Source organism: Oncorhynchus kisutch, linkage group LG5 (assembly GCF_002021735.2).
Source record: "Oncorhynchus kisutch isolate 150728-3 linkage group LG5, Okis_V2, whole genome shotgun sequence".
Classification (NCBI taxonomy): domain Eukaryota; kingdom Metazoa; phylum Chordata; class Actinopteri; order Salmoniformes; family Salmonidae; genus Oncorhynchus; species Oncorhynchus kisutch.
This window is the reverse complement of record NC_034178.2, coordinates 19608424-19680512: the sequence shown is the minus strand read 5'-3', so window position 1 is coordinate 19680512 and position 72089 is coordinate 19608424. Positions and strand designations below refer to the sequence as shown.

Genomic DNA, 72089 nt, shown 5'->3' with positions numbered 1-72089 from the left:
TCCCAACTAACACACCAGAGCCATAATACATTTTATAGAGCTTTCCACACTGTGTTACTTCCCCTCTAATACACCAGATCCTACCATAATACATAGTGTAGAGGTTCCCACACTGTGTTATTTCCCCTCTAATACACCAGAGCCATAATACATGTTATAGAGGCTCCCACACTGTGTTGTTTCCCCTCTAATACACCAGAGCCATAATACATGTTATATAATTTCCCCACACTGTGTTATTTCCCCTCTAATACACCAGAGCCATAATACATGTTATAGAGGCTCCCACACTGTGTTGTTTCCCCTCTAATACACCAGAGCCATAATACATGTCATAGACATTCCCACACGGTGTTATTTCCCCTCTAAAACACCATAGTCATAATACATGTTATAGAGGTTCCCACACTGTGTTATTTCCCCTCTAATACACCAGAGCCTACAATAATAGATGGTGTAGAGGTTCCCACACTGTGTTGTTTCCCCTCTAATAAACCAGAGCCATAATATATGTTATAGAGGTTCCCACATTGTGTTACTTCCCCTCTAATACACCAGATCCTACCATAAATCATGGCGTAGAGGTTCCCACAGTATGTTATTTCCCCTCTAATACACCAGAGCCTACCATAATACATAGTGTAGAGGTTCCCACACTGTGTTATTTCCCTTCTAATACACCAGAGCCATAATACATGTTATAGAGGTTCCCTCACTGTGTTATTTCCCCTCTAATACACCTGAACCTACCATAATACATGTTATAGAGGCTCCCACACTGTGTTATTTCCCCTGTAATACACCAGGGCCATAATACATGGTGTAGAGTTTCCCACAGTGTGTTATTTCCCCTCTAATACACCAAAGCCATAATACATGTTATAGAGGTTCCAACACTGTGTTATTTCCCCTCTAATACAACAGAGCCTACCATAAAACACGGTGTAGAGGTTCCCACAGTGTGTCATTTCCCCTTTAATACACCACAGCCATAATACATGGTGTAGAGGTTCCCACACTGTGTTATTTCCCCTCTAATACACCTGGACCAACCATAATACATGTTATATAGGCTCCCACACTGTGTTATTTCCCCTCTAATACACCATAATACATGGTGTAGAGGTTCCCACACTGTGTTACTTCCCCTCTAATACACCAGAGCCATAATACATTTTATAGAGCCTCCCACACTGTGTTATTACCCCTCTAATACACCAGAGCCTACCATAATACATGGTGTAGAGGTTCCCACACTGTGTTGTTTCCCCTCTAATAAACCAGAGCCATAATACATGTCATAGACGTTCCCACACGGTGTTATTTCCCCTCTAAAACACCATAGTCATAATACATGTTATAGAGGTTCCCACACTGTGTTATTTCCCCTCAAATACACCAGAGCCTACCATAATACATGATATAGAGGCTCCCACACGGTGTTATTTCTCCTGTAATACACCAGAGTCTTAATACATGTTTTTGAGCTTCCCACACTGTGTTATTTCCCCGCAAATACACCAGAGCCTACCATAATACATGTTATAGAGGTTCCCCACACTGTTTTATTTCCCCTCTAATACACCACAGCCATAATACATGGTGTAGAGGTTCCCACACTGTGTTATTTCCCCTCTAATACACCAGAGCCATAATACATGTTATAGAGGTTCCCACACTGTGTTATTTCCCCTCTAATACACCTGACCCTACCATTATACATGTTATATAGGCTCCCACACTGTGCTATTTCCCCTCTAATACACCATAATACATGGCATAGAGGTTCCCACACTGTGTTGTTTCCCCTCTAATACACCAGAGCCATAATACATGTCATAGAGGTTCCCACACTGTGTTACTTCCCCTCTAATACACCAGAGCCATAATACATTTTATAGAGCCTCCCACACTGTGTTATTACCCCTCTAATACACCAGAGCCTACCATAATACATGGTGTAGAGGTTCCCACACTGTGTTGTTTCCCCTCTAATACACCAGAGCCATAATACATGTCATAGACGTTCCCACACTGTGTTATTTCCCCTCAAATACACCAGAGCCTACCATAATACATGTTATAGAGGCTCCCACACGGTGTTATTTCTCCTGTAATACACCAGAGTCATAATACATGTTTTTGAGCTTCCCACACTGTGTTATTTCCCCGCAAATACACCAGAGCCTACCATAATACATGTTATAGAGGTTCCCCACACTGTTTTATTTCCCCTCTAATACACCACAGCCATAATACATTTTTTAGAGGTTCCCACACTGTGTTATTTCCCCTCTAATACACCAGAGCCATAATACATGTCATAGAGGTTCCCACACTGTGTTACTTCCCCTCTAATACACCAGATCCATAATACATGGTGTAGAGGATCCCACACTGTATTATTTCCCCTCTCATACACCAGAGCCATAATACATGTTATAGAGGTTCCCACACTGTGTTATTTCCCCTCTAATATACCAGATCCTACCATAAAACATGGTGTAGAGGTTCCCACACTGTGTTATTTCCCCTCTAATACACCAGAGCCATAATACTAGTCATAGAGGTTCCCACACTGTGTTACTTCCCCTCTAATACACCAGATCCATAATACATGGTGTAGAGGATCCCACACTGTATTATTTCCCCTCTCATACACCAGATCCATAATACATGGTGTAGAGGATCCCACACAGTATTATTTCCCCTCTCATACACCAGAGCCATAATACATGTTATAGAGGTTCCCACACTGTGTTATTTCCCTTCTAATACACCAGTTCCATAATACATGTTATAGAGGTTCCCACACTGTGTTATTTCCCAACTAACACACCAGAGCCATAATACATTTTATAGAGCTTTCCACACTGTGTTACTTCCCCTCTAATACACCAGATCCTACCATAATACATAGTGTAGAGGTTCCCACACTGTGTTATTTCCCCTCTAATACACCAGAGCCATAATACATGTTATAGAGGCTCCCACACTGTGTTGTTTCCCCTCTAATACACCAGAGCCATAATACATGTTATATAATTTCCCCACACTGTGTTATTTCCCCTCTAATACACCAGAGCCATAATACATGTTATAGAGGCTCCCACACTGTGTTGTTTCCCCTCTAATACACCAGAGCCATAATACATGTTATAGAGGTTCCCACACTGTGTTATTTCCCTTCTAATACACCAGAGCCATAATACATGTTATAGAGGTTCCCACACTGTGTTATTTCCCCTCTAATACACCAGAGCCTACAATAATAGATGGTGTAGAGGTTCCCACACTGTGTTGTTTCCCCTCTAATAAACCAGAGCCATAATATATGTTATAGAGGTTCCCACATTGTGTTACTTCCCCTCTAATACACCAGATCCTACCATAAAACATGGCGTAGAGGTTCCCACAGTATGTTATTTCCCCTCTAATACACCAGAGCCTACCATAATACATAGTGTAGAGGTTCCCACACTGTGTTATTTCCCTTCTAATACACCAGAGCCATAATACATGTTATAGAGGTTCCCTCACTGTGTTATTTCCCCTCTAATACACCTGAACCTACCATAATACATGTTATAGAGGCTCCCACACTGTGTTATTTCCCCTGTAATACACCAGGGCCATAATACATGGTGTAGAGTTTCCCACAGTGTGTATTTCCCCTCTAATACACCAAAGCCATAATACATGTTATAGAGGTTCCAACACTGTGTTATTTCCCCTCTAATACAACAGAGCCTACCATAAAACACGGTGTAGAGGTTCCCACAGTGTGTCATTTCCCCTTTAATACACCACAGCCATAATACATGGTGTAGAGGTTCCCACACTGTGTTATTTCCCCCTCTAATACACCACAGCCATAATACATGGTGTAGAGGTTCCCACACTGTGTTATTTCCCCTCTAATACACCTGGACCAACCATAATACATGTTATATAGGCTCCCACACTGTGTTATTTCCCCTCTAATACACCATAATACATGGTGTAGAGGTTCCCACACTGTGTTACTTCCCCTCTAATACACCAGAGCCATATACATTTTATAGAGCCTCCCACACTGTGTTATTACCCCTCTAATACACCAGAGCCTACCATATACATGGTGTAGAGGTTCCCACACTGTGTTGTTTCCCCTCTAATAAACCAGAGCCATAATACATGTCATAGACGTTCCCACACGGTGTTATTTCCCCTCTAAAACACCATAGTCATAATACATGTTATAGAGGTTCCCACACTGTGTTATTTCCCCTCAAATACACCAGAGCCTACCATAATACATGATATAGAGGCTCCCACACGGTGTTATTTCTCCTGTAATACACCAGAGTCTTAATACATGTTTTTGAGCTTCCCACACTGTGTTATTTCCCGCAAATACACCAGAGCCTACCATATACATGTTATAGAGGTTCCCCACACTGTTTTAATATTCCCCTCTAATACACCACAAAAGCCATAATACATGGTGTAGAGGGTCCACACGGTGTTATTTCCCCATCTAATATACACCAGAGCCATAATACATGTTATAGAGTTCCCACACTGTGTTATTTCTCTTCCCCTCTAATACACCTGACCCCGACATTATACAATGTTATATAGGCTCCCACACTGTGCTATTTCCCCCTCTAATAACACCATAATACATGGTGTAGAGTTCCCACCTGTGTTGTTTCCCCTCTAATACACCAGAGCCATAATACATGTCATAGAGGTTCCCACACTGTGTTACTCTCCCCTCTAATACACCAAGCCATAATACATTTTATAGAGCCTCCCACACTGTGTTATTACCCCTCTAATACACCAGAGCCCTACCATAATACATGGTGTAGAGGTTCCCACACTGTGTTGTTTCCCCTCTAATACACCAGAGCCATAATACATGTCATAGACGTTCCCACACTGTGTTATTTCCCCTCTAATACATCAGAGCCATAATACATGTTATAGAGGTTCCACACTGTGTTATTTCCCCTCAAATACACCAGAGCCTACCATAATACATGTTATAGAGGCTCCCACACGGTGTTATTTCTCCTGTAATACACCAGAGTCATAATACATGTTTTTGAGCTTCCCACACTGTGTTATTTCCCCGCAAATACACCAGAGCCATAATACATTTTTTAGAGGTTCCCACACTGTGTTATTTCCACTCTAATACACCAGAACCATAATACATGTCATAGAGGTTCCCACACTGTGTTACTTCCCCTCTAATACACCAGATCCATAATACATGGTGTAGAGGATCCCACACTGTATTATTTCCCCTCTCATACACCAGAGCCATAATCCATGTTATAGAGGTTCCCACACTGTGTTTATTTCCCCTCTAATACACCAGATCCTAACCATAAAACATGGTGTAGAGGTTCCCACACTGTGTTATTTCCCCTTAATACACCAGAGCCTAATACTAGTCATAGAGGTTCCCACACTGTGTTACTTCCCCTCTAATACACCAGATCCATAATACATGGTGTAGAGGATCCCACACTGTATTATTTCCCCTCTCATACACCAGATCCATAATACAATGGTGTAGAGGATCCCACAGCAGTATTATTTCCCCTCTCATACACCAGAGCCATAAGACATGTTTATAGAGGGTTCACACACTGTGTTATTTCCCTTCTAATACCCAGTTCCATAATACATGTTATAGAGGTTCCCACACTGTGTTATTTCCCAACTAACACACCAGAGCCATAATACATTTTATAGAGCTTTCCACCGGTGTTACTTCCCCTCTAATACACCAGATCCTACCATAATACATAGTGTAGAGGTTTCCCACACTGTGTTATTTCCCCTCTAATACACCAGAGCCATAATACATGTTATAGAGGCTCCCACACTGTTTGTTTCCCCTCTAATACACCAGAGCCATAATACATGTTATATAATTTTCCCCACACTGTGATATTTCCCCTCTAATACACCAGAGCCATAATACATGTTATAGAGGCTCCCACACTGTGTTGTTTCCCCTCTAATACACCAGAGCCATAATACATGTTATAGAGGTTCCCACACTGTGTTATTTCCCTTCTAATACACCAGAGCCATAATACATGTTATAGAGGTTCCCACACTGTGTTATTTCCCCTCTAATACACCAGAGCCTACAATAATAGATGGTGTAGAGGTTCCCACACTGTGTTGTTTCCCCTCTAATAAACCAGAGCCATAATATATGTTATAGAGGTTCCCACATTGTGTTACTTCCCCTCTAATACACCAGATCCTACCATAAAACATGGCGTAGAGGTTCCCACAGTATGTTATTTCCCCTCTAATACACCAGAGCCTACCATAATACATAGTGTAGAGGTTCCCACACTGTGTTATTTCCCTTCTAATACACCAGAGCCATAATACATGTTATAGAGGTTCCCTCACTGTGTTATTTCCCCTCTAATACACCTGAACCTACCATAATACATGTTATAGAGGCTCCCACACTGTGTTATTTCCCCTGTAATACACCAGGGCCATAATACATGGTGTAGAGTTTCCCACAGTGTGTTATTTCCCCTCTAATACACCAAAGCCATAATACATGTTATAGAGGTTCCAACACTGTGTTATTTCCCCTCTAATACAACAGAGCCTACCATAAAACACGGTGTAGAGGTTCCCACAGTGTGTCATTTCCCCTTTAATACACCACAGCCATAATACATGGTGTAGAGGTTCCCACACTGTGTTATTTCCCCTCTAATACACCACAGCCATAATACATGGTGTAGAGGTTCCCACACTGTGTTATTTCCCCTCTAATACACCTGGACCAACCATAATACATGTTATATAGGCTCCCACACTGTGTTATTTCCCCTCTAATACACCATAATACATGGTGTAGAGGTTCCCACACTGTGTTACTTCCCCTCTAATACACCAGAGCCATAATACATTTTATAGAGCCTCCCACACTGTGTTATTACCCCCTCTAATACACCAGAGCCTACCATAATACATGGTGTAGAGGTTCCCACACTGTGTTGTTCCCCTCTAATAAACCAGAGCCATAATACATGTCATAGACGTTCCCACACGGTGTTATTTCCCCTCTAAAACACCATAGTCATAATACATGTTATAGAGGTTCCCACACTGTGTTATTTCCCCTCAAATACACCAGAGCCTACCATAATACATGATATAGAGGCTCCCACACGGTGTGTTATTTCTCCTGTAATACACCAGAGTCTTAATACATGTTTTTGAGCTTCCCACACTGTGTTATTTCCCCGCAAATACACCAGAGCCTACCATAATACATGTTATAGAGGTTTCCCACACTGTTTTATATTCCCTCTAATACACCACAGCCATAATACATGGTGTAGAGGTTCCCACACTGTGTTATTTCCCCTCTAATACACCAGAGCCATAATACATGTTATAGAGGTTCCCACATTGTGTTACTTCCCCTCTAATACACCAGATCCTACCATAAAACATGGCGTAGAGGTTCCCACAGTATGTTATTTCCCCTCTAATACACCAGAGCCATAATACATGTTATAGAGGTTCCCACACTGTGTTATTTCCCCTCTAATACACCTGACCCCTACCATTATACATGTTATATAGGCTCCCACACTGTGCTATTTCCCCTCTAATACACCATAATACATGGTGTAGAGGTTCCCACACTGTGTTGTTTCCCCTCTAATACACCAGAGCCATAATACATGTCATAGAGGTTCCCACACTGTGTTACTTCCCCTCTAATACACCAGAGCCATAATACATTTTATAGAGCCTCCCACACTGTGTTATTACCCCTCTAATACACCAGAGCCTACCATAATACATGGTGTAGAGGTTCCCACACTGTGTTGTTTCCCCTCTAATACACCAGAGCCATAATACATGTCATAGACGTTCCCACACTGTGTTATTTCCCCTCTAATACATCAGAGCCATAATACATGTTATAGAGGTTCCCACACTGTGTTATTTCCCCTCAAATACACCAGAGCCTACCATAATACATGTTATAGAGGCTCCCACACGGTGTTATTTCTCCTGTAATACACCAGAGTCATAATACATGTTTTTGAGCTTCCCACACTGTGTTATTTCCCCGCAAATACACCAGAGCCATAATACATTTTTTAGAGGTTCCCACACTGTGTTATTTCCACTCTAATACACCAGAACCATAATACATGTCATAGAGGTTCCCACACTGTGTTACTTCCCCTCTAATACACCAGATCCATAATACATGGTGTAGAGGATCCCACACTGTATTATTTCCCCTCTCATACACCAGAGCCATAATACATGTTATAGAGGTTCCCACACTGTGTTATTTCCCCTCTAATACACCAGATCCTACCATAAAACATGGTGTAGAGGTTCCCACAGTATGTTATTTCCCCTTTAATACAGCAGAGCCTACCATAATACATAGTGTAGAGGTTCCCACACTGTGTAATTTCCCCTCTAATACACCAGAGCCTACCATAATACATGTTATAGAGGTTCCCACACTGTGTTATTTCCCCTCTAATACACCAGAGCCATAATACATGGTGTAGAGGTTCCCACGCTGTGTTATTTCCCCTCTAATACACCAGAGCCATAATACATGTTATAGAGTTTCCCCACACGGTGTTATTTCCCCTCTAATACACCAGAGCCATAATAGATGTTATGGAGGTTCCCACACAGTGTTATTTCCCATCTAATGCACCAGAACCATAATACATGTTATAGAGGTTCCCACACGGTGTTATTTCCCCTCTAAAACACCATAGTCATAATACACGTTATAGAGGTTCCCACACTGTGTTATTTTCCCTCAAATACACCAGAGCCTACCATAATACATGTTATAGAGGTTCCCCACACTGTGTTATTTCCCCTCTAATACACCAGAGCCATAATACATGTTATAGAGGTTCCCACACTGTGTTATTTACCATATAATACACAAGAGCCATAATACATGGTGTCGAGGTTCCCACACTGTGTTATTTCCCCTCTAATACACCTGATTCTACCATAATACATGTCATAGAGGTTCCCACACGGTGTTATTTCCCCTCTAAAACACCATAGTCATAATACATGTTATAGAGGTTCCCACACTGTGTTATTTTCCCTCAAATACACCAGAGCCTACCATAATACATGTTATAGAGGCTCCCACACTGTGTTATTTCCCCTGTAATACACCAGAGTCATAATACATGTTATAGAGGTTCCCACACTGTGTTATTTCCCTTCTAATACACCAGAGCCATAATACATGTTATAGAGGTTCCCACACTGTGTTATTTCCCAACTAACACACCAGAGCCTACCATAATACATGTTATAGAGGTTCCCCACACCGTGTTATTTCCCCTCTAATACACCACAGCCATAATACGTGTTATAGAGGTTCCCACACTGTGTTATTTCCACTCTAATACACCAGAACCATAATACATGTCATAGAGGTTCCCACACTGTGTTACTTCCCCTCTAATACACCAGATCCATAATACATGGTGTAGAGGATCCCACACTGTATTATTTCCCCTCTCATACACCAGAGCCATAATACATGTTATAGAGGTTCCCACACTGTGTTATTTCCCCTCTAATACACCAGATCCTACCATAAAACATGGTGTAGAGGTTCCCACAGTATGTTATTTCCCCTTTAATACAGCAGAGCCTACCATAATACATAGTGTAGAGGTTCCCACACTGTGTAATTTCCCCTCTAATACACCAGAGCCTACCATAATACATGTTATAGAGGTTCCCACACTGTGTTATTTCCCCTCTAATACACCAGAGCCATAATACATGGTGTAGAGGTTCCCACGCTGTGTTATTTCCCCTCTAATACACCAGAGCCATAATACATGTTATAGAGTTTCCCCACACGGTGTTATTTCCCCTCTAATACACCAGAGCCATAATAGATGTTATGGAGGTTCCCACACAGTGTTATTTCCCATCTAATGCACCAGAACCATAATACATGTTATAGAGGCTCCCACGCGGTGTTATTTCTCCTGTAATACACCAGAGTCATAATACATGTTTTTGAGCTTCCCACACTGTGTTATTTCCCCTCTAATACACCTGACCCTACCATAATACATGTTATAGAGGCTCCCACACTGTTTTGTTTCCCCTCTAATACACCAGAGCCATAATACATGTAATAGAGGTTCCCACACTGTGTTACTTCCCCTCTAATACACCAGATCCTACCATAAAACATGGTGTAGATATTCCCACAGTATGTTATTTCCCCTTTAATACAGCAGAGCCTACCATAATACATAGTGTAGAGGTTCCCACACTGTGTTATTTCCCCTCTAATACACCAGAGCCTACCATAATACATGTTATAGAGGTTCCCACACTGTGTTATTTCCCCTCTAATACACCAGAGCCATAATACATGGTGTAGAGGTTCCCACACGGTGTTATTTGCCCTATAATACACTAGAGCCATAAAACATGGTGTCGAGGTTCGCACACTGTGTTATGTCCCCTCTAATACACCAGAGCCATAATACATGTTATAGAGCTCTGGTGTGTCATCATTATCGCTCTGGTGTATTATTGGGGAAATAACACAATGTGGGAACATCTATAACATGTATTATGCCTTGGGTGTATTAGAGGGGAAATAACACAGTGTGGAACCTCTATAACATGTATTATGGCTCTGGTGTATTATTGGGGAAATAACACAGTGTGGGAACATCTATAACATGTATTATGCTCTGGTGTATTAGAGGGGAAATAACACAGTGTCGGAACCTCTATAACATGTATTATGGCTCTGGTGTACTAGAGGGGAAATAACACAGTGTGGGAACCTCTACACCATGTATTATTGCTCTGGTGTATTAGAGGGGAAATGACATGCGTCCAGAAAGAAGAGAGGAGGTCTGAAGCACTGAAACGACTAGAAACAGATGTGGTCTGGAAAGGGATTTGGACATTTCAAATTTCGCACATTTCAAAAACTGCCTGCAAATTCCAAATTCAGATGCACAAAATGTGTTAAAAAAAAGGAAGAATATGCTCTGTTTAGACTTAGAACCAGTTTAATGAGGGAGGTAAGAAGACAGGCAGGCTCCTAGCAAGACAACTAAAAATGCAGAACACTTGGAACCTAATTCCAGCCATTGAGAAGGACACTAAGATGGTGACCTCCTCCAAATAGATTGACAGTGTGTTTTAATGTTATTATGAAGATTTATATACATCCTCCTGTTCAGCCCCATAGATATGGACACTTCTTTGTCTGATATAGAATTACCTAGATGATCAGATAGCCAGGTAGAGGACCTGGACTGGACTATAACAGAAGAGGAGTTTAGAGACACCATTTTATCTATGAAAGCAGGGAAATCACCTGGTCTGGACGGCCTTCCTGTAGAATATTATAAAAGTATATTGACATTCTTGTACCTGTGTCATGATGGGTCGAAGATGGAAGACTGGTTTGCCCAGCAGAGATCGCCCTCGTCCCTTGTAGAATCTGCCTGGTCGTAGTGTCATAGAACGGATACAGTGCCTTGCGAAAGTATTCGGCCCCCTTGAACTTTGCGACCTTTTGCCACATTTCAGGCTTCAAACATAAAGATATAAAACTGTATTTTTTTGTGAAGAATCAACAACAAGTGGGACACAATCATGAAGTGGAACGACATTTATTGGATATTTGAAACTTTTTTAACAAATCAAAAACTGAAAAATTGGGCGTGCAAAATTATTCAGCCCCCTTAAGTTAATACTTTGTAGCGCCACCTTTTGCTGCGATTACAGCTGTATGTCGCTTGGGGTATGTCTCTATCAGTTTTGCACATCGAGAGACTGAATTTTTTTCCCATTCCTCCTTGCAAAACAGCTCGAGCTCAGTGAGGTTGGATAGAGAGCATTTGTGAACAGCAGTTTTCAGTTCTTTCCACAGATTCTCGATTGGATTCAGGTCTGGACTTTGACTTGGCCATTCTAACACCTGGATATGTTTATTTTTGAACCATTCCATTGTAGATTTTGCTTTATGTTTTGGATCATTGTCTTGTCGGAAGACAAATCTCCGTCCCAGTCTCAGGTCTTTTGCAGACTCCATCAGGTTTTCTTCCAGAATGGTCCTGTATTTGGCTCCATCCATCTTCCCATCAATTTTAACCATCTTCCCTGTCCCTGCTGAAGAAAAGCAGGCCCAAACCATGATGCTGCCACCACCATGTTTGACAGTGGGGATGGTGTGTTCAGGGTGATGAGCTGTGTTGCTTTTACGCCAAACATAACGTTTTGCATTGTTGCCAAAAAGTTCAATTTTGGTTTCATCTGACCAGAGCACCTTCTTCCACATGTTTGGTGTGTCTCCCAGGTGGCTTGTGGCAAACTTTAAACTACACTTTTTATGGATCTCTTTAAGAAATGGCTTTCTTCTTGCCACTCTTCCATAAAGGCCAGATTTGTGCAATATACGACTGATTGTCGTCCTATGGACAGAGTCTCCCACCTTAGCTGTAGATCTCTGCAGTTCATCCAGAGTGATCATGGGCCTCTTGGCTGCACCTCTGATCAGTCTTCTCCTTGTATGAGCTGAAAGTTTAGAGGGACGGACAGGTCTTGGTAGATTTGCAGTGGTCTGATACTCCTTCCATTTCAATATTATCGCTTGCACAGTGCTCCTTGGGATGTTTAAAGCTTGGGAAATCTTTTTGTATCCAAATCCGGCTTTAAACTTCTTCACAACAGTATCTCGGACCTGCCTGGTGTGTTCCTTGTTCTTCATGATGCTCTCTGCGCTTTTAACGGACCTCTGAGACTATCACAGTGCAGGTGCATTTATACGGAGACTTGATTACACACAGGTGGATTGTATTTATCATCATTAGTCATTTAGGTCACCATTGGATCATTCAGAGATCCTCACTGAACTTCTGGAGAGAGTTTGCTGCACTGAAAGTAAAGGGGCAGAATAATTTTGCACGCCCAATTTTTCAGTTTTTGATTTGTTAAAAGAGTTTGAAATATCCAATAAATGTCATTCCACTTCATGATTGTGTCCCACTTGTTGTTGATTCTTCACAAAAAAATAGTTTTATATCTTTACGTTTGAAGCCTGAAATGTGGCAAAAGGTCGCAAAGTTCAAGGGGGCCGAATACTTTCGCAAGGCACTGTATGTTGTACCCTGTCGTTCTCAGGAGATTGTCTGTCCTTTCCTAGGCCACGTATGTTTACAGCTGCAGCTGATAACTCGACGTCTAGGATGTATCACTTCTTCTTCAGTGAATAAGAGTTCAAAGTTCTTACCAAGTTGCCTCAACTCAGCTCGTACTATATTCTAGCTGGTGTAGTCGAAATTCATCCTTCCAGCGTGGTGATCGTCACCTCCAGGGTTGAAATTAGTCCTTTTAAATGTATGGACACCTCATCTGGAACATGAGGTTGATTTCCGTCAATGGACTTTTGTAGTGGGGGAGAGAAGGGCGTGTTTCATAGTTCTCAACCAATGTCTGTTCACTTGGGCGTGGCCACTGATTGAGCCCAGTTTACTTATTGAAAATAATTCTCTCATTTAGAAGCTAAAATTACATTTCATATTTAAACATTTAAATTGCACAAGAATTCCATGTGAGTCTGATTAGAATTCCAAGATCATACGTCACGCTGATAGCATGATGCTGATAGCATCGCCTGAAAGACGCACATCACCATCTGTTGACTGGAGTGGGTAAATCAGATACATGTTTATTTTATTTCCATTAAATAATAATATAATAGTCAGACAACTGCAGATTTGTAATATGTATGAATTTAAAACCTACTTCTACATTCTACCAACCCATCCTGATATGATGCAAGTCAAAAACAAAAACAATAACGGGTGTCCTGATGCCAACACACCTACCATGTCAAGGAGCAAAATACAAAATATAAGACGTCTTGGCTTAGCCATATAAAAAGATCTAACAAATAATTTTGACGCATCTGAGGACCATGCCTGTCCCACATAACAACTTAAAAATAACAACTTAAAATGTCACTCTGGAAATAACGAGAACTTTTGTTTACATGGGTATTGGGATCTGACCTCATTGATCTGCCAGTAAGCTATGTCTACATGGGTATTGGGATCTCAGCTATAGTATAATCCAGCGAAAGAGTCCTACCAGCTAGCAGAGTAATGAACCTTGTCTGATAGCCATTCAACCATGTCTTGAGCCTGTCATCCGCAGAGAAAAGTTGCTTTTTCCCCCGCAAAGTTACACTAGGTACATGGGCCACATAAATAATTACGGTCCAGCACATTGTCTAGGAAGGTACTGTTCGTAAGCCGTCATCGTAAATAAAAATGTGTTCTTAACTGACAATTTAAATAAAGGTAAACATATATATATATTTCTTTAAGAGAATATGTTCCATCATCCATTGAACTGGGCAGTCAGCTGCTGCAATACAGTATGAGTTGAGATGGTGAACTGATGTTGAACTGGGCAGTCAGCTGCTGCTGCTCCAATACAGTATGAGGTCGGAGGGTAAACTGATGTTGAACTGGGCAGTCAGCTGCTGCTGCTCCAATGCAGTATGAGGTGAGACGGTGAACTGACGTTGAACTGGGAAGTCAGCTGCTGCTGCTCCAATACAGTATATATTTTTTTACCTTTATTTAACTAGGCAAGTCAGTTATGAACAAATTCTTATTTTCAATGACGGCCTAGGAACAGTGGGTTAACTGCCTGTTCAGGGGCAGAATGACAGATTTGAGGTGAGACAGTGAACTGACGTTGAACCGGCCAGTCAGCTGCTGCTGCTCCAATACAGTATGAGGTGAGACGGTGAACTGATGTTGATCTGGGCAGTCAGCAGCAGCAGCTGACTGCCCAGATCAACATCAGTTCACCGTCTCACCTCATACTGTATTGGAGCAGCAGCAGCTGACTGGCCGGTTCAACGTCAGTGAGGTGAGACGGTGAACTGACGTTGAACTGGGCAGTCAGTCTTTCATTCTGTACTGAATCTGGTCTATCATGTGTCTGGTATGTGTACGTGTGTGGAGAAAGAGACACAGACTAACTGTGAATTGGTCGTCTTGTTCTGTAGCAACAGCTGGTTATTCTAGTCTTCTAGTGAGGTGTAAAACAACAGGAAATCACTATCATCATTGATAGTTGGTATTCAGCAGTCATAAAGCCTTATTTACTTTAATGAACTACTAAAATTGTGATTTTGTCAGACAGCAGCTCTACACTTTATTGACTGACTGATCCATTCATCCTTCCATCCCTCCTTAGCCTTCCTCTCCTCTGAAGACCCAGTGAGGGTGGAGCTCAGTCAGAGAGCTGTTGAGGGACTGGTTAGGAACACTTCTACAGCCAGAGAGGTCACACATGGTTTAGATGGTAAATATTTATGTCCCCTGAGTGGTTCATCACGTCAGCATAAGGGAGTATGTTCCATCCATTTTTATTTACATTAGTGCAAATTGTCTACTGATTGATATTGGTGTAATTTCTCACCCCTTTTGGCTGTATGAAAGTTAATTCCACCCTCTCAGACACAAACATTTGTTATTATGAAGGTAATTTGTGTCAAATGTACTTTCCCCCACTCATTCACCCCGTATCTTTACATTGCTGATGCATATTTGGGGGCCTGACTGCATCCAGACGATGTCAAATGCCCATCCTGGTAGATCTGAACATAATGCAGTTGAGTGACCAGATGACAGAAGTCACATTTAGGTGCCAGGTGTAACGGAGGCCATAGATGCTCCATATCCATTACTTTGAGTGTTTTCTATAATATGACTAAATGTGTTGCAGGGGCAGTCAAGAAATGGAACAGCAAGGCCACAGAACATGACATAAGCAGAGCTGTGGGAGACCACCTCAAAGTGATTCTAAACTTCAATACCATGCACTATTTTGACATGTTGGGAGATATACATAATGTATACTGTTTTTCATACCAAGATATGTGTTGGTCAGTTATTGGGTTCATAGGTTTTGCAATATGTTCAAATCAAGCTTTATTTATAAAGCACATTTCAGACATGGATACAACACAATGGCTTCACAGGAGAAAAACGAATAAAAATAAACTGAAATATTCTGTACACAACATAAAATGATAAAAAACAGAAGATTAACAACTGAAAGACTAATGAGCATTCTAAAGAAATGCCATTGATTAAAATATTAACAATTGGACAAAACATCCAACCCAAAATCTAAGATTGTTTTAATACATTGTTTGTTGTTACATTCCCCAACAAGAAAACCTGAAAAGTCAATTAAATAGAAGAGGGAACTAACAACCACAACTAAACAGGTTTTAGGAGGGGTTCTGAAAGACACTATGGGGGTGTCCACTGGAAGTTGACTTGTAACAACAACTGGGACCTAAAAGACACCCACCATGAGACCCACTAAATCTGCCCAAGAAGAGGAAAACAAAAAGAAAACACACACTAAACTTACAGACAGGAAGCAAACCAAAAAGGTGGTTAAAATAATTTATTACAATCAATACAATTCATACTATTACAAAATCATAATTCTCAATCATTCTTAATTAATTCTATTTACAAAAACATCAAACAAAAACAAACCTCAGGGGAGCATCGTCCCTCCCCGTCATACCTAACCCTTTCCCTATCTCCCCTTCCCTAATCTATCCCCTTACCAAACTCACTCTAACACTCCCAGCCCTAAACCCCCTTTCCACCTCTCCCGTGCCGCATGCTTCCCCCACTTCCTCTCCTCCCTCTTCATCCTCCCCCTCAAATCACCTTCCACCCTTCTCACTATCCCTTCCACCCCCCAATCTCTCCCTGTCTTGACTAAATTCTGCCTGGCTTCCCACAGTCCCTTTTTAAAGAGACTCATGAGAAGCCAGAGCAGAAACCTGTCCCTATCCGTTCCCTTTGCTCTCCCTACGCCTCTCTCTAGCCTAGCCCATGTCAAAACAAAATCACTCCTAACCACACCTAGCATCACCCGTGCCCTAGCCCATACTAGTCCGGCAAAGGCACAGTCCCAGAAGGCATGGCGCACAGTCACCTCCCTGCCACAAGCAGATCTTGGACAGGTGGGGGATCGCACCAAACTATACCGGTACAAGATGGAAAGTACCGGCAAACGCTTATGAAGGCTCAACCAATTCACGTCCTTGAGCCCGTTGTCCAGGCCCCGCGCCTGCACTCCCTCCCAGACCACTGACGAGATGCCCGCTACGGGCGCAGGACTCCCTGCCTGCCTGACCTCCTCGTACAGGTGCCTGTGGTCTAAACCTACTCGGGCAACTTCAACCTCGGGGTGCGCACGCAGCCACTTGGCCGCATGACCAAAGTGCCACGGCAGCTGTTCCGCCCGAGGACCCGTGTTAGACCACACCATTACGCTTCTCGCCTGATACGAGAAGAACACCCGCAGGAGGTAACCGGACGGGTGTATCACTGGCTGAGCAAGCTCCGCTAACAAGAAAGAAACAAAAATTGAGTCCAGCTTGAGGGGGAAATGTGGTACCCCCCTACCTCCCTCCCCGATGGGACAGATCATGCGTGCCCTGGCGACCCACTCGCACCTGCCACTCCACATAAACTGAAACACAAGCCTCACTAGAGGCCTCCTCAGACAAGCCGGCAATGGGTAGATATATGTCAAATACAAAAGAGACGGCAACACATCCGCCTTTAGGACCAGGACTTTGCCCATAAAAGAGAAATACCTAGCCTTCCACATTGCTAGCTTCCTCTGTACCACTGCGATACGCATATTCCAGTTTAGCGTCGCTGAGCCGGAGGTCTCAAAATGAACCCCGAGAATCCTCAGGGCCCCTTCACAGAGAGATAACCCCCCAGGCACATCCGTTCTACCGCGCCATCTTCCGAAAAACTTGACGGAAGACTTTGCATGGTTCAGAACTGCTCCCGACGCTCGGGTGAAATCCCCAAAGATGGCAAGGGACCTTGTCAGGCACGAGTCCTTGCACAACAGCAAGGAAGTGTCGTCGGCGTACTGCGTCATCTTAACACGCAGCCCACCGCTTCCAGGGATCAACAAGCCTTCCACCCCTGTGTCTGCCCTAATGGCAGCCCCCAGAGGCTCCATGTACAGAACGAAGAGGAGAACCGAGAGTGGGCATCCCTGCCTGACCCCAGACGAGAGGTCAAAAACGTCACCTAAGTGACTATTTACACTAACTCGACACCCCGCTCCGACATATAAAGTACGGATCCATCCTATAAACTTCTCCCCAAATCCTAATCTACCTAACACCCTGAATAGAAAATATCTATTCACGCGATCAAAAGCTTTCGCCTGATCTAGCGCTGCTACCATTAAAGGCAGCCCTCTATCTTCAACCCAAGCGATGGAATCCCTGATCAACTGTAGGTTCCATCTTATAGAGCGGCCCTCTACCCCGCACGTCTGATCCTCGTGGACGACGTAGGGAAGGGCTGTGCGCAACCGGTCTGCTAAAACCTTTGCAAGAATCTTGTAATCTACGCACAGCATGGTCAATGGCCGCCAGTTGCCAAGGTCAGTTGCTTCCCCCTTCTTATAAAGAAGTGACAGCACACCAACAGCCATTGATCCCCCCGGGACCCCCGTCTCAAGGATGGCCTTCAAGACTTCGAGAACCACTGGTCCAAGTATACCCCAAAACATGAGGTAAAACTCAGCCGGCAGCCCATCCATCCCAGGCACCTTCCCTTTTCCCATCCTCCTAAGAGCGCTCTCAACCTCTTCTAGTGAGATCTGGGCCTCCATCACGTCTCTAATGTCCTCTGGCAACCGCCGGGACAAGTGTTCTAAAAACACGTTTCCCTGCTCTACATCTATTTCCCTTTCCTTAAATAAACCTTGGAAATGATCAGTTGTCACCCTGACCATTTCCTCTGGTTTACTTACTATACTACCATTTTCTTCCCTAACTCCATGCATTACCTTCCTACTCTGCCTGGCCCTAACCGACTTAAAGAACATAGCGGAACAAGTCTCATTATGTTCTAGAAAGCCACTATGCGCACGCTCCAGGAAAGCTCGAGCCTTCTGCTCCTGCAGCTCCCTGAGCTGCGCCTTTAGGGCTGCGAATCTCTCCCAGTCAATCGACCCGCCGAGGTTGCCTGCCTCGTGCTCGAGTTCAATTAACCTTTGGATACGATCCACCTCCCTCCTTTCCTCCCTTTTTTTCCTTCTACAATATCCTATTATAAAAGCCCTAATCCTCACCTTAACTAAATCCCACCACTCTAACACCCCCTCGCACATGGACCGGAGGCCGTCAAGCCTCCGAAAGAAACAAAAAAATGCGTCAATGAAAGCCTGCTCCTCCAGTATATCCTGATCTAACTTCCAGTACCCCCTACCGAAGAGGCAGACTGGCGACCCCACCTGCAGGAACACCCCGTCGTGATCCGTGAAGAAAACAGGCAACAGCCGCCCAGACAACTGACCCAAAGACCTGGATACAAAAATGTAGTCGAGCCTCCGCGCAACCCCCCTGGAGTTGCGCCATGTAGGACCGACCATTGCCGGAGTAGTGTGCAGGCCACCATCAACCAGACCATGGCAAGCCATTAGCCCAGAGATGGCACCTGCACTGCTATCACCGCCTACCCCTAAATCTATATTAAAGTCTCCTCCTATCACCAAGTGCCTGTTTGTAACACACAGGGGCGCCAGACAGTCCACCATCTCCCTCCTGTCTGCCGCCACCTGTGGCCCATACACCCCAATTAACCTATATCTAGCTTCTCTAAACTTAACATCTATCCCCAAAACTCTACCCTGCATTATTACAAAAGTGTTCTCTATTTTAACCTCTCTATGCCCACACAAAATCCCTACTCCTGTTGAGTGCACCCCTCCTATGCCCCAAAAAGATTCCCCCTTATCCCACTCCCTCTTAAATCTACACACATCCCCACCATCCCTCAGGTGAACCTCCTGTAAAAAACAGAAATCAAACCCCACACCCTCTAAATAACAAAAAACCGCCCTCCTTTTAACATTATTCCTGAACCCCCTAACATTTAGACTAAAAAAAGAAACAGAACTATTCATTTAATTATTAACAACAAATAAATAAATAAATAAAAAACCCAAAAAACAGGAGACTCACCCGATGCTCCCCTGGTCCATCTCCACCGGCGGGGACATCCTCTCCTCTCCTGACGCCCCCCCGTCCTCCATCCCAACCCATGTCCCAGGCAGTGTGTTGGGTCCTCCCTCCCCACCCACCATCCCCCCCTCCCTGTTTGCCTCGGGGCTGCATGTAGGGGACCCCATCTCCTCAAACAGGAGTTGGGATCCCTCTAGCAAACAGCCCACCGACCCCTCACTGGAGTCATCCACTAAAATGCAAGGGGCTGAGGCAAACCGGGAGGACAAATTACCCCCCCCCGCCACTCTCTTAGCCCCCCCTCCCCCTCCACACCCCCTCCCTCTCACTTCCTGCCAAGCTCCCCCTCTTCATCCCTTTCTTCTTTGGTGAAGGAGGTAGCGGGGAGACACAACGTCCCATCCCCGCTAACTCCTCCACCAAATCCCTCATTTCGACCTCGAGGAAGCCTGGCAGGCTTTCCCCCCACTCCTTCCCCCCCATCTCCCCCCCCCTCCCCTCCCACCTCCACTCCTCCCTCCTTCTCCGTCACTGTCCCTGTCCCCGTTCCCTCTTCCACTCCTTCTCGCACCACTGTCCCCTTCACCGCTCCTTTACGTTCTTCTGCCTTCTTTTCCTTCTCCTCTTCTTTTCCACTCTTTCCTTCTTCCCGCCTCTTTCTTCTCATTTCTTCCTTCTTTCCATCCTCTTCTCTTGCCTTCTTTTCCCCTGTGCCATCCGTACAATCCGCACGCGTCCTTTCTTTCCTCCCCCCATCCCCCGCTCCCCCCCAGCTGCAGACGCGTATGACCTGTGACGATCCGGGCAATCACGCCACAGGTGTTCTCTGGAGCCACACCCGTGGCAAGCCTTGGGCGCGTCACACTCCCTGGCCTTGTGCTCTTCCGACCCACAAAAACAACATTTCTTGTTACTGCACGAGGCCAGGGTATGGCCGTAGGCCATACAACGCCTGCAGAACGGGGGCTGACGTGCATAGTATAGGGTTCCCCTGTCAGCCCCCAGGGAGAACATTGCCGGAGGATGGAGGTAGCCATCCACACTCTTCGGGGACTCCCGAAGCCATCCACACTCTTCGGGGTTTCCCATTCCAGAAACCCAGGGAGTCCCTGAGGTACCTCGCTGAGGAGACATTGTCCTTGTACCTCCCCAGAAAGGCCCTCACTTCTTCGTCCTTCACGTGCGGATTGTACATGGTTACGGTGACCACCCTGAAGTTGTTTCTTGCCAGGCTGGTCACCGTGTAATGACACAGGGGACCTTCTTCTTTCCCTTCCGTCACCGTCTTCATAATCTCATTGTGTTTTTCTTCCAAATATAGGGTTACATCAAACCCCTTCTCCATTGGGTTCCCCTGAAGGCATAGAACATCTTTAACCTTCAATTTTAGGTGCCCCATTAGGATGTTCCTCCCGAAGGTTTCTCTCCCCCAAGGCTCCATCTCTTTTCCCCGCCAAGAAAAGCGCACCGTGTTGGCCAGTCCAATCCCCGGAACCGACGGTCCAGATGTACTTTGCGCCATCTCCTCACGGACGATGGCGCACCCGTCCCACCACCTCAAACTTATAAACAGGAATCAAATAAACCAAAAAGGAGGCGTAACTAAAGGTGTTGACTCTCCACATCTATCAAAACAACTGGAGCACTGGGCCAGACACTCTTAAATAGAACGTGGACCAGCTCAGGTGAAACACCTTCCCACTAACGAGATGGACAAGCCAGCACAGGTGAAACACATACTGACTAACGAGGTGACACCAATATGTGCACCCAAGACACATTTCAGTTGAATGCAGTCAGTTGTACAATCAATCAAATGTATTTATATAGTCCTTCTTACATCAGCTGATGTCACAGAGTGCTGTACAGAAACCCAATTTAAAACCCCAAACAGCAAGTAATGCAGGTGTAGAAGCACAGAGGCTAGGACAAACTTCCTAGAAAGACCAGAACCTAGGAAGAAACCTAGAGAGGAACCAGGCTCTGAGGGATGGACAGTCCTCTTCTGGCCGTGCAGGGTTGAGATTATAACAGAAAATGACCAAGATGTTCATAGATGACCAGCAGGGTCAAATAATAATAATCACAGTGGTTGTCGAGGGTGCAACAGGTCAGCACCTCAGGAGTAAATGTCAGTTGGCTTTTCATAGTCGGTAGTTGTAGAGTATTCCCACAACTTCCATTTCACATAATCATCTACAATGTTTCACCTTCTACAATATAAACATGGTGTCTACTGACCGTCAACAATTAAAAACACATATTTCTAAATAATAATATACAATCGTATAATATTTTTTTCTCCTTTTTCTTTCTAAAAGTCTCATGTTCCAAAAACTCACTAGCTTCTAGAACTCGCGTCCCCTTGAACGAGCCCAAACAAAACTCATCTCCAATACGGAAAAGCATGCAGTCAAAATAAATTGTGATCCATGGTAACGCACTGGCTAAACGCAAAACACAAATATTTTTGACTGCCAACCCTTGAGATAAACAGCAACCACATTGTCCTTACCACAGACATGTCTGATTTCAAGAGGAAACTCCTGCGATATCCGTAGAAACTTTCCACCTCACTGTGGAGCTTCTCTCTCTTCTCAGGGTTCACTCGATAGGCATGTTGTTGGATATAAAAGCAGGGTAACAATGTCAATATAATTGTACCCAAAAATATTGTTGGTTGCATGAATAACTAGGATTACTAAATGTTACATAATTGTACATATCAAAACCAAATGTACACCCCTTTGTTAATATGTATTGGCAATAATGAACTTAATGGTGAGGCATGGAATAATTAAACATGTATCTTTTGTCAGGCTGGATGTTTGAAATATGAGGTGATTTGAGTCATGCTTCTTCAGTAGTGGAATAAAGACAATTAGCACTTGAATGTTGTCAAGAAATACTGGAGTGATGTAAGATTGTTAATAAAATTGATTATAGACCAATTTATTATACAGCGTCCATGTGTATTTATTTACTTATTTTAACAAGCGAGCTGACAAGGTAAAAATCTGTCGTTCTGCACCTGAACAAGGCAGTTAACCCACTGTTCCCTGGTAGGCCGTCAATGTAAATAAGTCAGTTAATAACTAATTCTGGCTTACAATGATGGCCCAACGCTCTAACCACTAGGCTACCTGCAAGTAAGATGAAGTTATTTTCAAGTCACTGAAAAAACTACCCGAAAATACATATTTTCAACTTTCACTGTCAACCGAACGTATATTGGACATCGGGCATAAGTCTTCTTTTCAACATCTTTTCAATTACATTTTGCTAGGTGGGATAGCCCGATGTCAAAACACAGTTTTAACGTGTCCAAATCAATAACCAATATGCAGAAACAGTTTGGGATAAATTGAAAACCTAAACATAAAATGTGCTATATACACAAACATCTGCCACAATAATCATATTACTTGTATTTTTTAAACAAGCAGCTTATAAACTGCACAAGCACCAAAGACGCTGTTGTTTTGACAAGTAGCAATAAATCACTGATATTGATTGCGGGGGGGTTGTATGTGCTGTTGAAACTAACACAACTAAAAAAAACACATGGAAATGGGAGATATCTCTTACCTCACTGGTTAGAGGACAACCTGCAGAATACAGTCAGCTTCTACATTGTGACATCATTAAAATACTCCTACTACAATGTTAAAACATCCTACATTGTGACATGATTTCATTGATATCATGTAACAACTCCATGTATTTTCTGATGTTTGATCACGTAACCTTTATCAGAGTATCTCTTCCCACATCAATTAGAGCTATAAAATTTCTATTCAGTGTGTGTTCTCTGGTGTATAGTCAGCTGCCCAGATGTAGCAAAACTCTTCACACATTGATTACAGCCATAGGGTTTCTCTCCTGTGTGTGTTCTCTGGTGTACTGTCAGACCCGTAGATGAAACAAAACTCTTTCCACATTGATTACAGCTATATGGTTTCTCTCCTGTGTGTGTTCTCTGGTGTACTGTCAGAAGGCTAGATGTAACAAAACTCTTCCCACATTGATCACAGCAAAAATACTTATCTCCTGTGTGTGTTCTCTGGTGTACTGTCAGATCACCAGATTGAACAAAACTCTTCCCACATTGGGTACAGCTAAAAGGTTTCTCTCCTGTGTGTGTTCTCTGGTGTATCTTCAGATGGCTCGATTGAACAAAACTCTTCCCACATTGATCACAGATATAGGGTTTCTCTCCTGTGTGTGTTCTCTGGTGTGATATCAGGTTGCTTAGCTGAGTAAAACTATTCCCACATTGAGTACAGATGAAAGGTTTCTCTCCTGTATGTATTCTCTTGTGTAGCATCAGATTGCTAGACCTAGTAAAAATCTTCCCACATTCATCACAGCTATAAGGTGTCTCTCCTGTGTGTGTTCTCTGGTGTGATATCAGGCTGCTTAGCTGAGTAAAACTCTTCCCACATTCAATACAGCTATACGGTTTCTCACCTGTGTGTGTTCTCTGGTGTGATATCAGGCTGCTTAGCTGAGTAAAACTCTTCCCACATTGATCACAGCTAAAAGGTTTCTCTCCTGTGTGTATTCTCTGGTGTAGAGTCAGATTGCTAGAACTAGTCAAATTCTTCCCACATTCATCACAGCTATATAGGTTCTCTCCTGTGTGTATTCTCTGGTGTACAGTCAGAAGGCCAGATAAAACAAATCTCTTCCCACATTGATCACAGCTATAAGATTTCTCTCCTGTGTGTGTTCTCTGGTGTGATATCAGGCTGCTTAGCTGAGCAAAACTCTTCCCACATTGATCACAGCTATATGGTTTCTCTCCTGTGTGTGTTCTCTGGTGTAGAGTCAGATTTCTAGAAGTAGTAAAAATCTTCCCACATTCATCACAGCTGTAAAGTTTCTCTCCTGTGTGTGTTTTCTGGTGTGATATCAGGCTGCTTAGCTGAGCAAAACTCTTCCCACATTGATCACAGCTATATGGTTTCTCTCCTGTGTGTGTTCTCTGGTGTAGAGTCAGATTTCTAGAAGTAGTAAAAATCTTCCCACATTCATCACAGCTATAAGGTTTCTCTCCTGTGTGTGTTCTCTGGTGTGATATCAGACTGGTTGAATGACTAAAACTTATCCCACATTGAGTACAGCTATAAGATTTCTCTCCTGTGTGTGTTCTCTGGTGTATCTTCAGATGTCCATATTGAACAAAACTCTTCCCACATTGATCACAGCCGTGAGATTTCTCTCCTGTGTGGATTCTCTGATGAATTTGAATGCCTGATGAGGAGGTGAATCTCTTCCCACAGTCAGAGCAGCAGTGAGTTCTCTTCCCTGTAGAGCTCTGCTTGTGTTTCTTGAGGTGTTCTGATCTGGAGAGACTCTTCTCTGCCTTCTCAGCATCCCGTCTCTCTCCTGTGTGAACAACAAAGTCAGACAGATGGTTAAAGGCCCACAACAGCGGAATCCACTGTAAAAGGTGATGCCAACAGCGTAGCCATGATGTTGTACAACAATTGATATCTAATGAATGTTAAAATTATTTGACAATTGTCTTAAAATGAGCAACAATAGTCACATTTCGTTTTGTTTTCACATCAGTAGTAACATCAATGATTGGTGGCTAGAAATAAGTTATTAAAGTTGTTGAAACCCTAAGCAATGTGCCAGACGACTTTTGGTCTCCAATATAGGCCACTTTCTGTGTTTGCTAAAATTGCGGCACGAGGGCAAAGCACACACAATTTGGTTGCAGAAACCCCTTCCTGCTAATGAGGAAACCACTAGTTATGGATGTAGTGTATCTGGTTGCAGAAACTCCTCCCTGCTAATGAGGAAACCACTAGTTATTGTCATGACTGTCCTGGTCGGGTCAGGTTACCGGAGACCACAATCCGACAGAGAGAACAAAAAATGTCATTTTTGTTTTGTTATTAAAAGTTCAAGGACGACGTTATAACGAAAACAGTGTCACTTTAAGAGTTGTCCTGGTATATGCTTGATGTTTATACATTGTACATTGGGTGGAAAATGTCCAAATCAAAGAGAATGTTTTGGTAAAGATGAAATGTAAAAATGGATTCGTAACTAGGTAAAAGGCGTAAACGCCCACTTCTGACCCGAGGGTATAAGACATGTGAGTTAAGAATTAACATACTAAACTAAGTGACCCAAGCTGCAGCCAAGGTCTGAGTAGTCAACGACCCCAAAACGCAAAACACGAGGTTGAAGACAAAGGAACCTTCTACCAAATCCATGCTATGGATGAGTAGCTGCATCTAAGAGGGTGAATTCAAGCAGGACCACCCGGTCACCACTCTCCATTGAATCGTGTATCTACACTGCTTTCAGACCACGACGACAAGGACACTGACATCATGAGGACAACCAGAGAGTTACACCAGGAACCAGGTCCACGCGGAGACTCCCCCATCGGAGACCTTCAACACGTAATTACAACATTATATTCCGACCCATAAGAGCGGCAGTTCGGGGCAACGTTAGGGTTCAAATAAGCATAGCTGACAAATGCACCCAAATGTATATTTCTCTCGTGTACTTTCTCTTTTACTCTCTCTTTTAAATCCCCATTTTGGGTAGCACGCTTCATCGTGTGTTGGCCCATTGTACTAAGTCCTAATCAATAGCATAGACTGTGTTTTGTGTATGTGTATCTTATATTATCATTTTGGCTTGCTAGTAAATAAATAATCAACTAAAATTGGTGTGGTACGGACTCATTGGTGGGACTCGGGTTTGTGCAGATTGACGGATTATGCGACGTTCAGAATGAGACCGTAGAGTATTGGCTAATTAGCGACAGTAAAATCGACATTCTGAAATTCTTTGAGTTAATTTTGGGAATAGAAACTCAATAAAACTAATTTTCCCATGGTGCCCCAGGTTAATGAGTTAATATTTGCCCGACTAATTTAATCACGCATTTATAAACCGTTAATCATTCGATGAGCAGCAGTCTTCACATGAACTGATACAACGTCACGACATTATGGATGTAGTGTATCTGGTTGCAGAAACTCCTCCCTGCTAATGAGGAAACCACTAGTTATGGATGTAGTATATCTGGTAATGAGGAACTCGGGGGAGTTCTCATAGGCTGACAGCAAAAATAGCCTCCATTTCCAGGTTGCTCATGAGAGCATTTCACATTACTTTTGGATTATAATTGTAAGGTTCGTTTGAATCTCCTGCTGAGTATGTTTGTGTTATTGTCGCAAATTGACTGCTTTAAACTTTTTTTAAAACACTTCAACCAGTAAAATGCTCTTTGGCTAGCTTTGCCATCAGCCCGACAATGAGGGTTTGTACAATAAGTGTTTAACAAATTTGCCCATAACTTCAGCTAACAACAACATAGCCCTACTGTAGTACCCATAACTTCACCTAACAACAACATAGACCTACTATAGGACCCATAACTTCACCTAACAATAACATAGACCTACTGTAGGACCCATAGCTTTTCATTTGACCTTTATTTAACCGGGCAAGCCAGTTAAGAACAAATTCTTATTTACAATGACGGCCTAGGAACAGTGGGTTAACTGTCTTGCTCAGGGGCAGAACGACAGATTTTTACCTTGTCAGCTCGGGGATTCAATCTTATAAACTTTCGGTTACTGGCCCAACGCTCTAACCACTACCTGCCGACCCACTTCACCTAACAATAACATAGACCAACAGTAGGAGCCATAATTTCACCTTACAACAACATAGACCTATCATTTAATATTTCAGGTGAAACATGGAAACTAAAATGTCTTTGTCATGACATTTCGTAACCTGATCACCAGACTAGGCTACTCTGTAATGTGTTGTCATTCTAAATGCCCTGAATAAAGGAACATAGCTCTGTGTGTTGTACAATAGCCTATCCATCAAGGAACAATTCTCTACACATTAGGAACAAAGTATCTCTGTGTCCAAACAGACTAACAAGACCCTACTGTAAATCAAGCACACAATAACACATTATAAACATCAATTTGTTAGGGATGTTGGATCCAACGTGGAGCACGGCATAACTGTCTTTACCAGAGTAATGAATGAAGAAGCACTTTGGTTGTTGTTGCATGTCGCGATGTTTGTCATTTGACTGTCGTTCAGAAAATGATTTCCTGGATCAGCTGATGATAGTTGAACATGTAACTGTAACTAAACAGCTACAGTATTAAGTATTATGTGTAATTATTGAAGAACCGCGATAATGACAGTATCGATTTGGGTGTTAAAGTGACTCTCGGTTAGAACCATTGGATTTAGCAAACTCTGAAATTATTTAGGATGTCTGTGCCCATGTAAACTGTTTTCCCAGCGCAACATAAGGAGACACTAAATGTGACGTAGTTAGAGAGCATTTCAGAATACAAAAAACTGTCCCACAGCATAACATAGTCACTCCCCTTTATGTAAATGATTAATACCCTTTAGCCTTGGCCACCCTTATCTTTCTGCTTAGTTTCCATTCTCTGATTGGCTCAGACATTAGGGCATAGATTCTATTAGTGGCGTGACCATTGCAATGACACAAAAGTAAACAGACATGCACACTCCTATTGCAGGTGCCTATAACTGATTAACTAATGTTCCTGTCCAATGGCCTTCACAAGTCCAGACCTATGGTGCTTACAAATGATTAACCAATGTTCCTGTCCAAAGGCTTTCACAAGACCCAGAATGACCAGGTGTGTTGATCTAGCTTTGCACAATCACATATGTCTAATGGTTAACTATATTGATTCTGCTACATACTTCTAAGAAAACAGTATAGATACTGGACAATTCTAAAGGTACTGGAAAATGTCCAGGAATTTAAAATAGGAATGGGGTTGCCCTAATGCTGGGGGAACACCAGTAAGCTTCATTCACTGGAAGTTATGCATGCCAGCCAATGGTAGTCAATGTTGGCCTCCCATGTGGCTTGGATAGGATATAGTGCTTGAGGTGTCACTACAGACCCTGGTTAAATTGTAATGGTATGAATAAAATTGGCTGAATATTATACAATGACTTATAAACAGCTCTAACAATTTGAACCCCACAGGAACTCTACACTGGCAATTCTAGAATATACTATATATCCCAGAAACCTGGTTAAACTCTCATTATGACATCATGGATTAATTCTAGAATATACTATATAGCCTAGAAACCTGGTTAAACTCTCATTATGACATCATGGTTGAATTCTAGAATATACTATTTTGCCTAGAAACCAAGTTAAACTATCATTATGACATCATGGATGAATTCTAGAATATACTATATAGCCTAGAAACCTGGTTAAACTATCATTATGACATCATGGATGGCCAGTCCTTGTATTCATAGTGTAGTGAATTCAGGGGATAGCCCTGAGCTGAACTCAAACCTGGGTCCAGCAACTGTCAAGTCAACTAACCCTAACCCTTAACTGTTACGCCAAGATGTCTGAACTTCTTGACGAGGTCGCTAGGTGTTGGGTTACGGTGGCTACAATAGCTTTCTCTATGAATTTGAGAGTGGTTACATTTCTCCAGACCCCATCCTTCAGCTGTTTACCAAACCAAGTCTCTGGGCAGCCATTTTGTTCTGTTTAAATCCTAGGTTGTCCCTTTAAAAAAGCACCATCAATCAATCTGCAGCTTAAACAATAACAAAGCTGTAATTCCACCACTGTTTTGGTAATAAGATGATGATGGGGCTGGAGAAATGTAACTACTCTCAAATTCATAGACAGACCTATGGATGCAAGGATTGACCATCCATGATATCAACATTATATTTTTAACCATGTTGAGGCTATACAGTGCTGGTTTACATTGTTTCTAAACATTGGATTAAAAAAAGCTTATTTGGGGTTTTGATGGGGTACAACAGTTGAACTAAGCTCATGAGGCATGTGTTATATTCTTCAAGAATCAATGGCTATAAATAAAAAATGTAAAAGTCAAAATATGGATGTTGTAATTACAGATTTCCCCTTTAACACCACACATCAGTTCAACAACTGCAGAGTTTGTGCCTCTGTATTTAAGACAGTACTTACTAGTGTTAATCAGGGAACGGTTTCTCAAAACCATCTTATTGCTAAGTTCACCGTTAGAACCATTGGATGCCTTAAGATGCGTTTGGGAAACCGGGCCCAGATATCCGGTTTCCTCCTCCTCCTTTTTCGATGTGACAGTCATCTCTCCGTCCTCCTCTTTTCCTTCCCCCCTCTCCTCCTCTTTCACTCTGAACGCATCTTCCTCTTCTTTCACTGAAACGTCTTTATCTTCTTCTTTCACTGTAACAGCCTCAACCTCTACTTGTTTTTGTAATGTAACAGCCTCCTCTTCCTCCTCCTCTTTCACCAGAGCTTCTTTCTCCGTACAGCAGATCTCATCTTCTTCAGCAGGAGGAGAGTAGTTTAGTGAACTCATGGTCGGAGATGTTAGCTAGCTATGCTAATGATAACTTAACTAGTCTACTAGCTGAATAATAACAACACCGTAAATATGAACTTAAATCGGATAACTAACTAGACGACAGAAGTGGTTTTAAACCACAGTGACTAATATACACTAAAGCGTCTAAAGAGCTTTATTGGTTCAGCTATGTTGTCTAGCAAGCTATCGAGGTGGCTGACTAACTGCTGCTGCTGCTGTTGAAAGAAGCGTTCAGTCCACTAGATTATACGTCACACCAGCAGCATTTCCTTAAAGTCTCATATCGCTATCTGCTGACTGGAGTGGGTAGCACAGTTGAGTAAAATGTATATTTTATTTTCAGACAAAAGCTTAAAGGGTAGGAATCAGGGACGTCGCTAGAACTAAAATATTCATTAGCCCCCCCCCCCTAAATAAATCAGTCAATATATTTTGTCTGTGATTGATTGTTTTCGTCAACCTCTCCATCGCATCGTAAACGTTCTGCACTAGGACCGGGGGAGGCTGCTGCTGCACAAGTGACTGTTAGACTTTCTTCAGCAAAGATTTCGGACAGAAATACTAGGAGAGAGGGGTACCCCTACACAGAACTGACCTGGATCAAAGATGGCAGACTGAAATACTAGGAGAGATGGGAACTCCTACACAGAACTGAACTGGATCAAATATGGCGGACAGAAATACTAGGAGAGAGAGGGGTACCCCGACACAGAACTGAACTGGATCAAAGATGGCAGAGAAATACTATGAGAGAGGGGAACCCCTACACAGAACTGAACTGGATCAAAGATTACAGAAATACTCGGATGGAAGCAAATGTAAGGGATTATAACGTCATAACTAATCATGCAAAAAACTTGTACAGTTGACAGGAATGTTAGTTAATGTAGAAGACAAACGATTATGCTTTTTTTTATCATAATTAATTTACGAAAATCGTGATTTAGCCAGCTAGCTGGCTAGATTTATGGGTGTTGTGACATGAGTATGAAATTGTAATTCTGGTTGTTTTAGGGACTCCTGAAACAACCAGCAAACAAGGCTGTCGTTTTGTGAAACAGTGGATGTATAGAATCTAGCTAGCTGAAGAATTTACTGCAAATTGAATGTACAATTGTGTAAGCTTGCCTTGCTGATATTTGCCATGCAGATAGATGAAATCACGTAGCTAGCTATGTTCTTGCTTATAGTGCAGTGGATGATTGAAATCCCTGTATGCCTATGGATGTGTAGCTAGCTATCTAACCGATCTGTGTATGGACCCAAATGTTTGGTCTACATATTAGTTCAGAACCTCAGCTATCATAGCCAGTTGTATCAACTTCAAAACAGCCTGAATGACATTAATGAAGCCTATGGATTGAGAAGAATATAATATCACGTTGTGCCAAGGATGCAAGTCGTATATACATGTCGTTATTACCATGCATGAGATCCCCACATTGTAGCTTGTACATTTAATATATTCAATGGTCATGTACTCTACCTTGGCAAATAAAGGTGCAGTTTAGGTATGCATGTCTTTGCGATTATTTTTCAGTCATATCCAATACCAGGAGCATCAAATTCCAGTCTTTGAATGACGCTGTGTCTGCATGTATGTATTACAATTATACACTTCAACAGTGTTTACCAATCTTGGTCCTGGGGCATCAATGGTTACACATTGTAACTAATAGAATAGAAACAGGATTTAACAAGTTAATTCAAATATACAGAAATATAATATTAAAAAACAGTACACTACACTTCCTATGCATCATGTAAATACTCTAACACCGGTTCATCTCAATGTCTAATTCCCTTCATCTGCATTGATCTGATAAACACAGGATAGGTGGAGTATTTCATCACATTACACTTCATTTCAACCAGTAGAGAATGTGAAACGCTTTATTGAAAAGCTCATTATCCAAGTGTTATAAATACAAGTTCAATCTGTACTTCAATGCACATCTGTTGTGCATTATAAAGAAAGAGGAGGTGGCGAGAGAGGTGTTAAAGACAGAAAGGGAAAGAGGTAAGCACATAGGAGCAGGGAAGGCAGCACATGATTAATGAATCACAGTGCTACCTAAATATTCTCTCAGTTCATCACAATTACATAATAGTGTCTCTAGTCGGTACAAAGGTTATCTTAAAAGCAGGTGAGGTGGAGATGATAGGACTGGGGTTTGGCATCCTCTCACATCAAAACATATATCTGCAGACGAGAGACCGATGGAGAGAGAGAGAGCATGTTTAAGCCTTGTTTTTATTTTTTTGTCTAACATTGTTAGTCATCAATCAGGAGGTGAAATTCAAAACTGACCTTGGATCATTAACTCTGGGACTACTGCATCTATCTGTATTTCAATGTAAAGCATCTCTTTAATAATACTTCCTGTTCTCCTGACCAACTGACCTCTCACCTCTGATCATGCTGTGTCCTCTATGTAGCCAGTTCAGATGCAGGAGGGGTTCACCGACACAGCTGATTTAACCTATACAATTTAGAGAGAAGGGGAGAGAGGAATGAAGTGAAGGCGAGAGACTGTTATTGAGAAAATAAGGTAGTTAGAGTGACAGTGTTCAACAGGAATCTGTGTGTGTCTTCACCTGGTGTCCACACCACACTAAGTGGCTGCAGAGTACTTTATGCTGAAAAACATGAACCGACAAACAATATAGCATAGTTATAGAAATAATTAAGTGTCTTACTATTCTCCATGGTTGAGAGAGGAGAATATTCTCCCTCTTGCCTATTCTTTGAAGGTGGAAGGAGCCACAGTTATACACCTGAACCTGCTTACTGCACAACACAATCCATCAATCAGATTGATACATGAGTGTGTGGGTTATAGGGTGTCTAATTGTTCTACATTTTTTGCACAGACATCACACCCTTACCTAAACAGCATCCTCACATGAGAAGTAGAAATCAAAGGGAGAGAAAATGGGAATTGAATAACTGCAGTTAACATAGCTAAGTAAATGGAAGAATACTCTTATTGCAATGTGAATGGCTCTTAAAAGAGCCTTTGGTTGTGCATAGTGTAGTCTATGGTGTTGCCAGGGAACAGAACCCTCTATGAAGTAGTAGGAGGTGAAGATCTCCTGCACACGGATTGCCTCTCTTGCTGCGTTGTTGGAGCCCACCCTTGAAACATCCTGCAGAGCAGCAGACTCCTCCTCTGGCACACGGTGGCGAGCTGCAGATCCCCTCCTGGTCCTCGTGTCCATCCTCATTAAGTTACGCAGGGCACAGGTAGTCTTCACACACCTGAATTCCTGCAGGAGGCAGTCCCAGATGACCCTGGTCACCCAACCTTGCAGTGTCCTACACGGTAACTGTAGGCAATTGTTTAGAAGGAATCTCCAGTTACAAGGTAATTATAGGAATATGGAAGACAATGTAATTATTAGACTGTTACATCACCAGGTCATTGTGGATTACTAAAGTATAATATCCCTGATAACAAAACATGATAACATTGGATTGATAGATACATGGGCACACATATATGTATGTGTAGCATGTGACAATAACAGGATCATATCAAGGATAGCATCACAAATGAATACATAAATACCACTTGAAGCTTGATGATGAGTTGATCATTTGAATCAGCTGTGCAGTGCTGAGGAAAAAACAACAATGTGCCCCTCTGAGTCCCCAGGACTGAGAACCACTGCTCTTCATTGGGACCTCTTCATATGTAGACTGGCTTTCATAGAGCTCTTTATCTGAGGACAGAAAACCTCACAAGAAACACACTTCATTAGTCAAATTACACCACAATGAATATTATGTTACTATTATCGCCATCCTCACTTCTAGGAACAGGAACAACACAAAAGTACCTGCCCTTTCCAGAATAGCCTCCTCTCTCACTGACAGTTTGGGCTGCTATCCTTTCACCCTCCTCCATGGCTGTTAGCTAGCTACCTACAAATGCATTTGGAGTTTGTTTTTTAACAGTGATAAATAGATAGCTAGCTAATATGAAGTTAGGTAGTTGCTGATATTTAATTCACTTAGCCATCGATCTATACAGTATTTGAAGTTGGCTAGATAGCTCATTTAGCAGCTCATTTGAGTTATCCTGCACTGTAGCTAGTTAGCTTTTTTTTACATTTTCAAAATCTATTTACTTACTTACTTGAATAGGTTCTCCCAGCCATGTGGACAACTGGAAACAGGACAGCAAAGTTCATCACCAGAGTGTTTTAGAGGATATTACTATTGAACTATGAACCCATTTAATAACCAGACCTTCATTTATTTTTTTTTATTTTTTTATTAATTTCAAATCAATACATAAAGCACATGAGGGAACACAAGCATACATAGATTACAAACAATAGACAATCGAGCTAGGGGGTACAATATCACATTACAATTACACAAGGACCTTAAGTGACATGCATATACTTACAATTCTAACATCTTTTTTGTTAGTAGAGCATTTAACCGTCTTAAAATACAGTTCAATTTCTTTTTGTAGGGTACGAAAATGTGGTTTTCTGTTTGTAAATTTACATTTGTGTATATGAAATTTGGCCAAAAGAATAATGACATTAATTACATAAAACTGATTCCACTTATTTCTATTGTATGTAAAGAATCCAAACAGTACATCTCTCCACAATAGTGTAAAATCTTCATAAATGTGTTCAATTATAAACCTACTGATGTCTTGCCACAGTTTTCTTACATGCATAGAATGCCAAAAAAGATGCACAACTGTTTCTGGGTGGTCATTACAAAAGGAGCAATTTGAGTTGATGTTTTCCTTAAACTTCTTCATATAGTGGTTGGCAGGATAATATTTATGAATAATTTTAAAGGAAACTTCCTTAATTTTGTTAACAAGTAGGTATGTGTGTGGCAACATCCAAACTTTTTTCCAACAGATATTATCAATAAATCCATTCCAATAAGGCATGACATAAGGTATAGATACAACATCCTGCTGAAACAAGGATCGTATCGCTCTGTTGTTGAATGGACCAAAAGAGAAACAAATCTTTCCTACTGATGAGTCAACAGGGTCAACAGAAGGTAGGCTCTGAGGGTCAGCTCTTGACATGTTCCTGAATAACATAGCAACACCTGAGGGAACGGCATCTAAAACAATTGCAAAATCTTTAGGTGTTACAGGGACCTTGTAAAGTGATAAGAATTCTTTATAACTGTGTAAAAGACCCTCTGCATTTACCAGTTGGCTCACCAATAGGATATTATTTCGGAACCAATATTCTAAAAACAGAGAGATAACCAGACCTTCATACAAACTTGCTCTGCTGAATTCTTGACGGAATCACAACGGGCGGCCTAAGCGGCATCTAGTCCATCTGCTGACTGGTTCAGTAAAATGTACATTTTATTTTCAGACAAAAAGTTAAAGGGTAGGAAGCAGGAGTTTTTACTCACCAGTGTAACAACACAGTGTGGTTAAAGACTTAGTAACTGAGTTGCATCCATGATCTGGTTACCTATGAGTACAAACAGTTGTGTTTTTGTTTTAAATTTACAACATTAAAATGACTCATTTACATTTTAAATGTTTTCTTTACTCAAGTATTACAATTGTTTTTTAGGGGTGTAGGGTGTCTCCGCGTAACAGGGAATTCCTCTCCATCGGCTTCCTGTATAGGTCTGTGCTAAAGCCACACCCCTCCCTCTTAATCAAAATGTCCAGATAACTTGTTTCATGCGCATCAAAGCTGAGGGTGAATTTCAGATGTTCACTGCTTGTATTGATGGAGTGGAATCGATGAAGTTCCTCTGCTGTCCCCTGGAATAGAGGGGAACACGTCATCAATGAAGCCATTTACAGAGCCTGATGAGATGCTAGAATGGATTGTTATGGCTGTCAATCACATTTTTCTCTAACAACCCCACATACAGATTGGCATAATTAGATGCTATTTGTTAAACTACAATGACCATAATGCACTGCGTGCCTACTTGTCTTGTCTGTTTATTTTACACCTGCTTTGTAAAAGAGACAGAATAATGCATGGTCAATGCTATCTGGGATCCTTGGGACCTCCCTACCCTAAACCCTAACCTTATAACCCCTACCTTAACCATTTTAAATGTCAACTTCAATGAGCTAGGGACGTCCCAAGGATGTATCTCTACCTGAAAATACATGATCTAAGTGATGACCGTTGGTATTCAGCAGTCATAAACACTTATTTACTTTAATGAGCTACTAAAATAGTGATTTTGTCAGACAGCAGCGTTACACTTTATTGACTGACTGATCCATTCATCCTTCCATCCCTCCTCTCCTCTGAAGACCCAGTGAGGGTGGAGCTCAGTCAGAGAGCTGTTGAGGGACTGGTTAGGAAGAACACTTCTCCAGCCAGAGAGATGAGAGGTCACACATGGTTTAGATGGTAAATATTTATGTTGCCTTCGTGGTTCATCCACATAAGCAAAAGGTAATATGTTCCATCATCTATGTTTATTTACATTAGTGCAAATTGTCCACGGATATTGGTGTAATTTCTCACCCCTTTTGGCGATATGAAAGTTAATTTCCCATCAGGCACATGCATTTGTTCTTTGATATTATGAAGGTAATTTGTGCCAAATGTATTTTTCCCCACTCGCCAGCGCATTGTCCTCGAATTCATCCTTGGAGTTGTCCCAATTAGTATTCCAGTCCCCTGTGAGAACCATGGGATTTGGTGGCGAAATGTTCGCTGCCATAGCGATGGAATAGGAGATTTCTTTGCCTACAGTCATCGAGGTAGGTAGTGATGCCAGCTAACAACGAGTTGATCAGTGTTGTGAAAAGGGAAACGGCGTGTGTTCGCATATGGAACGTAACTGCGCCTATACTGTACTTAGCTACAAAAATAACAAACATGTGTTCTCCGAGCCACTTCTGACACCATGTCTCAGTATAATATTGTAATGAAACAGCAGGGAGCAGGTCTCGAACCCTCGACCCCGATGTCCTGCGCGCTATCGACTGTGCCGCAAAAGCATGCTCGAGCGGCAGAGTCGATTTCCGCGTTTATAAACCCAGGGTCGTTGTAATATGTTGGATAAAGGAATAAAGACAAACACCAATGTCAAGTTCAATAGCCTTGTTTGTGCATTGTACAAATCCCTACACGTGGAGTCCGAGGAACAGTCCGGCTAGTCGAATACCTATCAACTAGACTCCGTAACAAAAACCCACATGGAAAACTGAGATTCGGCATATAACATATAAAGAGTGGCTTATTTGACACTTATTTGACAAGTTACTAAAACATAAATTGCTAATGTATGGTGTAAAATGTGGATTTTATGATGTAATGTCAACTTTATACTTTTATATCCCGGGACCATTCAATTTTCAACTCACCCACAGCAATTCTCCATAAATCTGCTGTGGATTACCCAGAATCCCGAAATAAATTAATACATATGTGATAATTCAAAAACACATCTGTTTGTGCTTATGGGGAACCAGATCTTCAATACAACTAAATTACTAAGTCTTTAACCACACTGTGTTGTTACACTGGTGAGTAAAATCTCAGGCGACCTACACCTGAACTTGTCTGAAAACAAAATAAACATTTTACTCAACTGCGTTACCCACTCCAATCAGCAGAGGGCGGTCTGGGAATTTAAGGTTATGCTGTTAGTGTGACGTATAATCTAGTGGACGGAACGCTTCTTTCAACAGCAGCAACAGTTAGTCAGACACCTCGGTAGCTTGCTAGACAAAATAGACGAACCAAAATAGCTCTTTAGACGCTTTAGTGAAAACTAGCCACTGTGTTTTAAACCCACTTCTGTCGTCTAGTTAGTTATCCGATTTAATTTCATATTTACTGTGTTGTTATTAGTCAGCTAGCTGCCTCGTTAAGTTAGCATTAGCCTAGCTAGCTAAAATCTATGACCATGAGTTCACTAAGCTACTCTCCTCCTGCCAAAGAAGATGAGGTCTGCTGGACGGGGAAAGAAGCTCTTGTCAAAGAGGAGGAAGAGGAGGCTGTTTCAATACAAAAACAGGTTGAGGCTGAGGCTGTTACCGTGAAAGAAGGAGAGAAAGACGTTTCAGTGAAAGAAGAGGAAGACACGTTCAGAGTGAAAGAGGAAGAGGATGTTACAGTAAAAGAAGAGGAGGATGCAGTTTTTGGAGTGAAAGAGGAGGATGGGGAGATGACTGTCACATCCAAAAAGGAGGAGGAGGAAACTGGATATCTGGGCCCGGTTTCCCAAACACATCTTAAGGCATCCAATGGTTCTAACGCTGAACTTAGCTATAAGATGGTTTTGAGAAACCGTTCCCCGATTAACACTAGTAAGTACTATCTTAAAAACAGAGGCACAAACTCTGCAGTTGTTGAACTGATGTTTGTTGTTAAAGCAGAAATCTGCAATTGCTACATCCATATTGTGACTTTAATTTTTTTTATTTATAGCCATTGATTCTTGAAGAATGTAACACATGCATCATGAGCTTAGTTCAACTGTTGTACCCCATCAGAACCCCAAATAAGCTTATTTTACTCTGTTTAGAAAAAAATGTAAATCAACACTCTATAGCCTCAACATGGTTAAAACTATAATGTTGATATCATGGATGGTCAGTCCTTGCATCCATAGGTCTGTCTGTAGTTACATTTCTCCAACCCCATAATCATTTTATTACGAAAACAGTGGAGGAATGACAGATTTGTTATTGTTTGAACTGTAGATTGCTGGGTTGTGTGTTTTTTTTAAACAGCAACCAAATGGCTGCCCAGAGACTTGGTTTGGTAAACAGCTGAGGGATGGGGGAAGGAGAAGTGTAACCACTCTCAAATTCATAAAGAAAATTATTGTAGTCACCGTAACCCAACACCAAGCGACCTCGACAAGAAGTTCAGACATCTTGGCGTAACAGTTATAAGGTGTTGACTTGACAGTTGCTGGACCCAGGTTTGAGTTCAGCTCAGGGCTACCCCCTGAATTCACTCCACTATGAATACAAGGACTGGCCATCCATGATGTCATAATGATAGTTTAACCAGGTTTCTAGGCTATATAGTATATTCTAGAATTCATCCATGATGTCATAATGATAGTTTAACCAGATGTCGTGGAAATTCTCTGTATTTACCAAATCATGAGAGCAAACCACACACAAGTCAGAGTTAGTTATCACAAAGTCCATCTTTAATTATATGAGCTCCATCACAACCCTGTGACTCTCAGATGAATTCAGTGTCTATCAATGAATTCTCTGAGAGTCCCTTACACATTGCAACTGAGATCCTTTATAGCAAAGACACACATAGCCAGACCGCATAGGCATAATTTATCGTTCAGCTTTGTCTCCTAAACTATGTTATTTTCTCAAACTCAGAACCATAAACCAATCCTCCATATCAACAGCCATATATCAAATCCATCCTATCTTGACAAGATCACAGAGACACACTGACTGGCACACAGACATTGTGGAGCCAAGAGATACACGCTTGACCTCTCTCCGGCCCAAGCAACTTTGTCTTGACAGAGACCAGATGACTGCAAACCCCGCCACAGTATTATACAAAAACATTCTGGTGAGAAGTAACTTAAACATGATGAATATAAAACATCTTACCTATGTTACCAACCAATTCTGATTATTCCCCAACAATGTCCTGAATAATGGAAAATAGCTCTGTGTTGTACAATAGCCTATCCATCGAGGAACAGTTCTCTACACATTATGAGAAAAGTATCTCTGTGTCCAAACAGACTAACGAGACCCTACTGTAAATCAAGCAGACAATAACACATTATAAATATAAATTTGTTAGGGATGTTGGATTCAACACGGAGCACGCCATTACTGTCTTTACCGACGTAATGAATGAAGACGCCCTTTGGTTGGATGTTGTTATGTTTGTCATTTGACTGTCATTCAGAAAATGATTTCCTGGATCAGCTGATAAATTTCAGATTTCCCCTTTAACACCACACATCAGTCCCACAACTGCCTCTGTTTTTAACACAGTAACGGTACCTACAGTTGAAATTGGAAGTTTACATACACCTTAGCCAAATACATTTAAACTCAGTTATTCACAATTCCTGACATTTAATCATAGTAAAAATTCCCTGTCTTAGGTCAGTTAGGATCACCACTTTATTTTAAGAATGTGAAATGCCAGAATAATAGAGAGAATGGTGTATTTCAGCTTTAATTTCTTTCATCACAGTCCCAGTGGGTCAGAAGTTTACATACACTTAATTAGTATTTGGTAGCATTGCCTTTAAATTGTTTAACTTGGGTCAAACGTTTCGTGTAGCCTTCCACAAGCTTCCCACAATAAGTTGGGTGAATTCTGGCCCATTCCTCCTGACAGAGCTGGTGTAACTGAGTCAGGTTTGTAGGCCTCCTTGCTCGCACAAGCTTTTTCAGTTCTGCCCACAATTTTCTATAAGATTGAGGTCACGGCCTTGTGATGGCCACTCCAATAACTTGACATTGTTGTCCTTAAGCCATTTTGACACAACTTTGGAAGTATGCTTGGGGCCAGCTAACATCAGCTATTTGGACAACTAGCTATGGTCAGCACCAAATACCGGAGGCCAGTTAGAACCCAACTAAAACATGACTGCAGATCAAAAGAGCAGAAACACACAGAATGATGTCAGGAAAAATCCCAACCTCCAAAATAGATAGATTCCAGATGTCAGTCAGCTAGCGCGCTAGCAGTAAGCTAAGGTGGAAAAACGTACAAAACTCCCGTAGTCTACTTCACAGACAACGTGCTGAAAAGTAGTGATGGGGAACAACTTCCTGAAGCATTGATGCTTTTCAACCAATAGTGTCAAAAATAGTTTTATTACTCAAAGCTTTGAGAATCACAGAATTTATAACAGCCAAATTATTATAGATGACGTGCCTCACCATAGCGCTTAGCAGCATAGCTTTTATGTCTTCTACTAAACCACTGGCCGTGTTCGAGAGCGTCAAAGTCCATGCTGCATTGTGGGTAAATGGTGACTGGCTGGCTGATTTATAAATAATGAGTAGTTATTTATGATGCAAGGTGATTTGTAGATCAGTTAGTCTGCAGTTGCTTGCACTGTTCTGTTCTGAAATGAAGCTTCAGAAGTCATTGATCACGTGCTGCTGATAATCAAGAAGGCGCCAGAGCCTACCGTGCTAATGTGTTCCCTCTAGATAACACAATCACACAGTGCATGAAAAGCATGAGGTGTGGCTAACGTTTGCAAGCTTGAGCTAGCATACAAACTCGATAGTACAGAGTAGATCCTCCATATGATGTTGAGAAATACTGCGTTGTGGGTAGTTTAAAAGATATCCCTAAATGAATGAAAGCATATGTAATGACGCAAAAACATAACTGTTTGTACTTATAGGTAACCAGATCGTAAATACAACTAGGTTACTAAGTCTTTAACCACACTGAGATTGTTACACTGGTGAGTACAAACTTATGCTTCCTACACTTTAACTTTTTGTCTGATGATAAAATATCATATCTCAACTCCAGTCAACAGATGGCGGTGTGGGGCTTTTAGGCAATGCTTTTAGGCAATATTAGCCACTGTGTTATAAACCCGCTTCTGTCGTCGAGTTGGTTACCCAATTTAATTTTATATTTACGGTGTTGCTGTTATTAGTCAGCTAGCGGGCTGGTTAAGTTAGCATTAGCCTAGCTAGCTAACATCTCCAACCATGAGGTCACTAAGCTTGCCTCAGAGTTCAAGTAACAGACACATCTCAACATCAACAGTTCAGAGGGCCATCATGGTCGATATTGCTGCAAAGAAACCACTTCTAAAGGACACCGATTAATAAGAAGAGACTTGCTTGGGCCAAGAAACACGAACAATGGACATTAGACAAGTGGAAATCTGTCCTTTGGTCTGATGAGATCAAATTTTTGATTTTCAGATGACCTGGCCTCCACAGCCACCTGACCTCAACCCAATTGAGATGGTTTGGGATGATTTGGACCACAGAGTGAAGGAAAAGCAGCCAACAAGTGCTTAGCATATGTAGTAACTTTATGTGATTTAACAAAAAGTGACTAACACAAAAAGAGCTGTGTTACACGTACCATGTTGGTGACCCACTTGAGTCAAAATGCAACACCTCAAAATGTAGCGAGCTGTTTTCTACTAATTGTCCTCTAACCAGGGATGTACACATTTACTCCCAGATTCCGTGTGGTTTTTGAGCTGTTAAGTTTTAACAGGATGTGCAACCTCATCTCCCTTCTCTCGCACAATTGATTTTAACATGATATCGATGAGTTATGACATATGTGTTGCGTTCCTTTGTTTAGCGACCCCTACATTTAAATACATCACTCCCAAATGTAGCTGACTGTCTAATGCAGGTTGTCCTCGAACCAGTGAGCTAAAAGATATCTCCCATTTCCATGTGTTTTTTTAGATGTTAGTTTCAACAGCAAGTACAACCTGATCTCCCCCTAATCGATATCAGTGATTTATTACTACTTGTCAAAAGAACAGGGTTTTTGGTGGTTGTTTCCATTGTGAGGACAACTTCGTTTCTGATTGTCTCAAAGTTGTATTGTGTTCAGCCAGTGCGTTCCATGGATCACAAATAGTTTTGTTTGGGCTTGTTCCAAGGAGACGAGAGTTCTAGAAGCTAGTGAGTTCTAGGAAGGGAAAAAAATACGTTTTTTTTTCTTGTTTTTAATTGTTGATAGCCAGTAGACACCATATTTATATTGGTGAAGGTGAAACATTGTAGTTGATTATATTGTGAAATTGAAGTTGTTTTCTGTTGGTGGTGCGCATTCTTTTAAGGTGTTAGTCTTTGGTTTTTCCATTTATGTTTTAAGGTTGGACGTTTGCACGTATAGCTCGTTAGCGTGTAGGACCCACCCATTGGTGTCACCTTGTCAGTATTTGTTACACCTGTGCTGGCTTGTCCATCTCGTTAGTGGGAAGGTGTTTCACCTGAGCTGGTCCAGGTTCTATTTAAGAGTGTCTGGCCCAGTGCTCCAGTTGTCTTGATAGATGTGGAGAGTCAACACCTTTAGTCCATCGACCTTTTTGGTTTGCTTCCTGTCTAAGTTTGGTGTGGGTTTTTCTTTAGTTTCTCTTCTTGGGCAGATTTAGTGGGTCTCATGGTGGGTGTCTTTTAGGTCCCTGTTGTTGTTACTAGTCAACTTCCAGTGGACACCCCCATAGTGTCTTTCAGAACCCCTCCTAAAAAACAAGCTAATATTTTAGGTTGGATATTTTAACATTTTAATCAATGACATTTCCTTAGGATGCTCATTAGTCTAAGTTTTTTTTATCCTCTTATGTTTGTGTACTAAATAGTTTTTTTTTTTTTCCTGTGAAGCCATTGGGTTGCATACATGTCTGAAATGTGCTGTATAAATAAAGCTTGATTTGATTTGAACATATTGCGAAACAAATTAACCCAATGACCGACCAATCAACAAACTCTTGGTCCATCTTAGTATGAAAAACAGTATCAATCCCACTTTTCCAGCCTGCTGTTGGAGTGGTAAACACCAACCCCGGCTATACCAGGGGCTTGAGGTGGTCTCCCACAGCTCTGCTTATGTCATGTTCTGTGGTCTTGCCGTTCCATTTATTGACTGCCCCTGCAACACAGAAACACATTTAGTCATATTATATAAAACACTCAAAGTAATGGATATGGAGCATCTATGGCCTCAGTTACACCTGGCACCTAAATGTGACTTCTGTCATCTGATCACTCCAAGCTGCATTAGGTTCAGATCTACCAGGATGGGCCTTTGACATAGTCTGGAAGAAGCCAGGCCACTGAATATGCATCAGCAATATAAAGAGACGAGTGGGGAAAAGTACATTTTTACACAAGTGACCTTCATAATAAATCAAATGCAATTTGTCACATACATATGTTATTGCGGGTGTAGCGAAATGCTTGTGTTCCTAGCTCCAACAGTGCAGTAATATCTAACAATTTCACAACAAATACCTAATACACACAAATCTAAGTAATGGAATAAGAATATATAAATATATGGATGTGCGATGTCAGAGCGGCATAGACTGATACAATAGTATAGGACAGAATACAGTATATACATATGAGATGAGTAATGCCAGATGTGTAACAATGATTTCAAGTCTGTATGTAGGCAGCAGCCTCTGTGTTAGTGATCGAAAAACAGCTTCTGTCTCTCGGTCCCAGCTTTGATGCACCTGTACTGACCTCGCCTTCTGGATGATAGCGGACTGAACAGGCAGTGGCACTAATGTAAATCAACATATTCCCTTTTGCTCACGTGATGAACTGCTAAGGGGACAGAAATATTTACCATCTAAACCATCTGTGACATCTCACCTCTCTGGCTGGAGAAGTGTTCTTCCTAACCAGTCCCTCAACAGCTCTCTGACTGAGCTCCACCCTCACTGGGTATTCAGAGGAGAGGAGGGATGGAAGGATGAATGGATCATTCCGTCAATAAAGTGTAGAGCTGCTGTCTGACAAAATCACAATTTTAGTAGTTCATTAAAGTAAATAAGGCTTTATGACTGCTGAATATCAACCATCAATCACATGGATCATGTACTTTCAGGTAGAGATACATCCTTGGGACGTCCCTAGCCCATTGAAGTTGACATTTAAAATGGTTAAGGTTAGGGTTTTAGGGTAGGGTGTCCCAAGGATCCCAGATAGCATTGACCATTGTGCATTCTTCTGTCTCTTTTACATAGCAGGTTCTGACTTCTGAACTTGAACATGTGAAATATCCTTATTATGTGAAATTGAATGAAACAATAATGTATGTTGATGCTAATATGATGTACAATATTCCATGACGTTTCTATATGATAACAATAGAGTAATATATTTAATTTTTCTTGTACAATATTCCATGATGTTTCTATATGGTAACAATAGTGTAAAATATTTCATGATGTACAATATTCCATGATGTTTCTAAATTAAAACAATAGAGTAATATATTTAATGATGTACAATATTCCATGATGTTTCTATACTAATTGCACTGTTTGTCTACATAACCTCGTTCAAGTATTCATGATATCACCCTGAGGAAGGCACGGTGATGCTGAAACATTGGTTAAAAACCCATTAAATTGATGGGCGTTTATACATGGAGTGTGCGACTTTCTCTATTTTGATAGTTTATAGTTGATTATTTATTAAACCCCATCTTTATCAAATTATCCATTAAAGATAACTCAAAACCTACATTAGTCTACATATGGGTTGTTTAAATTGTATATAATTATATTCCCAGTATTACTTTATCAAATCTCTAGTAGACATTATTATTATAGACACATATAATTCATCATATTTTCACAGAATCCATATAAAACATAAGACATTCTCAGGTACTCACGACAACCATTCTATTTGCTATTTCAAGGACTCTCCATAGCTACGAAGCAGCTTTCCAAACATACTCCCAGCGGAACCAAAAAAATATAAGTTTGTTTCCCGGACAATGACCGGAATTCAACGGTTCTCTGACCTCCCAGAGACCAGGGCAAAATCAAGCCTCCCAGGAACTATAGACCTTCCGCTGCTTTCTAAAATATCATTCAACTCTCAATACCACCCCATGATACTCTATGATGGGCAGTGAAGTAACGGAACCCCAAGATAACGTTATATCAAAGCTTATTATCCACGTCAATCATCTGTTTAAGCATATTTCTATAGGAGGAACTATAGATCTCTAGGAGGAACTATAGATCTCTGTGAGGACCTATAGATGTCTGTGAGGAACTATAGATCTATGTTACTATCCAACTTCTGATTAAGACTCAGTCACACAACTCACATATCACAGTCACACATCTCTCATATCAGTCACGCAACTCTCATATCACAGTCACACAATGCTATTTCCAAACATACCTAATAAATTAGTTGTTTTTCAAAAATATTTTAACCTGCAGGAATATTTTCACATTTCTATCTCATGGTTAGTTCCTAGGACAATGCAACTCATACATTTACATCTTTCAATACTTCTAAAATGGGGTCCAGGTTTAAAACAATTATAGGTTTAAAATAATTACAGATTTAAACAAATACATGTTTAAAACAATTACGGGATTGAAACAATTACAGGTGCACCTTACTATCTATCACACAGGAATACACACTCAGAGTCTACGAGGCTTTTCTAAAAACTCCACTTTAAGTGTTTCGCTCACCTTTTTCTTTAAAAAAAACTAGGTTGGAGATGTGGTATCCACTCGGCTCGCTGCCTCTCAGATCAAAGGTGGGTTCATCTGCTCCGTTCCCCAAGTGTGGTCTCCCTGAGATCCCATGTTAAAGAGATCCCTCTTGCACCATTCACCCAGGTTGTACAGAAGCAGTCACCAAATCAGGATTCACATCCCCATTGCAAAATGTGTTTGTTAATTTCTTTAATATCAATTGAGGAGACAAACTTATCACATGAGTTATTCTTAATCTAAATCGTTATTCACTTAAAACATCAGACAAGTTCAGTACGTATATTTGATTTTATAAAAACACATGGGGTGATTTGTAGAAAGAACAGATGACTCTTGGTTGACCAAGATGTATTTTAGTTGGGGACAGCACTAGAACATGATTTTGGGGCTCCCGGGTGGCGCAGAGGTCACTGAATCTCAGTGCTTGAGGCGCCACTACAGACACCCTGGATCAAATCCAGGCTGTATCACAACCGACCGTGACTGGGAGTCCAATAGGGTGGCGCACAATTGGCCCAGCGTCTTCCGGGATAGGCAGTCATTGTAAATAAGATGTTGTTCTTAACTGACTTGCCTAGTTAAATAAAGGTTACATTTAAATACATTTAAAAAATTGTGTTTCATGTCAAGCCATTTTTTTACAAATCTACCAAGGCACCAACTTTGAGAAAAGTTTAAAGCAAAGGTTTCAAACCAATTCATGAATGTAATTGAATCTTGGTATGTCTTGCCTTTAATGTAAGGGCGTGAAAAAAAATTGGCTGAATATTAAACAATGACTTATCAACAGCTCTAATAATTTGCCCCCACAGGAAATCTTCACTGGCAATTATTATCATTATGACATCATGGATGAATTCTAGAATATACTATATATCCTAGAAACCTGGTTAAACTATCCTTATGAAATCATGGATTCATTCTAGGATATACTATATAGCCTAGAAACCTGGTTAAACTATCATTGACATCATGCATGGCAAGTATTTGTATTCATAGTGTAGTGAATTCGACACCTGGGGCTGCTATCATTTCACCCTCCTCCATGGCTGTTAACTAGCTACCTACAAATGCATTTTGAGTTAATTTTTTACAGTGATAAATAGATAGCTAGCTAAAATGAAGTTAGGTAGCTGGTGATATTTAATTCACTTAGATAGCTATCTATCTATACAGTATTTGAAGTTGGCTAGATAGCTCATTTGAGTTTGCAGGGACTGTAGCTAGTTAACTAATAATACATCGTTTTTTAAAACATTTTCACAATCTATTTACTTACTTACCTGAATAGGTTCTCCCAGCCATGTGGGCAATTGGAAAGCGGCAGCAAAGTTTGTCACCAGAGTGTTTTAGAGGATATTAGTATTGAACTATGTACCCATTTAATAACCAGACCTTCATACAAACTTGCTCTGCTGAATTCTTGACGGAGTCACAACGGGCGGCCAAAGCGGCACACAGCAATTTACCGCTATTTGTCTAGTGTACATTCACCATTACATGGCGTTGTAGATTGCAGCGGTATACAGACAACGATGTGAACCATTTCCCTGTTTGACCTGTAGTTGCTATGGATATTATGACTCTACAGCGCCCCACAGTGGACGTGTCAATATGTTACATTGATAAAGCACACTTTATTTAACCTCCAAGTCATCTTGTTTTAACATGGCATTGTAGATTTTAGTGGTATATAGTATGCATTGGATGCTTTCAGTGTATTTTTTGTACTCCGCTAGCCAGCACCTCTCCTAAAAAGGTGTTCTACTCTGCTAGCCAGCACCTCTCCTAAACAACTCTCCTAAACAGGTGTTCTACTCTGCTAGCCAGCACCTCTCCAAAACAGGTGTTCTACTCCGCTAGCCAGCACCTCTCCAAAACAGGTGTTCTACTCCGCTAGCCAGCACCTGTACTAAACAGGTGTTCTACTCCGCTAGCCAGCACCTCTCCTAAACAGGTGTTCTACTCCGCTAGCCAGCACCTCTCTTAAACAGGTGTTCTACTCCGCTAGCCAGCACCTCTCTTAAACAGGTGTTCTACTCCGCTAGCCAGCACCTCTGCTAAACAGGTGTTCTACTCCGCTAGCCAGCACCTCTCCTAAACAGGTGTTCTACTCTGCTAGCCAGCACCTCTCCTAAACAGGTGTTCTACTCCGCTAGCCAGCACCTCTCCTAAACAGGTGTTCTACTCCGCTAGCCAGCACCTCTCCTAAACAGCTCTCCTAAACAGGTGTTCTACTCCGCTAGCCAGCACCTCTCCTAAACATGTGTTCTACTCCGCTAGCCAGCACCTCTCCTAAACAGGTGTTCTACGCCGCTAGCCAGCACTTCTCCTAAACAGGTGTTCTACTCCGCTAGCCAGCACCTCTCCTAAACAGCTCTCCTAAACAGGTGTTCTACTCTGCTAGCCAGCACCTCTCCTAAACAGGTGTTCTACTCTGCTAGCCAGCACCTCTCCTAAACAGGTGTTCTACTCCGCTAGCCAGCACCTCTCCAAAACAGGTGTTCTACTCCGCTAGCCAGCACCTCTACTAAACAGGTGTTCTACTCCGCTAGCCAGCACCTCTCCTAAACAGGTGTTCTACTCCGCTAGCCAACACCTCTCCTAAACAGGTGTTCTACTCCGCTAGCCAGCACCTCTCCTAAACAGGTGTTCTACTCCGCTAGCTAGCACCTCTCCTAAAGAGGTGTTCTACTCCACTAGCCAGCACCTCTCCTAAACAGGTGTTCTACTCCGCTAGTCAGCACCTCTCATAAACAGGTGTTCTACTCCGCTAGCCAGCACCTCTCCAAAACAGGTGTTCTACTCCGCTAGCCAGCACCTCTCCAAAACAGGTGTTCTACTCCGCTAGCCAGCACCTCTACTAAACAGGTGTTCTACTCCGCTAGCCAGCACCTCTCCTAAACAGGTGTTCTACTCCGCTAGCCAGCACCTCTCCTAAACAGGTGTTGTACTCTGCTAGCCAGCACCTCTCCTAAACAGGTGTTCTACTCCGCTAGCCAGCACCTCTCCTAAAGAGGTGTTCTACTCCGCTAGCCAGCACCTCTCCTAAACAGGTGTTCTACTCCACTAGCCAGCACCTCTCCTAAAGAGGTGTTCTACTCCACTAGCCAGCACCTCTCCTAAACAGGTGTTCTACTCCGCTAGCCAGCACCTCTCCTAAAGAGGTGTTCTACTCCACTAGCCAGCACCTCTCCTAAACAGGTGTTCTACTCCGCTAGTCAGCACCTCTCATAAACAGGTGTTCTACTCCGCTAGCCAGCACCTCTCCAAAACAGGTGTTCTACTCCGCTAGCCAGCACCTCTACTAAACAGGTGTTCTACTCCGCTAGCCATCACCTCTCCTAAACAGGTGTTCTACTCCGCTAGCCAGCACCTCTCCTAAACAGGTGTTGTACTCTGCTAGCCAGCACCTCTCCTAAACAGGTGTTCTACTCCGCTAGCCAGCACCTCTCCTAAAGAGGTGTTCTACTCCGCTAGCCAGCACCTCTCCTAAACAGGTGTTCTACTCCGCTAGCCAGCACCTCTCCTAAACAGGTGTTCTACTCCGCTAGTCAGCACCTCTCATAAACAGGTGTTCTACTCCGCTAGCCAGCACCTCTCCAAAACAGGTGTTCTACTCCGCTAGCCAGCACCTCTCCTAAACAGGTGTTCTACTTCGCTAGCCAGCACCTCTCCTAAACAGCTCTCCTAAACAGGTGTTCTACTCTGCTAGCCAGCACCTCTCCTAAACAGGTGTTCTACTCCGCTACCCAGCACCTCTCCTAAACAGGTGTTCTACTCCGCTAGCCAGCACCTCTCCTAAACAGGTGTTCTACTCCGCTAGCCAGCACCTCTCCGAAACAGGTGTTCTACTCCGCTAGCCAGCACTTCTCCTAAACAGGTGTTCTACTCCGCTAGCCAGCACCTCTCCTAAACAGCTCTCCTAAACAGGTGTTCTACTCTGCTAGCCAGCGCCTCTCCTAAACAGGTGTTCTACTCCGCTAGCCAGCACCTCTCCTAAACAGGTCTTCTACTCCGCTAGCCAGCACCTCTCCTAAACAGGTGTTCTACTCTGCTAGCCAGCACCTCTCCTAAACAGGTGTTCTACTCCGCTAGCCAGCACCTCTCCTAAACAGCTCTCCTAAACAGGTGTTCTACTCCACTAGCCAGCACCTCCCCTAAACAGGTGTTCTACTCCGCTAGCCAGCACCTCTCCTAAACAGCTCTCCTAAACAGGTGTTCTACTCTGCTAGCCAGCACATCTCCTAAAAAGGTGTTCTACTCTGCTAGCCAGCACCTCTCCTAAACAGCTCTCCTAAACAGGTGTTCTACTCCGCTAGCCAGCACCTCTCCTAAACAGGTCTTCTACTCCCCTAGCCATCACCTCTACTAAAAAGGTGTTCTACTCCGCTAGCCAGCACCACGCATAAACAGGTGTTCTACTCCACTAGCCAGCACCTCTCCTAAACAGGTGTTCTACTCCACTAGCCAGCACCTCTCCTAAACAGGTGTTCTACTCCGCTAGCCAGCACCTCTCCTAAACAGGTGTTCTACTCTGCTAGCCAGCACCTCTCCTAAATAGGTGTTCTACTCCGCTAGCCAGCACCTCTCCTAAACAGCTGTTCTACTCCGCTAGCCAGCACTTCTCCTAAACAGGTGTTCTACTCCGCTAGCCAGCACCTCTCCTAAACAGCTCTCCTAAACAGTTGTTCTACTCTGCTGGCCAGCACCTCTCCTAAACATGTGTTCTACTCCGCTAGCCAGCACCTCTCCTAAACAGGTGTTCTACGCCGCAAGCCAGCACACCTCCTAAACAGGTGTTCTACTCCGCTAGCCAGCACCTCTCCTAAACAGCTCTCCTAAACAGGTGTTCTACTCTGCTGGCCAGCACCTCTCCTAAACATGTGTTCTACTCCGCTAGCCAGCACCTCTCCTAAACAGGTGTTCTACTCCGCTAGCCAGCACCTCTCCTAAACAGGTGTTCTACTCCGCTAGCCAGCACCTCTCCTAAACAGCTCTCCTAAACAGGTGTTCTACTCTGCTAGCCAGCACCTCTCCTAAACAGGTGTTCTACTCCGCTAGCCAGCACCTCTCCTAAACAGGTCTTCTACTCTGCTATCCAGCACCTCTCCTAAACAGGTGTTCTACTCTGCTAGCCAGCACCTCTCCTAAACAGGTGTTCTACTCCGCTAGCCAGCACCTCTCCTAAACAGTTGTTCTACTCCGCTAGCCAGCACCTCTCCTAAACAGCTCTCCTAAACAGGTGTTCTACTCCGCTAGCCAGCACCTCCCCTAAACAGGTGTTCTACTCCGCTAGCCAGTACCTCTCCTAAACAGCTCTCCTAAACAGGTGTTCTACTCTGCTAGCCAGCACTTCTCCTAAACAGGTGTTCTACTCCGCTAGCCAGCACCTCTCCTAAACAGCTCTCCTAAACAGTTCTTCTACTCTGCTGGCCAGCACCTCTCCTAAACATGTGTTCTACTCCGCTAGCCAGCACCTCTCCTAAACAGGTGTTCTACTCCGCTAGCCAGCACACCTCCTAAACAGGTGTTCTACTCCGCTAGCCAGCACACCTCCTAAACAGGTGTTCTACTCCGCTAACCAGCACCTCTCCTAAACAGCTGTTCTACTTCGCCTCTAGATTGGATGCATTGATCTATTGTTAACGTTCTGTTTAATACTGTACTTACTGGTGTTTTACTGTAACATCCACATCCTCTTTCACTCCGAAGGTATCTTCTCTTCTTTCACAACAACGTCTGACTAACTGTTGCTGTTCTCGAAGAAGCGTCCCGTCCACTAGATTATACGTCACACTGGCAGCATCGACTGGGCTGCATTCAGTACAAACAAACGCAATACAACGTTCAATCGAACAAAAACGGTACTGTACTATTTTATTTTATTTTACCAGGCAAGTCAGTTAAGAACAAATACTTATTTTCAATGACGGCCTAGGAACAGTGGGTTAACTGCCTGTTCAGGGGCAGAACGACAGATTTGTACCTTGTCAGCTCGGGGGTTTGAACTCACAACCTTCCGGTTAATAATCACACGCCCCCTAAACGACCAGTTGGAACAACGAGGAAGAGTTGGGTTGTGTGTTAAAAATGCACCGCTCCTTTTAAATACATAATTATTAATTAAAGTCACACCCTGGCACACCCACCGAACGTGGCAAACGTATCTCAAAGTCTGTTCAAGAACGTACAATAACGTTTTGGCAAACCGTGTCGTTCAGCACAAACCGTTCCACAACGTAGCAAACGTTCGGGCGACCTGAATGCATCGCTGAAAGACGCTAACAGAGACAAATATTAATGTGGTGTCTTTTTGTTGGCACTAACTCTGCCATGGTTCGTTGGACAAAGCCTATGGTGAAATGAATCGGTTTTTTTTGTTGGGTTTTTGGATAAACACGGAAAATAAGGTCTGTGGTAAACACAGGTTTAGGATATCGGATACGTTCTATGAGACTCTATAACGTCACTTTTTGTGAATTCTGAAGCATTTATGTAATGAAAACAAGCACATCAATCAAATCAAATGGTCTTTGTCATGTACCCATATTTAGCGGGTGTTATCGCAGGTGCAGCGAAATGCTTACGTCATAGATCCAACAGTCAGTGCAGTAAAACGTAACAAAACAAAACACACAAAACCAAAATAAATGTTTAATATATATATATATATATCAGATTGGGCAATGTCAGACTTTGGAATATATATACATTATACATTGAACAATAATAAACGCAACATGCTACAATTTCAAATACTTTACTAAGTTACAGTTCATAGAAGGAAATTTGTAAATTAAAATACATTCATTAGGCCCTAATCTATGGATTTCACATGGCTGGGCAGGGGCGTAGCAATAGGTGGGCCTGGGAGGGCATATGCCCACCCACTGGGGAGTCAGGTCTAACCAATGAAAATGAAATACTCCTCCGTTTCAACAGCTGTACTGGTCTCAGACGATCCCGGAGATGAAGAAGCCGAATGTGGAGGTCCTGGGCTAGCGTGGTTACACATGGTCTGCTGTTGTGAGGCCGGTTAGACGTACTGCCAATGACGTTGGAGGCGTCTGAAATTACGTTGGAGGCGGCTTATGGTTGAGAAATTAACATTGAATTCTCTGGCAACAGCTCTAGTGGACATTCTTGCAGTCAGCATGCCAATTGCACGCTCCCTCAAAACTTCTGTGGCATTGTGTTGTGTGACAAAACTGCACATTTTAGAGTGGTCTTTTATTGTCCCCAGCACAAGGTGCACCTGTATAGTGATCATGCTGTTTAATCAGCTTCTTGATATGCCACACCTGTCAGGTGGATGGATTGTCTTGGCAAAGGAGAAATGCTCACTAACAGGGATATAAACAAATGTGTTCCCAACATTTGAGATAATTAAGCTTTTTGTGTGTATGGAAATATTCTGGGATCTTTAATTTCAACAGTTAACTCTTAATGAGCCGCCCATTTTTTTTCAATTTTTGCCTAACTGCCTGTAGCTCAGGACCTGAAGCAAGGATATACATATTATTGATACCTTTTGAAAGGAAACACTTTGAAGTTTGTGGAAATGTGAAATTATTAATGTAGGAGAATATAACACATTCGATCTGGTAAATGATAATACAAAGAAAAAAACATTTAAAACATGTTTTTATATTTTTATAGCATCATCTTTGAAATGCAGAAGAAAGGCCATAATGTATTATTTTAAAGTTCCTCAAACAATAGCGTGGTATTCTTTCACTGTAATAGCTACTCTAAATTAGACAGTGCAGTTAGATGAACAATAATGTAAGCTTTCTGCCAATATCATATATGTCTATGTCCTGGGAAATGTTCTTGTTAATCCTAATTACACATTACCTCACCCGTCCCGTGGATGGGACACCGATCTGTGGAGATCCTTAAGAGGTTTTAATTAATGGGATGGCCATTTGACACGTTACCAAGTTTGGCTTAGGGATGGCCATTTGACACATTACCAGCTTGGCTTAGGGATGGCCATTTGACACGTTAAGTATTCAGACCCCTTGACTTACTACCCAATGGAACTAGTTACTGCAGCCAGTAAATCCCCTGGGAAGTCCTAGGGCCCGATGGAACCTCCCACACTGTACTGGGACTGACCCCATTTAGTGGACTACACTGTACTAGGACTGACCCCATTTAGTGGACTACACTGTACTAGGACTGACCCCATTTAGTGGACTACACTGTACTAGGACTGACCCCATTTAGTGGACTACACTACACTAGGACTGACCCCATTTAGTAGACTGTACTAGGACTGACCCCATTTAGTGGACTACACTATACTAGAACTGACCCCAATTTAGTAGACTGTACTAGGACTGACCCCATTTAGTAGACTGTACTAGGACTGACCCCATTTAGTGGACTGCACTATACTAGGACTGACCCCATTTAGTAGACTGTACTAGGACTGACCCCATTTAGTGGACTACACTGTACTAGGACTGATCCCAATTTAGTGGACTGTACTAGGACTGACCCCATATAGTGGACTGTAATAGGACTGACCCCATTTAGTGGACTACACTGTACTAGGACTGACCCCATTTAGTGGACTGTACTGTACTAGGACCGACCCCATTTAGTGGACTGTACTAGGACTGACCCCATTTAGTAGACTGTACTAGGACTGACCACATTTAGTGGACTACACTGTACTAGGACTGACCCCATTTAGTGGACTACACTGTACTAGGACTGACCCCATTTAGTAGACTGTACTAGGACTGACCCCATTTAGTGGACTACACTGTACTAGGACTGACACCATTTAGTAGACTGTACTAGGACTGACCCCATTTAGTGGACTACACTGTACTAGGACTGATCCCAATTTAGTGGACTGTACTAGGACTGACCCCATTTAGTGCACTGTAATAGGACTGACCCCATTTAGTGGACTACACTGTACTAGGACTGACCACATATAGTGGACTGGACTGTACTAGGACTGACCCCATTTAGTGGACTACACTGTACTAGGACTGACCCCATTTAGTGGACTGTACTGTACTAGGACCGACCCCATTTAGTGGACTGTACTAGGACTGACCCCATTTAGTAGACTGTACTAGGACTGACCACATTTAGTGGACTACACTGTACTAGGACTGACCCCATTTAGTGGACTACACTGTACTAGGACTGACCCCATTTAGTGGACTGTACTAGGACTGACCCCATTTAGTGGACTAGACTGTACTAGGACTGACCCCATTTAGTGGACTGTACTATGACTGACCCAATTTACTGGACTGTACTATGACTGACCCAATTTAGTGGACTGTACTAGGACTGACCCCATTTAGTAGACTACAATGTACTAGGACTGACCCCATTTAGTGGACAGTAATAGGACTGACCCCATTTAGTGGACTACACTGTACTAGGACTGACCCCATTTAGTGGACTACACTATACTAGGACTGGCCCCATTTAGTAGACTGTACTATGACTGACCCCATTTAGTGGACTACACTGTACTAGGACTGACACCATTTAGTAGACTGTACTAGGACTGACCACATTTAGTTGACTACACTGTACTAGGACTGACCCCATTTAGTGGACTACTCTGTACTAGGACTGACCCCATTTAGTGGACTGTACTACGACCGACCCAATTTAGTGGACTGTACTAGGACTGACCCCATTTAGTAGACTACACTGTACTAGGACTGACCCCATTTAGTGGACTGTAATAGGGCTGACCCCATTTAGTGGACTACACTGTACTAGGACTGACCCCATATAGTGGACTGGACTGTACTAGGACTGACCCCATTTAGTGGACTACACCATACTAGGACTGACCCCATTTAGTAGACTGTACTAGGACTGACCCCATTTAGTGGACTACACTGTACTAGGACTGACACCATTTAGTAGACTGTAATAGGACTGACCACATTTAGTGGACTACACTGTACTAGGACTGACCCCATTTAGTGGACTACTCTGTACTAGGACTGACCCCATTTAGTGGACTGTACTATGACCGACCCAATTTAGTGGACTGTACTAGGACTGACCCCATTTAGTAGACTACACTGTACTAGGACTGCCCCCATATAGTGGACTGGACTGTACTAGGACTGACCCCATTTAGTGGACTACACTGTACTAGGACTGACCCCATTTAGTGGACTGTACTGTACTAGGACCGACCCCATTTAGTGGACTGTACTAGGACTGACCCCATTTAGCGGACTACACTGTACTAGGACTGACCCCATTTAGTGGACTGTACTGTACTAGGACCGACCCCATTTAGTGGACTGTACTAGGACTGACCCCATTTAGTGGACTACACTGTACTAGGACTGACACCATGATGAAGGAATTTGTTTCCAATATGTTCATTAACCAATTTAATTATACAAAGCAAACACTCTGTCCGTTTCTAAGAATTTGTAAGATCCTTATTTGCATAAAATAGACATCGACCCGACATCAATAGCGTTTATTCTCTGAGATCTCTGACGTGCATATACAAAACCGTTCTTTTTACCCCTTCTATTACTAACGCACATACATACACACTAATCTGGATTATCTCCTGAAGCCTTTTACCACAGTTTATTACCATTTAGCTGACAGTTCCACCCCCCCTCCCCATATACCAAAAACCTGGAGGACCTCTCCCTGTCCTATCTTATCTTCACAGAGTTATCGCTGGGTCGGTTCAAGCATAGTTTAATGATCCACTTAGTTTGCTTTAGGCACACAGACCTTCCTTTCTACCCCCTACATGCTACCTAACAAATAATCCTAATGGTTAAGTGTCTGGGTAGAATGATTTAATCATTTATCTTAACCCTTGATAAATAATTCTAACAGGAAACCACTAGTTATGGATGTAGTGTATCTGGTAATCAGGAAACCACTAGTTATGGATGTAGTATATCTGGTAATGAGGAAACTACTAGTTATGGATGTAGTATATCTTGTTGTAGAAACTCCTCCCTGATAATGAGGAAACCGCTAGTTATGGATGTAGTATATCTTGTTGTAGAAACTCCTCCCTGATAATGAGGAAACCGCTAGTTATGGATGTAGTATATCTTGTTGTAGAAACTCCTCCCTGCTAATTAGGAAACCAGACACTTCAGAACAAACTTCCTTTAGATGTTTTGGGGGAAACAATGTTACTATGGTTACTTTTGTTCCATGTTGTAAATGTTATCCAATGTGTTACTATGGTTACTGTTGTTCCATGTTGTGAATGTTATCCAATGTGTTACTATGGGTTATAGCAGTATGGCCTAATAATTTGACATAAATTAACTTGTTAATTTTTTTGGTTGATACTTCAAGGAGTCTTACAATTCAAAATCAGAAAGCCAAATGATCATTGGTATAAAACAGTACTATACTGGGGAGGCCCTTCATGACCCCCATGACTGTGACCCCAACCAACCTCACTACTCACTGGACCCTTTTGATCACTCGACTAAGCATGCCTCTCCTTAATGTCAATATGCCTTGTCCATTGCTGTTCTGGTTAATGTTTATTGGCTTATTTCATTGTAGATCCTCTAGTCCTGCTCACTATACCTTATCCAACCTATTAGTTCCACCACCCACACATGCGATGACATCTCCTGGTTTCAATGATGTTTCTAGAGACAATATCTCTCATCACTCAATAACTAGGTTTACTTCCAATGTATTTACATCCTACCATACCTTTGTCTGTAAATTATACCTTGAATCTATTTTATCACCCCCAGAAACCTCATTTTACTCTCTGTTCCAGACGTTCGAGACAACCAGTTCTCATTTATTTTATCCGTACCCTTATCCTACTCCTCACTTTTCCTCTGGTGATGTAGAGGTGAATCCAGGCACTGCAGTGCCTAGCCCCACTCCTATCCCCCAGGCGCTCTCTTTTGATGACTTCTGTAACCGTAATAGCCTTGGTTTCATGCATGTTAACATTAGAAGCCTTGTTTTATTCACTGCTTTAGCACACTCTGCCAACCCGGATGTTCTAGCTGTATCTGAATCCAAAAATTCTGAAATTTTCATCCCTAACTACAACATTTTCAGACAAGATAGAACTGCCAAAGGGGGCGCTGTTGCAATCTACTGCAAAGATAGCCTGCAGAGTTTTGTCCTACTATCCAGGTCTGTACCCAAACAATTTGAACTTCTACTTTTAAAAATCCACCTCTGTAAAAACAAGTCTCTCACCGTTGCCGCCTGCTATAGACCACCCTCTGCCCCCAGCTGTGCTCTGTATACCATATGTGAACTGATTGCCCCCCATCTATCTTCAGAGCCCGTGCTGCTAGGCAACCTAACCTGAACATGTTTAACACCCCAGCCATCCTACAATCTAAGCTTGATGCCCTCAATCTCACACGATCACTGCCTCATTGCCTGCATCCGTAATGCGTCAGCGGTCAAACGACCTCCACTCATCACTGTCAAACTCTCCCTGAAACACTTCAGCGAGCAGGCCTTTCTAATCGACCTGGCCGGGGTATCCTGGAAGGATATTGATCTCATCCCGTCAGTAGAGGATGCCTGGTTATTTAAAAAAAAGCCTTCCTAACCATCTTAAATAAGCATGCCCCATTCAAGACATTTAGAACCAGGAACAGATATAGCCCTTGGTTCTCCCCAGACCTGACTGCCCTTAACCAACACAAAAACATCCTATGGCGTTCTGCATTAGCATCGAACAGCCCCCGTGATATGCAGCTTTTCAGGGAACCTAGAAACCATTATACACAGGCTGTTAGAAAAGCCAAGGCTAGCTTTTTCAAGCAGAAATTTGCTTCCTGCAACACTAACTCAAAAAAGTTCTGGGACACTGTAAAGTTCATGGAAAATAAGAACACCTCCTCCCAGCTGCCCACTGCACTGAAGATAGGAAACACTGTCACCACTGATAAATCCACTATAATTGAGCATTTCAATAAGCATTTTTCTATGGCTGGCCATGCTTTCCACCTGGCTACCCCTACCCCGGTCAACAGCACTGCACCCCCACAGCAACTCGCCCAAGCCTTCCTCATTTCTCCTTCTCCCAAATCCAGTCAGCTGATGTTCTTAAAGAGCTGCAAAATCTGGACACCTACAAATCAGCCGGGCTAGACAATCTGGACCCTTTCTTTCTAAAATGATATGCTGAAATTGTTGCCACCCCTATTACTAGCCTGTTCAACCTCTCTTTCGTGTCATCTGAGATTCCCAAAGATTGGAAAGCAGCTGCGGTCATCCCCCTCTTCAAAGGGGGGAACACTCTTGACCCAAACTGCTACAGACCTATATCTATCCTACCCTGCCTTTCTAAGGTCTTCAAAAGCCAAGTCAACAAACAGATTACCGACCATTTCGAATCTCACCATACCCTCTCTGCTATGCAATCTGGTTTCAGAGCTGGTCATGGGTGCACCTCAGCCACGCTCAAGGTCCTAAACGATATCTTAACCGCCATCGATAAGAAACATTACTGTGCAGCCGTATTTATTGATGTGGCCAAGGCTTTAGACTCTGTCAATCACCACATCCTCATCGGCAGACTCGAGCGCCTTGGTTTCTCAAATGATTGCCTCGCCTGGTTCACCAACTACTTCTCTGATAGAATTCAGTGTGTCAAATCGGAGGGTCTGCTGTCCGGAGCTCTGGCAGTCTCTATGGGGGTGCCACAGGGTTCAATTCTTGGACCGACCCTCTTCTCTGTATACATCAATTATGTCGCTCTTGCTGCTGGTGAGTCTCTGATCCACCTCTACGCAGACGACACCATTCTGTAAACTTGTTAGAGGAATTAAATTCCTATATGTTTATTACCCAATTCAATTAATACACTCAGCCCATTTCTAAGGATTTGTAAGAAACGTATTTGCATAAAATGGGCAGAGACCAGTCTCAAAATCAAGCACTGGCGTTTATTCTCGAGAGTACTGAACATGATACAATTTACAACAGGTTATAAACTGAAAATTGACATCATCAGGTTTCAAACTGTCCCGTCCCTCCTCCACTCCGGTACAATGGCTGTATAGTTCTCAAGCCTTCCTACATCCTCCTCCACCAGTTTAGATCATTTATGACTAGGCCAAGGCCCCCCTGTGTAGATAAGCGTTCTAGCCAGTCTGACGATAAGTTCATTCGTTTCTACCAAGGAACAGAAAGTCTTTGTTCTAATTCTTGATTATAATTACACACATTATATTCAGTACTAGGATTAAAAGAAAATTCATACATCTATACAGTAACATAATAGTATTCTGATTAGTCCGTCCTGATTTCTACATTACTATACTGGGGAAGCCCTTCATATTGGAGGGTGTTTCTACAGTACTATACTGGGGAAGCCCTTTATGAGGGAGGGTGTTTCTACAGTACTATACTGGGGAAGCCCTTCATGTTGGAGGGTGTTTCTACAGTACTATACTGGGGAAGCCCTTCATGATGGAGGGTGTTTCTACAGTACTATACTGGGGAAGCCTTTCATGTTGGAGGGTGTTTCTACAGTACTGTACTGGGGAAGCCCTTCATGTTGGAGGGTGTTTCTACAGTACTATACTGGGGAAGCCCTTCATGATGGAGGGTGTTTCTACAGTTCTATACTGGGGAAGCCCTTCATGTTGGAGGGTGTTTCTAAAGTTCTATACTGGGGAAGCCCTTCATGATGGAGGGTGTTTCTACAGTACTATACTGGGGAAGCCCTTCATGTTGGAGGGTGTTTCTACAGTACTGTACTGGGGAAGCCATCTTATTTAAACCTTCTTAAAACAATTCCATATAGCTTAGAAGAACCTCCCCCTCAGACAGAGTTTAACCCATTACAGTCTAAGCCATCTGAAACTTACATTACTCTGAGACTAGTTATCCTGGGATCTAACATTACTCTGAGACTAGTTATCCTGGGATCTAACATTACTCTGAGACTAGTTATCCTGGGATCTTACATCTTACATTACTCAGACTAGTTATCCTGGGGAATAGTTTCAATACCATTGCAAAAAATCTAAACCTGTTTTTGCTTTGGCATCATGGGATATTGGATTGGCATTATGGGGTATTGTGATGGCATTATGGGGTATTGTGTGTAGATTGATGAGGATTTAAAAAATAATAATACATTTTAGAATAAAGGGAAGCACCGATATTACATTTTTGGCCAATATTTTCCTTGCTCCAAAAAACAATACCGATAACCAATATTTAACATTTTAGCTGCCTTTTAAGCGTTCTAGTAAATCAAATCAAATCAAATCAAATTTATTTATATAGCCCTTCGTACATCAGCTGATATCTCAAAGTGCTGTACAGAAACCCAGCCTAAAACCCCAAACAGCAAGCAATGCAGGTGGAGAAGCACAGTGGCTAGGAAAAACTCCCTAGAAAGGCCAATACCTAGGAAGAAACCTAGAGAGGAACCAGGCTATGTGGGGTGGCCAGTCCTCTTCTGGCTGTGCCGGGTGGAGATTATAACAGAACATGGTCAAGATGTTCAATGTTCATAAATGACCAGCATGGTCGAATAATAATAAGGCAGAACAGTTGAAACTAGAGCAGCAGCACAGTCAGGTGGAAGTTGAAACTGGAGCAGCAGCATGGCCAGGTAGACTGTAGTACAGTTAAATAGTTAAACACACACGGACGCAGCGGTCTAAGTCACTGCATCTCAGTGCAAGAGGCGTCACTACAGTCCCTGGTTCGAATACAGGCTGTATCACATCCGGCTGTGATTGGGAGTCCCACAGTAGCTTTCTGTTATTGGTGTAGAGAGGACGACAAAGGAGAGGGATCCCACAGTAGTTGTATGTTATTGGTGTAGAGAGGACGACAAAGGAGAGGGATCCCACAGTAGTTGTCTGTTATTGGTATAGAAGGGACGACAAAGGAGAGGGATCCCACAGTAGTTGTCTGTTATTGGTGTAGAAAGGACGACAAAAGAGAGGGATCCCACATGTGGATAGGTAGATACAAATGATCATTATTACTAGAAAATATTCATTTAAAATCCAGGAATTTTACAACTTTAGCTCTCTAGGTCAAGCCAGTAGACTACAGTATGTTGTATCCAAGTGGTTGTAACTCTCTAGGTCATGCCAGTAGGCTACAGTAGGTTGTATCTCTCTAGGTCATGCCAGTCAGCAGATGGCGATGTGTGAATTTAAGGCAATGCTGTTAGTGTGACGTATAATCTAGTGGACGGAACGCTTCTTTCAACAGCAACAACAGTTCGTCAGCCACCTCGGTAGCTTGCTAGACAAAATAGCCGAAACAATAAAGCTCTTTAGACGCTTTCGTTGATATTAGCCACTGTGTTTTAAAACCTACTTCTGTGGTCTAGTTAGTTATCGGATTGAATTCTATATTAATGGTGTTGTTGTTATTATTCAGCTAGCGGGCTGGTTAAGTTAGCATTAGCCTAGCTAGGTAACATCTCCAACCATGAGGTTACTAAGCTACTCTCCTTCTGCTAAAGAAGAGGTCTGCTGGACGGAGGAAGACGTTATCGTGAAAAGGGAGGAGGAAGATGAGACTGTTTCAATACAAAAACAAGTAGAGGGTGAGGCTGTTACCGTGAAGGAAGAAGTGAACGACGTTACAGTGAAGGAAGAGAAAGAGGATGATGCTGTTTTTGGAGTGAAAGAGGGGGAGGGGGAGATGACTGTCACATCGAAAAAGGAGAAGGAAGAAGAGGAGGGAACTGGATATCTGCGCCTGGTTTCCCAAATGCATCTTAAGGCATCCAATAGTTCTAACGATGAACGGGCCCTGATTAACACTAGTAAGTACTGTCTTAAAAGCAGAGGCACAAACTCTGCAGTTGTTGAACTGATGCTTGGTGTTAAAGCGGAAATATGCAATTACTACGTCACTATTTTGGCTTTTAAATTATTTATTTATAGCCATTGATTCTTGAAGAATATAACGCATGCCTCATGAGCTTAGTTCAACTGTTGTACCCCATCAGAACCCCAAGTAAGCTTTTTTTACTCCGATGTTTAGAAACAATGTAAACCAACACTGTATCACCTCAACATGGTTAAAACTATAATGTTGATATCATGGATGGTCAGTCCTTGCATCCATAGGTCTATCTATGAATTTGAGAGAAGTTACATTTCCCATCATCTTATTACCAAAACAGTGGTGGAATTACAGCTTTGTTATTGTTTGAACTGCAGATTGGTTGATTGATTGTGGCCTTTTTTAAAGGGACAACCTAGGTTTTAAAAAGCAACTAAATGGCTGCCCAGAGACTTCGTTTGGTAAACAGCTGAGGGATGAGGGCTGGAGAAAACACAAATGCCGAATGGTGAAAGGGCGAGAGCTGGAAATATTTTACGAAAATACTTTAAGGAACTATTGTCTTTCACAATTGATTTCGATCAGACTTTGTTTTCTTGATGTTTGAGGTGAAGAAAACATTATTTTGAGAAGCAGCTCCACAACTCATTAGTTGGCCAGATTTATAGGCCTACATTTGCATGCAGGCCAGGTAGACTAATCCTACTTCCTAGGTCTATATCCGCAATCAGTTGTGTATCCTTACTCAACATTGACAGGAGTGTTTCAAATGAAAGACAATTTAATAAATTGACAAAACTGACGTATCTTGCGGGGTAAGGTCTGGGTGGTCTGCCAGTTTAATTTAGTATCCGTTTGGGTCAGCTAGGTATAAAAACTCTGGGAGCAGTAGTTATAGTCAGAATGTTAAGCACAAGTCATATGATGAACTTCAACTTAAATACTGGATCTTGCTGTCGGACAATTTTGACAGTCAAATTACAAACATCACGACATGCAACAACAAGCAAAGTGCTTCTTCGTTCATTACACCGGTAAAGACAGTTATGCCGTGCTCCACGTTGGTTCCAACATCCCTAACATATTGATGTTTATAATGTGTTATTGTCTGCTTGATTTACAGTAGGGTCTGCTTGATTTACAGTAGGGTCCCATTAGTCTGTTTGGACACTGAGATACTTTGCTCATCATGTGTAGAGAACTGTTCCTTGATGGATAGGCTATTGTACAGCACACAGAGCTATTTTCCTTTATTCAGGACATTTAGAATGACAGCACATTATAGAGTAGCCTGGTGGGATTATTCACAAAATTATCTGGTGATCAGGTTATGAAATGTCATGACAAAGACATTTTATTTTCCATGTTTCACCTGAAATATTAAATGATTTATAGTTCTAGGTCTATGTTATTGTTAGGTGAAGTTATGGGTCTTACAGTAGGTCTATGGTGTTGTTAGGTGAAGTTATGGGTCCTACAGTAGGTCTATGTTGTTAGTTAGGGGTCCTACAGTAGGTCTATGTTGTTAGTTATGGGTCCTACAGCAGGGCTATGTTGTTGTTAGGTGAAGTTATGGGCCAATTTGTTAATGTACAAACCTTCATTGTCAGGCTGATGGCAAACTAGCCAAAGAGCATTTTACTTGTTGAAGTGGTTCTTAAATAGTAGTCCATTTTTGACAATAACACAAACAACAACACAAACATTATATTAATCAGGACATTCAAAAGAGCCTTACAGTAGTGTGAAATGCACTCTAACCTGAAATGGAGGCTATGAGAACTCCCCTGAGTTTTCCCCCACGGTGGTGAATTAGTGAATAGACACAGAGCTTAATGTGAGTTTCCTTGAGTAGCACTCCTGATCTTGCGCTGTAATATTCAGAATACATTATGAAAAACTAAAATCTTCGCCCACCATTTTTGCTCCATGCAGATATACTACATCCATAACTAGTGGTTTCCTCATTACCAGATATACTACATCCATAACTAGTGGTTTCCTCATTACCAGATATACTACATCCATAACTAGTGGTTTCCTCATTACCAGATATACTACATCCATAACTAGTGGTTTCCTCATTACCAGATATACTACATCCATAACTAGTGGTTTCCTCATTACCAGATATTCTTCATCCATAACTATCGGTTTCCTCATTAGCAAGGAGGTGTTTCTGCAATCAAATTGTGTGCGCATCGCCCTTGCGCTGCAATTTTATTAAACACAGAAAGGCGCCTATATTGGAGACAAAAAGTTGTGTGGCACACTGCTTAGGATTTCAACAACTTTAATAACTTATTTCTAGCCTACAATCATCTATGTTACTACTGTGAAAACAAGACAATTGTCATATAATTTAACTGGCGTCAATTGCTGTTCAACTTCATGGGTATCACCTTTTACCTCAAATAAACAGTGGATTTCTGCTGTTGTGGGCCTTTTAACCATCTGTCTGACGTTGTCATTCACACAGGAGAGAGATGTGACTATCGTGGATCCTCTGGGGATGCTGATGAGGCAGAGAAGAGTCTCTCCACATCAGAACTCCTCAAGAAACATCAGCAGAGACCCACAGGGAAGAAATCTCATTGCTGCTCTGACTGTGGGAAACGTTGCAAATCTTTATCAGAACTTAAAATACACCAGCGAGTACATACAGGAGAGAAACCTTATAGCTGTGATCAATGTGGGAAGAGTTTTACTCAGTCAAGCTCCCTGAAATCACACCATAGAACACACACTGGAGAGAAACCTTTTGTCTGTTATCAATGTGGGAGGAGTTTTACTCAGCTAGGCAACCTGATAGGACACCAGCGGGGACATACAGGTGAGAAACCTTATAGCTGTGATCAATGTGGGAAGAGTTTTACTACATCTAGCTATCTAACTATACACCAGAGAACACACACCGGACAGAAACCTTATGGCTGTGATCAATGTGGGAAGAGTTTTACTCAGCTGAGCAGCCTGATAGTACACCGGCGGGGACACACAGGAGAGAAACCTTATAGCTGTGATCAATGTGTGAACAGTTTTACCTCATCTAGCTATCTAACTATACACCAGAGAACACACACTGGAGAAAAACCTTATTGCTGTGATAAATGTGGGAAGAGTTTTACTCAGCAAAACGGCTTGATATCACATCAGAGAACACACACAGGAGAGAAACATAGCTGTGATCAATGTGGGAAGAGTTTTACTACATCTAGCTATCTAACTATACACCAGAGAATACACACAGGAGATAAATCTCATGGCTGTGATCACTGTGGGAAGAGTTTTATTCGGCTACAAACCCTGAAATCACACGAGAGAATACACACTGGAGAGAAACCTTATAGCTGTAATCAATGTGGGAAGAGTTTTACTCAGCAAAACGGCTTGATATCACACCAGAGAACACACACAGGAGAGAAACCTTATAGCTGTGATCAATGTGGGAAGAGATACTCTGATAAAAGATCTCTGATTAAACATCATAAAATACATGAAATTGTTTCATGATATCAATGAAATGATGTCACATTGTAGAATGTTTTAACATTGTAGGAGTATTTTAATGATGTCACAATGTAGAACCCTAAACGTCTGTCCCCCTGTTCAGTTAAATTGATTTTAGCCCCAGGGGAAAAAATCCAGGCTATGAATTGAAATAGTATTATTTATGAGATTTATCAAAAAGTGACAAACAAAAAATGTGTTGTGTTACACTTACCACGTTGATGACCCACTTGGATCAAAATGCAACACTTCAAAATGTTTAGGTTTTCAATATATCCCAAACTGTTTCTGCATATTGATTATTGATTTGGACACGTTAAACCTGTGTTTTGACATTGCACTATTCCCATTTAGCAAAATGTAATTGAAAAGACGTTTGGAAATAAGACTATGCCCAATGTCCAATATATGTTTGGTTGAAAATGAAAGTTGAAAAGATGTCATTTTTTCAATGACTTGAAAACAGTTTAATTTCAATGTACTTGCAGCTTATACACCTATAATCAATTTTTATTAAAAATCTTACATCACCCCAGAATTTCTTGACAACATTCAAGTGCTAATTGTCTTTATTCCACTACTGAAGAAGCATGACTCAAATCACCTCATATTTCAAACATCCAGCCTGACAAAAGATAAGTTTTATTATTCCATGCCTCACCATTAAGTTCATTAATGCCAATACATATTAACAAATGGGTGTACATTTGGTTTTGATATTTCATATTTACAATTATGTAACATTTAGTCATATTTATGCAACCAACTGACAATTTTTGGGTACAATTATATTGACATTGTTGCCCTGCTTTTATAATATCAGGGTTCATTCTCAGATGTGCCAACCCAAATGTACTAGAGCATGACATTGGGGACTGGGCCCCGATCCAACAACATGCCTATCGAGTGAACCCTGAAAAGAGAGAGAAGCTCCGCAGTGAGGTGGAAAGTTACTACGGATATCGCAGGAGTTTCCTTTTGAAATCAGACATGTCCGTGTCAAGGACAACTTGGTTGCTGATTGTCTCGAGTTGGCAGTCAAAAAGATTTGTGTTTTGCATTTAACCAGTGTGTTATCATGGATCACAATTTATTTTGACATGTTTTCCGTGTTGGAGATACATTTTATCTCTTATCCTTTTCAGTATTTTTTAAAAACTGCACGGTTGGTTAGGGGCTCCTAAGTCAGCATTTCACTGTTCGGTCTACCTGTTGTATTCGGCGCATGTGACTAATACAATACAATTTGATTTGAGTTTTGTTCATTCCAAGGGGACGAGAGTTCTAGAAGCTAGTGAGTTTTAGGATTATATAGAAAGAAAAAGGAGAAAATAATCATATGATTGTATATTATTATTTAGAAATGTATGTTTTTTCTTGTTTTTAATTGTTGACAGCAAGTTGTTTTCTGTTGGTGGTATGAAAACTTGTCCAACAAAATTATAGGATATATTTGTCTTAAGGGGGAAGGTGTTGCAGGCTTCCATTTATGTTTTGAGGTTGGACTTTAGCACGTATAGCTTTTAGCACGTATAGCTCGTTAGCACTGATTGGTGTCACCTCATTAGTCAGTATGTGTTACACCTGTGCTGGCTTGTCCATCTCGTTAGTGGGAAGGTGTTTCACCTGAGCTGGTCCAGGTTCTATTTAAAAGTGTCTGGCCCAGTGCTCCAGTGGTCTTGATAGATGTGGAGAGTCAACACCTTTAGATGCTCCACCTTTTTGGTTTATTTGCTTCCTGTTTATAAGTTTGAGGTGGTGGGACGGGTGCGCCATCGTCCGTGAGGAGATGGCGCAAAGTACATCTGGACCGTCGGTTCCGGGGATTGGACTGGCCAACACGGTGCGCTTTTCTTGGCGGGGAAAAGAGATGGAGCCTTGGGGGAGAGAAACCTTCGGGAGGAACATCCTAATGGGGCACCTAAAATTGAAGGTTAAAGATGTTCTATGCCTTCAGGGGAACCCAATGGAGAAGGGGTTTGATGTAACCCTATATTTGGAAGAAAAACACAATGAGATTATGAAGACTGTGACGGAAGGGAAAGAAGAAGGTCCCCTGTGTTATTACACGGTGACCAGCCTGGCAAGAAACAACTTCAGGGTGGTCATCGTAACCATGTACAATCCGCACGTGAAGGACGAAGAAGTGAGGGCCTTTCTGGGGAGGTACATGGACAATGTCTCCTCAGCGAGGTACCTCAGGGACTCCCTGGGTTTCTAGAATGGGAAGAGAGGCTTCACTAAGGGAGTCCCCGAAGAGTGTGGATGGCTACCTCCATCCTCCGGCAATGTTCTCCCTGGGGGCTGACAGGGGAACCCTATACTATGCACGTCAGCCCCCGTTCTGCAGGCGTTGTATGGCCTACGGCCATACCCTGGCCTCGTGCAGTAACAAGAAATGTTGTTTTTGTGGGTCGGAAGAGCACGAGGCCGGGGAGTGTGACGAGCCCAAGGCTTGCCACGGGTGTGGCTCCAGAGAACACCTGTGGCGTGATTGCCCGGATCGTCACAGGTCATACGCGTCTGCAGCTGGGGGGGGAGCGGGGGATAGGGGGAGGAAAGAAAGGACGCGTGCGGATTGTACGGATGGCACAGGGGAAAAGAAGGCAAGAGAAGAGGATGGAAAGAAGGAAGAAATGAGAAGAAAGAGGCGGGAAGAAGGAAAGAGTGGAAAAAAAGAGGAGAAGGAAAAGAAGGCAGAAGAACGTAAAGGAGCGGTGAAGGGGACAGTGGTGCGAGAAGGAGTGGAAGAGGGGACAGTGACGGAGGGAGGAGTGGAGGTGGGAGGGGGGGGTGATGGGGGGGGGGAAGGAGTGAGGGGACAGCCTGCCAGGCTTCCTCGAGGTCGAAATGAGGGATTTGGTGGAGGAGTTAGCGGGGATGGGACGTTGTGTCTCCCCGCTACCTCCTTCACCAAAGAAGAAAGGGATGAAGAGGGGGAGCTTGGCAGGAAGTGAGAGGGAGGGGGGGTGGAGGGGGAGGGGGGGGGCTAAGAGAGTTGGGGGGGGGGGGGTAATTTGTCCTCCCGGTTTGCCTCAGCCCCTTGCATTTTAGTGGATGACTCCAGTGAGGGGTCGGTGGGCTGTTTGCTAGAGGGATCCCAACTCCTGTTTGAGGAGATGGGGTCCCCTACATGCAGCCCCGAGGCAAACAGGGAGGGGGGGATGGTGGGTGGGGAGGGAGGACTCAACACACTGCCTGGGTCATGGGTTGGGACGGAGGACGGGGGGGGCGTCAGGAGAGGAGAGGACGTCCCCGCCGGTGGAGATGGACCAGGGGAGCATCGGGTGAGTCTCCTGTTTTTGGTTTTTTTAAATATTTTTTTTATTTGTTGTTAATAATTAAATGAATAGTTCTGTTTCTTTTTTTAGTCTAAATGTTAGGGGGTTAAGGAATAATGTTAAAAGGAGGGCGGTTTTTTGTTATTTAGAGGGTGTGGGGTTTGATTTCTGTTTTTTACAGGAGGTTCACCTGAGGGATGGTGGGGATGTGTGTAGATTTAAGAGGGAGTGGGATAAGGGGGAATCTTTTTGGGGCATAGGAGGGGTGCACTCAACAGGAGTAGGGATTTTGTGTGGGCATAGAGAGGTTAAAATAGAGAACACTTTTGTAATAATGCAGGGTAGAGTTTTGGGGATAGATGTTAAGTTTAGAGAAGCTAGATATAGGTTAATTGGGGTGTATGGGCCAGAGGTGGCGGCAGACAGGAGGGAGATGGTGGACTGTCTGGCGCCCCTGTGTGTTACAAACAGGCACTTGGTGATAGGAGGAGACTTTAATATAGATTTAGGGGTAGGCGGTGATGGCAGTGCAGGTGCCATCTCTGGGCTAATGGCTTGCCATGGTCTGGTTGATGGTGGCCTGGTCAGGGTGACAACTGATAATTTCCAAGGTTTATTTAAGGAAAGGGAAATAGATGTAGAGCAGGGAAACGTGTTTTTAGAACACTTGTCCCGGCGGTTGCCAGAGGACATTAGAGACGTGATGGAAGCCCAGATCTCACTAGAAGAGGTTGAGAGCGCTCTTAGGAGGATGGGAAAAGGGAAGGTGCCTGGGATGGATGGGCTACCGGCTGAGTTTTACCTCAAGTTTTGGGGTATACTTGGACCAGTGGTTCTCGAAGTCTTGAAGGCCATCCTTGAGACGGGGGTCCCAGGGGGATCAATGGCTGTTGGTGTGCTGTCACTTCTTTATAAGAAGGGGGAAGCAACTGACCTTGGCAACTGGCGGCCATTGACCATGCTGTACGTAGATTACAAGATTCTTGCAAAGGTTTTAGCAGACCGGTTGCGCACAGCCCTTCCCTACGTCGTCCACGAGGATCAGACGTGCGGGGTAGAGGGCCGCTCTATAAGATGGAACCTACAGTTGATCAGGGATTCCATCGCTTGGGTTGAAGATAGAGGGCTGCCTTTAATGGTAGCAGCGCTAGATCAGGCGAAAGCTTTTGATCGCGTGAATAGATATTTTCTATTCAGGGTGTTAGGTAGATTAGGATTTGGGGAGAAGTTTATAGGATGGATCCGTACTTTACATGTCGGAGCGGGGTGTCGAGTTAGTGTAAATAGTCACTTAGGTGACGTTTTTGACCTCTCGTCTGGGGTCAGGCAGGGATGCCCACTCTCGGTTCTCCTCTTCGTTCTGTACATGGAGCCTCTGGGGGCTGCCATTAGGGCAGACACAGGGGTGGAAGGCTTGTTGATCCCTGGAAGCGGTGGGCTGCGTGTTAAGATGACGCAGTACGCCGACGACACTTCCTTGCTGTTGTGCAAGGACTCGTGCCTGACAAGGTCCCTTGCCATCTTTGGGGATTTCACCCGAGCGTCGGGAGCAGTTCTGAACCATGCAAAGTCTTCCGTCAAGTTTTTCGGAAGATGGCGCGGTAGAACGGATGTGCCTGGGGGGTTATCTCTCTGTGAAGGGGCCCTGAGGATTCTCGGGGTTCATTTTGAGACCTCCGGCTCAGCGACGCTAAACTGGAACATGCGTATCGCAGTGG

General features: G+C 42.5%; 1 protein-coding gene, 2 long non-coding RNA genes and 1 pseudogene across 4 annotated transcripts; 1 reads left to right on the top strand and 3 right to left on the bottom strand.

Moving 5' to 3' along the window:
* Window positions 1-23106: 23106 nt before the first annotated feature.
* On the bottom strand, window positions 23107-30330 carry LOC116374170 (zinc finger protein 271-like; annotated as a pseudogene).
* Window positions 30331-36095: 5765 nt separating this feature from the next.
* On the bottom strand, window positions 36096-37448 carry LOC116374182 (uncharacterized). Its single transcript, XR_004209972.1, has 2 exons — window positions 37069-37448; window positions 36096-36341 (listed from the first exon to the last, which is right to left on the bottom strand). It is a non-coding gene; the product is annotated as an uncharacterized LOC116374182 (long non-coding RNA).
* A 764-nt stretch (window positions 37449-38212) lies between these two features.
* On the top strand, window positions 38213-67641 carry LOC109875757 (zinc finger protein OZF-like). Of its 2 annotated transcripts, none has more exons than XM_031824628.1 (2): window positions 38213-38861; window positions 66060-67641. In XM_031824628.1, the coding sequence occupies exons 1-2, from the start codon at window positions 38453-38455 to the stop codon at window positions 67091-67093; spliced, it is 1443 nt and encodes a 480-aa protein (XP_031680488.1). In that variant the 5' UTR covers window positions 38213-38452; the 3' UTR covers window positions 67094-67641. The 2 variants fall into 2 exon arrangements, with proteins under 2 accessions (XP_031680488.1, XP_031680489.1); XM_031824629.1 differs by lacking the exon at window positions 38213-38861 and adding an exon at window positions 62888-63557.
* LOC116374181 (uncharacterized) lies at window positions 43668-52649 on the bottom strand. The gene is made up of 3 exons (XR_004209971.1): window positions 52442-52649; window positions 44889-45028; window positions 43668-44157 (listed from the first exon to the last, which is right to left on the bottom strand). It is a non-coding gene; the product is annotated as an uncharacterized LOC116374181 (long non-coding RNA).
* Window positions 67642-72089: the final 4448 nt, after the last annotated feature.

What these genes read in the sequence shown, in the direction of transcription:
- LOC109875757 (XM_031824628.1), top strand. Translation starts at nt 38,453, where the DNA reads ATGACCATGAGTTCACTAAGCTACTCTCCTCCTGCCAAAGAAGATGAG. An exon ending in CCGTTCCCCGATTAACACTA is followed by an intron (nt 38,862 to 66,059) that starts GTAAGTACTATC and finishes TCATTCACACAG; the next exon opens with GAGAGAGATGTGACTATCGT.